Source organism: Perna viridis, chromosome 7 (assembly GCF_037379345.1).
Source record: "Perna viridis isolate PV_CMFRI_1.1 ecotype Kerala chromosome 7, ASM3737934v1, whole genome shotgun sequence".
In the NCBI taxonomy this organism is placed as follows: Eukaryota; Metazoa; Mollusca; class Bivalvia; order Mytilida; family Mytilidae; genus Perna; species Perna viridis.
This window is the reverse complement of record NC_142451.1, coordinates 10235781-10307869: the sequence shown is the minus strand read 5'-3', so window position 1 is coordinate 10307869 and position 72089 is coordinate 10235781. Positions and strand designations below refer to the sequence as shown.

At 33.2% G+C, this 72089-nt stretch overlaps 2 protein-coding genes and 1 long non-coding RNA gene across 8 annotated transcripts in view; 1 reads left to right on the top strand and 2 right to left on the bottom strand.

Annotated features, from left to right (window-relative positions):
• LOC148611272 (uncharacterized) overlaps nt 1-14302 on the bottom strand; it is a 40853-nt gene extending 26551 nt beyond the window's left edge. The window contains exons 1-2 of one of the 3 annotated variants that reach the window (XM_088591671.1): nt 14183-14302; nt 6911-7054 (exon numbers count right to left, since the gene is read on the bottom strand). In XM_088591671.1, the coding sequence (XP_088447797.1) occupies nt 6911-7045 (135 nt within the window). In that variant the 5' untranslated portion in view covers nt 7046-7054; nt 14183-14302. Of the gene's footprint in view, nt 1-6910; nt 7055-7891; nt 8037-14182 lie in introns of those variants that run through there. The other 2 variants (XM_088591672.1, XM_088591673.1) reach the window with 2 other exon arrangements.
• LOC148611273 (uncharacterized) lies at nt 8035-14198 on the top strand. The gene is made up of 3 exons (XR_015924098.1): nt 8035-8101; nt 9043-9246; nt 14059-14198. It is a non-coding gene; the product is annotated as an uncharacterized LOC148611273 (long non-coding RNA).
• Nucleotides 14303-21716: 7414 nt separating the features above from the next.
• On the bottom strand, nt 21717-70207 carry LOC148611271 (uncharacterized). Of its 4 annotated transcripts, XM_088591667.1 has the most exons (3): nt 70129-70160; nt 50895-50952; nt 21717-34426 (listed from the first exon to the last, which is right to left on the bottom strand). In XM_088591667.1, exon 3 carries the CDS (start codon nt 34394-34396, stop codon nt 29588-29590), a length of 4809 nt encoding a protein of 1602 aa, XP_088447793.1. In that variant the 5' UTR covers nt 34397-34426; nt 50895-50952; nt 70129-70160; the 3' UTR covers nt 21717-29587. The 4 variants fall into 4 exon arrangements, with proteins under 4 accessions (XP_088447793.1, XP_088447792.1, XP_088447795.1 ...); XM_088591666.1 differs by lacking the exon at nt 50895-50952 and having other exon boundaries at nt 70129-70207; XM_088591669.1 differs by lacking the exons at nt 50895-50952; nt 70129-70160 and adding an exon at nt 69938-70103.
• Between the last annotated feature and the right edge of the window lie 1882 nt (nt 70208-72089).

Below are 72089 nucleotides of genomic sequence, written 5' to 3'. Positions count from 1 at the left end.
TATTATAAAGATCTGCCACAGTTAAATTAGTCATGATTTTCATCTTCTATGTTATCCTCACTCATCACAATAAATAAATAAATAAATAAATAAATAAATACAAATTTGAAATTAATCACAACATAATGTTGAAATTTTGGAAAGCTAATCCAGTCACATATTATCTCGGTTAAACTTTCAATAATGATAATGATGCTGGCCAAAAGATTGAGTTAAATATCCAGTTCTCTTGAGAATATACAAATCTAATTCACCAGTCCATCCTTCATTATAAAGCTTAGTGAGCTAAATGTTAAGTTTTTCACACTGTCCACTAAAATTCCATTTTAATCAAGATGAGTACATATACAAATAATATAAACAGGCTGTACTATATGAACAAAGTACAACAATTGATGTTTGAACTATGCAACATAAAATTTGATTGGTCAGTATTACTTTCAATCAACCAATCAAATATGATATTCTGAATGACAACAAGGGAACACCTGTCCCCTGCCAGCTGACAGAATTCCTGTAGGAAAGCTTACACAGGTAGTTGTATAAATATTCACACATACTTCATAAGAAGAAAAGATCAAAGGAAATTATAATAACATAATTTTTGGAGAGAAAATTGATATTGTTTGAGGACTTTTTGAGGATATTTTTTTCCTTTATGTAGTAAATAATTACGAAAAGCTTATCTGTACAGAAAATCAGTTGCTACATGAAAATTTGTGAAAGTGAATAGAAAGCAAGGAAAAACTGATATAAAGGGAATAAATTACGTCCCTAATCCAGATCCCCTTCAGAGTACAATCATATTTCATGATGAATTATTGCCAAATATGAAAAGTAAACATAAATCTGATAAAATAAATATGAGGATGTGTGTTCATAAATTATAAAGTAACACATGAAATCATATAAATGTCCTTATTTCATTACGATATTACTTTCTTTGTTTTTTTTTTTACTGAAAGCCATGTCAAACATTTATCTATACAATATAACCATATTAAATAAATATTTTTTTTATCTTGTACTCCCTATATTTAAGAGTATTTCTATTTCATTTGCAGTAAAACTGGGGTTCCAAATGGAACAGCGACCTCTAAGAGGTCTATATCAGGATCGCATCCTGTTTTTAGCCAGACAGAACTTGTTATATATGATCTATCACCTCTTTAGCACATTTTTTGTCATTAAAGCAACTTCATTTTAAAAAGCTACAAACTTCCAATAAAATATTGGTTCTAGGAAAGTAAACAAAAGATTTAATTGTTTGAACACCAAACAATGAATCATATTACCAAAGACTAAAATAAAATATGATCAATTTCATTTGAAATATTCATACTTTTCCATTGTTGTAGAAAACATTGTCTGTTCAGCGTGGCTATTGATTAAAAGAACTATCTGATGAAGTTCAACTATAGAGTGAATAAATTTAAGTGAAATTTGAAACCTGGACGATCAGAATGATAACATTTGAAATGAAGCCAGTTATTTAATTGCTGTTGCATGCAGTAATTCTGTCTATAGAGATACAGAACTGCTGACAACATGTTGCATACAAATCAGACTATCAACTTATCATCAAAATCACAGCAGTCAACTTACATAATATTGTCCTAACAAACCTTCATTGACCAACGCTGCTCATGTGTTTAATAATTACAGCGACACTTTGATTTTTGTCAATTACTTTTTTTTTTCTCAAATTATTATTATAAGCAAATTATTTAACTCTTGCAACATGCAATATTTAGTTGATTTTTTAATACTTACATCGATGTAATTCATGCAACTGTTTTAAAGATCAGTTTACATGCTTTTATTAGTTAAGTTAGAGTAAAGAAAACTGGTGTTATGGTCTATATAAATTTGTGCTATTGAAATATTGTTAATTACGAAATTTTTGCAGTATATTTTTAATGGTGATTTTTAGAAAAACAATCCAGCAACTGGAAATATGGTTGAAATATTTAAACCAAAAAAATTATACAAAATGAAAGTTTGTTAATCTCCTGCATTCAAAGTTAGAAGTGAAAAGAACCAGGACTCTTGAATAATACATGTACATGTATATGCACACAAACTTGCCCTGAAGCATCATTTTAAAGTTTTATAAGCCTTTGATAGATGGATTCTTTAACTCTTATCCAGAAACTAAAAGTGTAACAGACAGTCAATATCATTATATACCTCTGTCTTGTATCAAACAATGGATCATGATTTTTCCAAAGATATTACTGTGAGCATAAAACTTTTCAACTTTAAGTTAGTATGAAACTAGAAAAAACAAGAGCAGTACTCCGGGCTCCCCCCTTGCAACATAAGTATAATTTCATGGAATATTGCTAAATGCAAAATTATATTCTGCTCAAAAGTAACAATCCGGAAACCAATTTTCGCCAAAAAAATTATATTTTGTTAAGTCTGTGTGACCTTGGCCTTTAACCTACTGACCTCATATTCTATAGGCGTCTTCTGTACCCCATTAGGCTTCAACTTACCGAGTTTGGTGAACTTCTATGATGGCGTTCAAAAGTTACACTCCGAAAACCAATTTTCGCCCACAAAATTATATTTTAAGTCTGTGTGACCTTGACCTTTAACCTACTGACATCAAATTGAAAAGATATCTTCCTTACCTCATAAGCCTTCAACTTACCAAGTTTAGTGAAATTCTATGAAGGCATTCAAAACTGATGCTCCGGAAACCAAATTTCATCTAAAAAATTCTATTTCATGAAGTCCATGTGGCCTTGACCTTTGACCTTCTGACCTCAAAATCAACAGCAGTCTTCCTTCCCTTATAAGCCTTCAACTGTTCAAAAGTTACACTCCAGAAACCAATTTTGGACAGACATGAAAGGCAGGGACCAAAAACCGTAAGCTTTTCACTGAGAGAAAGCTCATTAAAGGATACCCACCTTCCCACCACAGTAATCATAGGACCCAATGATAAACAAAGTATTCAAACATAAAGATTATCTCACTTCATTCTGAAATCAAACCCAACTTAATGGCATACTTATATCAGGGGTCAAGATTAACTTTTTGAGGCCAGTAGCCACCTGGGCTATTAAACTATAATATCAATTAGCCTAGAAAAAAAGTTGGTAGTCCAGACTTTTTCGGACAAAATTTCGGTATGTAAAAATACTTGTTTGAGGGTATGAATTCCACATTTTACGGAATACCAGATGCGGAAATTAATAAGCAAATCTAAATGTAAGAAACCGACATCGGTTATAAACGATTTCCATATTACTAGAACTGGATAGATAAAATTTAACTAGAGACGCTTTGTTTCCGATCGAATGGTAACCAGTTAAAACTCCAACCACAACTTTGGTTACAATAATTTTTTTTGCAATTCGCCAGCTGGGCTACTAAAATAGAAACAAGAGGTTCCCCAGAACCTGAATCGCTCACCTGGTTAAAGTTGGTCTTTCAAGGGCAATAAATTTAACAAGGAGTTGACTAACAATTTTGACTCAAGAAGACTTTGGTAGGACTATCATAAGGATCATTTCAGCGACTGAAAGTTTCCCGTCCATCTATTATTGTATTCAAGATATTGGCTGAAAACTGTAAAAAAAAAAAGAAAAAAAAAAGAAGTCATTTTTCATCTTACAAGGGCAATAACTCTTACAAGGTGTCGCCTGATAACTTTGATCCCTGAAGACTTTTGATGGCCTTATAATAAGGATCATTTCTGCAATTGAAATAATTTTGCTAAACCTAATGGTTTTGGAGATACATGCGAAAAACTACTGTCTGACCCCTTTGTTCTATTTTTAGTAATGGTGGCCATATTTTTTTTAACAGATCAAAAATCCCTACATCAGTGCTATGCAAGATACACCAAGGAACATTCAAACCAAGTTTGGTTCCAATTGGTCAAATAGTGTCAAAGGAGAAGATTTTTGAAAAATTGTTAACATGATGACAGACGATGAACGTCAAGTGATGGCAATAGCTAACATGGTCATTGGCCAGGTGAGCTAAAAAGTTGTAGATGGACAGACTGATACCATGATCACTATATACACCTCCAGAAAAGCTGGGGTAAGGAAAGTTTCAATCAAGAAACATACTACCTTAAAACCCCAAAACATAAAGAACAACTTCAGTATCATGTTCTAAGCCACAATATTATATCTTATTGAAGCACACTGCATAAACTGACCTTATCTAAAGACTGTCTACTCCAGCAACTAACGTACAAAATTTACTCCAGTAAAAAACAAAGCTTACATTATCTAATTCAAATATACAAGATAAAAAAAAACATTGGTAGTCATTGAAAACTTGTCTCAGACAACTTGCATCTCTTTATTCCTACATTATAAATCTTACTTGAAACTTTCTACAATGAAATGTAATATAAAAAAGTTTATTGCTATTAATAGGAAGTTGTTTCTGACATTCATAATGACAATAACTTTTAAATCAAACTGTATGCTGAATTTCATCACTAATTGAACTTCCCTTCAAAAGATTTCAAACAGAATCCATGGAGCATACTAAGGACACAGATTTATAACACAACTGCATTTCCACTCACCTAAGGACCCAAATTCTTTTTTTTAGTAAACTCTTGTGTAAACATTTGAGATTATTAAGGTGCAGTTAGGCTAATGCTTTTTGAATGATGACAAAAATACCAGAGGCCTTCACACACAGTGGATTTATATAAAAGGCAATTTTATTTATCAAAGAATCAGAATTTAAGAAGCTAATCACCTGTTTTACCTTGAAAGGAGGTTAAAGTTGGCAGTATATTACAACAATCAAATATCAGAACAAAATCTGTACCAGTTGAGTGGTTTTGTACTTGGTCAATCCCACTCGTTTACCGTCTATAAACTATCACAATAATATTAAACATGCCATAAAAAATCAACCTATAAAAATATGTCTATATAAGACCAAAAAATTCTTTGTTCTTTAGAATAAGTGCAGTTAGAAATAAAACCAAAAAAAAAAAAAAAAAAAATTATTGATGATTTGAAAAGAATGGAACAGAAAGTGAAACTTGGACAAAGAAATCAGTAAGCTTCTCTCAAGGCATATCAGACAGACTGAAAATCAACAAGCTCCTCATAGGCTGAGCTTACTAAAAAAGAAAATGTAAAATATCTTGCAACAAAAAAATTTGATCAAGCTACCTGATGATAGTTCTGCACTAATATTAAATCCTACTTGTGCAAACACATAAATCCGTATGTAAATAGATATGATGGGAAGATAATGAGAATTGGATGACAAAAATGAAGTTTCACACAATCAATTTATTGCAATGGATCAACAACTGTATCACATATAAAATTATTCAATTTCAATTTTTTCTTGCTAATTGTATTAAAAGAGAGCATCAGTTCACAGCTGATGAAAGTTGGGACCTTATAAACACTTATAGATATCCTAAAATAACAATTCAATCCACTTGTAAGATTTTGAATCAGAGAGCAAATAAAAAAAGGGTTGACAGATCTAGAGTAAGATTTCAACTAAAGAGAATAAACTTGATCCTAGAGTTAATTCGCTTTTATAATAAATTGTGTTCATATTTTTGGAATTATGTAATTGATTCCAAATAATTTGTTAAAGTTTACCAAATTGGATATAACAAAATATTCATTCATAAGAAAGACAGCCCTAGTAAATGCAAATCACTAGGAACTTCCAAAAACTTAGTTAAGATACAAACCTCTACAAAGAAAAGGCAAAGGTGACTTAAAATGGGCCTGAGCTTAATGAAAATATTCAGATAAATATCCATTTGATTTTCTGGAATTCTCTGCAAAATACTGAAATGACTTTCCTTGGAATTTCTCATTGACAAATTCCCCAAAGGCAACGGTTATTTTTGACCAGATATAACATGAATAAAGTATATTCTTTAAATTTAGGGAGAAGAAAATTAAAAAATCATGGTCAAATCCAAGTTTTCTTTTAGTTTCACTCAATTTCAGTTCATAATAATGATAATAACATACCTGTCAGTTTTATTTTTCCAACAAAATTAAACAACTGTTTACAGCATTGGTAACTTGACTATTACTAATGAAGGGAGATGATATACATGTACCACTGGGAGTGTGTAAGCTTTCCCTTTTCATTTCATTGCATTGTAAGATGAAGAAATTCATGAATGACCACACTGAATGCCACCAAGAAAGTAATACAAATGTAAATGTCATTGACAGGAGGTAAGACAATATTAACACTTTGATATAAGCTTACACACCAGAATGTTAATCATATATGTATTAAAGTTCATGAAGTTTGTAAACAATTATCACCAAGCGTGAGTTCAGTATATGTTCCTGTGAGTCAAATGCATTGGGCCAACCTGAAATATCTAAAGTGGATTATAACTTGTTTTATTCCATTCATCCCACCTCTTTTTTTCCCCCAAAACCATCTCCTCATCAACTTGTTTACCACGTAATTCAATCTATATGTACCCAGCCTATTTCAAAATTATTTTCTTAGTTTATTCCCATCATGAGTACTTGCATTAAGACACAAATGTAGACATACATTTATTTTTTTAATGAAGTCTGTAAATCTATGCATGTTATTCTGATGGTCATTGGTCTGCTGAACATCAAACAAAGACATGGTTATAATGCTGGTGAGCTTGTGAAAGTCTCTATAAGCTAGTAATTTCTATAAAAAAATTCTCCAAAATAAAGTTTGGGCCTGTTAAAAAAATAACCATGAAGAATACAAGTACACAGACAGAAACTGTTTCACCAGTTATCCATAAAAATCCTGCTAATTAAAGCACAAGAGTTTGAATACATTTCATGTGAAGAAATATCAAACAAATTAAATTTCTTTCATAAGCCACTCATGCACTTAAGCAAAAGAAATGGTTTAACAAAAGTTGGAATGAAATACTCACATGGAATCCATCCTGTTTGCTTCTTCTATCTCTCTTCAGTTTCTGAACTTTGTCATCGTCCATAGCATTGACATTAATGGTTAAGGGGGAGTATCTGTCCATCGGTAAAGGCTCAATCTTAATATTCACCGCCATCAGTTAGCCCTGAAAAGAAAGTACACATACCAGTTTTTTCAAATCTTTCAATCAAAACCTCACAAGAAAGTGTCTAGTGGTGACCCTTTCAACCAAAACCCCAAAAGAAAGTGTCCAGTGGTGACCCTTTCAATCAAAACCTCACAAGTGTCCAGTGGTGACCCTTTCAATCAAAACCTCACAAGTGTCCAGTGGTGACCCTTTCAACCAAAACCTCACAAGAAAGTGTCTAGTGGTGACCCTTTCAATCCAAACCTCACAAGAAAGTGTCTAGTGGTGACCCTTTCAATCAAAACCTCACAAGAAAGTGTCCAGTGGTGACCCTTTCAACCAAAATCTCACAAGAAAGTGTCCAGTGGTTACCCTTTCAACCAAAACCTCACAAGAAAGTGTCTAGTGGTGACCCTTTCAATCAAAACCTCACAAGAAAGTATCCAGTGGTGACTCTTCAAATCAAAACCTCACAAGAAAGTGTCCAGTGGTGACTCTTCAAATCAAAACCTTACCAGAAAGTGTCCAGTGGTAAATAAGACTTGATAACCTTCCTCAGTTCAGAAAACATATATACATTTAGTAAATAATTTTTTTAAAAATGATTGATTGAAAATGTTACAACAGAATAAAAAAAACCTACAACTCAAACTTTTAACTCCGCCTTATGTTGTAAGTCTTATTTTTATTATCTGCCAAAACAACAACTGCATGAACCAAATACTCTACTTAAAACACTTATTTTTAAACACTTATTATATTACAGTTTGTAGTAGTGAAATTTTGTCCATTCTCCTTTTGTGTTGCTGTTAGTTTAAATATTAGCAGTAGTTTAATATTAGGCTGAGCACTTACTACCTTTGTGTGAATCCATTATCAAATCCTGACACACACAAAAAGTCTACACAAAATAATTTGAAGTATTTCAGTTTTTTTTCTCCAGCAAGGGTAATACACAGCTTTATCATGTGACCTAGATTCTCACTGAACATAAGGTTATACAAATAGATTTATGATTTAAACGAGTAGCCATACACCTACAGATTTATTAAACAGAAGTTACAGGTAAATGCAACAAAAATTTTGTGTAACAATACACAATAAAGCAATTTCTACTATTTTATAGCTTTTAATGCATTTTAGAGAGTCATATTTATTCAAGATATCCACCTTTTATAGCCATCAATAACAGTCTGCAAAGGGAGTATAAATCTTAATTGAAGAAAATTCAGATGAAACAAAGACAATAACAAATACATCAATTGCAAGTTGGATAAAAAGTCTGTCAACCCTGTCTTAGTGACCACATGTATTCAACAATAACTTGTCTTAAAAAACTTCTGTAGTGCATTCTACATGTACATGTATGTAAAATTAATCTGTACATTAAGGTCACCTGTCTAATGTGACCATGATTCTACTCTCCCTAGGAAGTCATTTAGGTCAAGTTTGACAATAGCTTCTCTTCAAACATTAACAAGCAGGATTCTATAAATACCTTTTCCCATTATCCTTATATTGATGTTTGGCAGGAGGTATGAGTCTGTTGTGGTTAAGTTAGTTTTCAATGCTCGGCCTCTATTGGAAAGCCGAATGTATTTGATTGCATTTCAAGATCATACTCTCAGACAGGCAACATTCATACCCCAGTAATACATGTACAATGTATATTGGTATGTCTGGTGAACTAGTAATATGGTATTCTAGGATTCCTGACAATTTTAGACTTTGAAGGAAAGCTCAAATTGTACATGCTCAGGGATTGGCACTAGATTTACACCAAATATAGGGGGAATCTGACAAGTAATTTCACAGGATATGCAACCATCAGGCATAAAGAACAGTTAGATACAATGATTATATTTGTTCAGTCTTTTCAATGATTAAACAGGGTAAAAAAGAAAGCATACAATACCCTACTTGTTTAAAATTTTCTTCAAATGCCAATAAATGCAAACATATGGCAAAATATAATTTTAAAGTTGCACATCACATTTAACTTGCAGGTTATTCTCCTTAGAGCAAATAAACTGTCAGTGACTGAGGCAAGCAACCCTGACATTTCAAATGGTTTACTACAGCTTGGGGGTTATTCCACCATATGAACACACTCCTACTATGGTACAATGCTTCACAAGATACAGAATTTGAACCCTTCAAAAGTAGAGCAAGTACTGTATGCAATGGATACACCATTCAAGCTTGATACAGTTAAGTTTGTCTGCAAAAACATGTCTCCCCTCGTCCCACAAACTGTCCTGAACATATTTGTTTCAGTAGATTCAGAGGAGTTGCACTGACAAGGTAATTGAGGATTTTTGGTAAGTTCCATAAAATTCTGTAAAGTAGTTTGAGAGGAGGTGCGCTGACTAACTTTGTGTTGGACACATGGACAAGACAAAAACAATTTGTCTCTCTACCAAACTGTAGTTCAACATAAAAAAGTATTTAACGAGAATGGAAGTGACCCTTTTTTGGCCCCTTATTCCATAGTGGTTCCATTAAAAAATCAATCCAAACTTTCCTTTTAGAGAATTGGGCTTTGTGGTACTTCACACAGATCCATTTCCTTTCACTTAAATCAATATCCAGACATCAGGAAAATGCTTTTTTCTGGCCCCTTTGAAATTATTAGAGGGAAAGATCACCTTTGCATTAAATTAAGCTCTTATGAACTAGAGGCTCTAGAGAGCCTGAATTGCTCACCTGGTCAAAAATAGTCTTTTTAGCTTTCTAAAGCAGAACTTTTGTCACAACAACCCTTCAATCAATAGAGAGAATCTTAGTTATCTACTGGGTTTTCATATCATAAAACAAATCTCTCGGTCGTTTTTTTTACTTTTAAAGGGCAATAACACTGGTCAAAAGATCTTTACGAGAATTTCGGCATATGCTGATCAGTTATACCCTGTCAGAATTTAGCTCAACCCATTTGTTTAGAGTTATTTCCAAAAATCTTCAACGGTTTTTGCCAAATAAAAAATCCCCACACAAAGATTGTCAAGAATATTGTAATGTACATTCATGCCAAGTTAGGTTACAATCCACCCAGTAGTTCAGGAGGAGGTTTTCAAAATTGGAAATACAAAAATTCTGGAAAAAAATCCATTTCAGTACCTACAACTCATTCATCTGTTAAGGGATCTTCTTTACTCTGACAGATTTTAGATAAAGCCAACTCTTTGCAAAATCCTGCAATTTCACCTCCATGTCCATGTTTAATATAGCAGCCATGTTTTTCACAAGATCAAAAATCCCCATGCACAAATTGTGAAAGATGTTCTAAATAACATTTATGCTAAATTTTCTTTCAATCCATTTACAAATGAAGTAGTTTCAGAGGAGATATTTTTAAAATTGGAAATTTAAAATTCAGGAAAAAAACATTTCAGCAGTCTCTGCCTTTCGAAATGAGTTGCATTTGTTTAATTAGATAAACTGTAAGAATAAACATGTCCATATTCCTATCCCAGCTTTTACTGAATTTCTGATCGGGATGATTTTCCTCATATCTCTTCTTCCTTTGGCTTTGTTCAGCCTCTGTTATTGGACATTTTAAAGACTTTCCAGGGATTGCCCCTTCCACAATTTTGAGTTAAAAAAAAATATTGGTCTAAAACCGGAAATGGCAATGGTATTTAATTGTAATCTTGCACGTGGAAAAAAAAATCCCCGAACCGACCACAGGACATGTCAGACATTTGGTCTGGAAAAAGATTATAATTTGTCAGTCTGACAACAATTTTACCTGTCAGGACCGTTGGACCGGCGACATTTGGGAAAAACTGCATTTCAGGACCAATAACTCATTCATTTGGCAACGAATCTTTCTGAAAATTCTGCATAGGTCCATCAAATCATGCTTAACAATTTTACATCCTGTCAGATTTCAGCTAAACCCAACTGTTTTTGAGTTATGTGCATAAAACTGAAATTTGCCCCATATGGTCTATTTTTAGTAAGGTGGGGCCATGTTTTTCACCAGATCGCCCACGCACAGTTAGTTTAAGATGGTGTACATAACATTCATGCTAAGTTTTGTTTCAATCTATCCAGTAGTTTCAGAGGAAAAGATTTTTAAAATTGGAAATGTAAAATTTATTGGACATTTTAAAGACTTTCCAGGGATTGCCCCTTCCACAATTTTGAGTTAAAAAAAAAATATTGGTCTAAAACCGGAAATGGCAATGGTATTTAATTGTAATCTTGCACGTGGAAAAAAAAAATCCCTGAACCGACCACAGGACATGTCGGACATTTGGTCTGGAAAAAGATTATAATTTGTCAGTCCGACAACAATTTTACCTGTCAGGACCGTTGGACCGGCGACATTTGGGAAAAACTGCATTTCAGGACCAATAACTCATTCATTTGGCAACGAATCTTTCTGAAAATTCTGCATAGGTCCATCAAATCATGCTTAACAATTTTACATCCTGTCAGATTTCAGCTAAACCCAACTGTTTTTGAGTTATGTGCATAAAACTGAAATTTGCCCCATATGGTCTATTTTTAGTAAGGTGGGGCCATGTTTTTCACTAGATCGCCCACGCACAGTTAGTTTAAGATGGTGTACATAACATTCATGCTAAGTTTTGTTTCAATCTATCCAGTAGTTTCAGAGGAAAAGATTTTTAAAATTGGAAATGTAAAATTCGAGAAAAAAAATTCATTACAGGACCCATAACTCATTCATCAATAGATCTTTCTGAAAAATTGACATGGGTCCATCATGCTGAGCAATTTTCAACCGTTTTTGAGTTATTCGCAAAATTCCGCAATTTGACCCCTATTGTCTTTTTAGTAACAGTGGTCATGTTTTTTTTGCCAGATCAAAAATCCCCACACACGGATTGTTAAAAATACCAGTGATTTTGTTCCTTGTTTTAAAAGAAGCTCAACCCTTTATTTTTGGGAAATTTTTGCCATATTTTTAACACATTTGGAAAATATGGTAAAGGGGACAGAAACGTCATATGCCGATCCGGAACTGAAAACCAAAGACAAATACATACTCCTGATATTCACTAGGTTATGACTAATTTGCCAAAAAACATTCCACAGAAGTGGATAAAGTACCAGGCCGGGAAACCACACCTTGAGGAACATTTCGCTGGCTTCTTACCTAGTTTTCATAAAATTATACCTGACAAATGGGAATTTTCCTTCATTTGGGAAAAACATTTTTCAACATTTTGGGAAAAGTCTCTAGGGAAACAGCCGATGTTCAGCTGCAATAAAAGGGTAACAAAATGGTGAGTTTTTTTCAGAGGAGAAGATGTTTGAAAAAGACAAAGACAGATGATGGCCAGGTGAGCAACATGTAAAAACCATAAACATGTAAATTCATCTTGCTTTACATTTAAAAAGCAAATCTCAATTTCACTGCAATGACTTTTTTTCATTGTGAAATATAATTAACAAAAAAAACATGCGAATGATGCATGTTCAAGAAGGACTCTATTCTTCATTTCTCCCTGATGTCTCTCTAAAAGAGGAGTCACTTCTCCTTGTTTTTCTCTAACAGTTTGACCCCTGAGGTATGCCACCCCAATCATTCACAATATCCTCTATCTGCACCAAAAAAAAAAGTTTGTGTACATGTATCTTCTAAATAATGCATGCTTAGCGGAGAAGCTGTTTCTATGATATGTGACTTGGCCAGGGATCAAACCAAGAACTCCCACCTTCCCCCACTTCTTAGTATGACAAAGCATACGGTTTTCAAGAAAGTACTCCAAAATAAAGTTCGGAGTATGGAGAAAGGGAATATTCCAACCTCTTATGTAGATGGAATAGAATGAATCTTTCTGGTAGTGGTAGTCCATAGAATGTTGAACTTAAAGAAATAAATAACGCAAGAAAAGTATTTCATATTTAGGTAAGAAGTCTTATTGACCAAAGACAACAAATACAACCATTGTTGACTTGAAGATTACAAAATAACAGTGAGTGTCGGGTATGCTGAGGCTGAGCACCTCTGGCAAGGGGTGAAACCCTTGGAAAAAAAGAATAACAACTGAAGACAAACAAAAATATTATTCCAATTATGAATCTTCAAAGAGGGCAAGAAGTTTTTTGACAGAATGGGAAAACAGGCACCTGTGGCTTAACACAACCGACGATGGCATGGTTAAAATTAAAAGTTCATTCCAACAACAACTGTTACCACATATCCAATAAAATAGAACTTTAAAAGTCTGTCAGGGTTGAAATTGTTTCTTTATTTTAATTACAGATTTCAAAATAGTACATAATTCAATGTACTTTTCTTCAATGATAATACAAAAATTGTCTGTACATGGGTCAAAATATTTTTTATTTTTTAATTTTTCTATGGTTTAATGGCAAATGATATCAAAAGATGGGAGGATTTCTTTCAGTTTGAATTTGAAACTACATACAAAAAAAGGAAATTGAAAGAGTAAAAAAAATGCTGTATTTTTAGCTTCTGAAAAGGTCTCCATGTACTCTCAGAATGCAGAATTTGCTTTCAAAAGTTGAACATTATCTTGGGAGGGAGGCATGCCCCAAACCCCTAGCGGGTTTGCCCACATCACAGGCCTCACAAGAAATACCTGAGCCCTTAACTATTGGTCTGGGCTTCCATTTTTTTTAAATGCAGAAGCCCAGGTGGCTACTACTAGTAAATTTAAATTCTGTCCCTGCTAGGACTTATTTCCAATTGGTGATACTGGATTGTGGTAAGGGAGTAGATCTTGCCATATTCGAGACAGAAGCACTTCTCGCAAATCTACTCACCAAAATTTTATTCCTCATTGAAAATTGTAGTATGATAGCTCATTTTTGGGAGCGAAATATCAGCAATCTCCTTAAATTTTGGCAATGAACTTGTTTCACAGGAGAGGACGAAAAATCGGTTGGCGAGACCTACTCCTTTGACCAGTGTGTAGTATATATAAACAACTAAAGCAAATAAAACTGTATAAAAGTTGCTTATTTTTTATGCAGGTGAATATTCACTATAAGACGACACATATTTATTTTTATTTTATTTTTAGAAACCGTCAATCCTATGGAAGTTGAAACCGGTGACCTCTCAACTTTACACCTCTTAAAGAAATCTCGATGAACTTTTGTTGACATTGCACAGAGTAAGGGGTTTGAAAGATTTATAGCACTTACCTTCATCACATACAGCCGTTTAACGTTTATTTCATGTAGTATAATGGCTTAGCTCATCTTTTTACTTCAACTACTTCAGTGACAAGTTCAAAGATGGCGGTGAAATGCACCTGGTGACGTAATTTTAGTAACAAATTCGGATTCCGGAAGTGTCCCATACTGAAGTTTTTGCCCGCGAAATGTTGAACAGTAAAAACTCAAAAGACTGTATCCATCCAAGGTTTTTTTTCTTGGACCTAAGACCTTGAAACTGAACTTTCTGAGTTAAAAGTCGCTCCTTTTTTCTGTCAAACCAAGGACTATCTACCGGTAGTAATGCGAGAAATATTTAATGAAAACCAATATTTCATGCTATCATTTTAAAAGATAGCATATATCTTTGAAAAGATGTACTTTCTTACTTTAGTTTTTTAAAGTTTTGAAACGTAAGTGTGTGTGTGTGTGTGTTTCATCAAACTGTATATCATTTTCAAGGGCGGATCAAGAAAAGGGTGTTTTAACCAGATTTTTAATGGGATGTTTCAGGCTGTCTTTTGGTAAGTTATGCCAAAATTTTGTATAAAATAAAAAATACAAAGTTTTCTATTTTAATTCAAAACCTAACTTTGTGAAACTTCACAAAAAAATATTAAAGGTGGTAAACAAGAGAAGGTTGAAGGATATCGGCTTGTAAAACAAGTTTGAAAACTGAGACATTAACACCGAAAAGCACGGAATAACCGGCGAACACAACAACAACTAAAAGTAACCATTCTGAACGTTATCCACTAACAACCAGGAGCATAGGCATTCAGGGGCGGGTCGATGAAACAGACCGAGCAAAGCAAGGTAAGAAAAAAAATTGTTAGAATTTGTGAAAAAAATCAAGAAATCCAGATTTCATGCATTTATTTTTCTCAGTTTAAGGGGCGTACGCGCGGTACGCTTTTCCTTAGATCCGCGCCTGCTTAGTCAGCGGCGACAACGACCTTTGCTTATATCTTTAAGAATGACCAAAAGCAGTCCGAGATTACCCAAACAAGCTGGGCCGTGGAACGTCAGAGCTTATCCATTTCAAAAACCCTGGATTTTGCAGAGCAAATCTGGTGTGCGGTATGATATCAAAATTTATTACTTTAATGGCTCTTGGAATGTTTAAACCAGATATGAAATGAAAGTTTATACTCTCAACAATAATTCATATATGCTTTTCTGTAGTAATTTGTGTTTGAGGAAGCCAAAAAAAAAAAAAAAATAACAATATACTGTGATATGGAATTTATATTGAAATTTTGTAAAACATTTCATAAAAGTGAAAAACATGCCAATAGTGTTGTGAATTTCAACCCTTTAGTCAAATTCCGTGTTTTTGATACGGGAAAAGCTCCGACGCTTGTCTGACAAATCAGCCGTCGGCCGTCATAGCAATCTAGGACTAGGCCAAAGGGCGATAAGTCGATGTAAATGGAGAAAATACCGAAGTGTAAGCAGTGGGATGATTCAAATACGTCAAAATAAAAAAAAATACCTAAACGTGAATGCATGAAACAAAGACGATCTACATACATAATGTAGCTAACTGAATAAAAAGAATTATAAATAAAAACTGAAGATAAAAGAATCAAAACTGAAGTAGTAGTTATATAAGCTCCCACAAAATCAGGTGCTTAAAAAGGGTAAGCATGTCCTGCTCCACAGCAACACCCGCCATATTGCAACTGAGTATAATCCAGTAATATTCTAGCAACAATAATGTAAATTAAAAAAAAAACGAGATTTATGCTGGTTAAGTGTGAAAATTCAATATTTACACATGGAAAAGGTTTAGCCATCCTTTTGTTGTCAACTTCCATGACGGTAAATTTCATTTAACATAAAGATTTTTATTGTACGGCCGTTACCGCAACAAAAGTGTGGAGATTTTATATTATACATACAATGTTCTTCTGGCCTCAGCAAAACTTCATAAAAAATCTTAACTATTCTAAATATGCTGCATTAAGAACCGTTCGGTTCCCAAATATGATTGAAGTTGCAGAATGAGTTGACCTTAATAGTAATAATTGTGGTTTCCATAGCTGTCATACAAACAAACAATATTAAAGGAAACAAAGATTCGAGCGGCAATCAAAGAATATATTCAAAGGATAAAGACGTGTGTAAAGAAACAAAAATAAATGATCAACCCGGACTCCACTAAAAACGGAGAGCATGGGCCAGGTGCGCCGGTAGGGTAAGCTCCTCTGCTTTTCTAGAAACCCCCACCGAGATGTCATTGTTTGGGGTAGAAGAAAGAGGAAAGGAAAATTTATCACGTGAACAAATAAGTTCTTATGGTGCAGATGGATACACCATAACTAACAACGAGTTCCTGATGACGACCATAAAACTTTTGCAGTGATGACCTTTATCTTGTAGCAACAAAACCCTGTTCCAGAAGCCTAAGACTTCTAGTGCGGCACAAAAAGCCGCGTAGTTTCGGCAAGCTCAAGCATAACGTTTGAGTTGTGATAATCCACTACTCCTCTGAAACAGCTAAATGGAATTTGATAAAACTTTCACAGAATCTTTACTATTAAATGCTATTGTGCGCGTCCTATTATTGTTTTTGTTTTTGTTTTTGTTTGTTTTTTTTCATCTGGAAGACTTTTTGGGTTTCCTGATGCAACACATGGACTTGGTCATTTGCCCTCCAAGGATGTACATCATTTAAACCGCGACTCCTGTGAAACTTTGAAAAAACCTTCACAGATTCTTTATATCATGATACTACTGTGCACCTCGTATTTTGATTATTCCCCATCTGAATGACTTTTTGGGGTTTCCTGATGTAACATTTGTCGTCCGAGGACGGCCGTCATTTAATCTATAACTCAAGTATTTAGGCGATACGGAAGCCGGTTAAGGTCATTTAAAAAAAATAAATATGTCGAAATTACGACATAACATGTCGAAATTACGACATAACATGTCAAAATTACAACAAAGCTATGTTGAAATAACGACATAGCTAAGTCGAAATTACAACATACTATGTCGAAATTACGATATACTATGTCGACATGTTATGTAGTAATTTCGACACATTTATTTTTTTTTTTCAAATGATCCGAACCGGCTTCCGTAAGGCGATACACTAATGACGTTACGTGCGCTATTGCACCTATCGTATCTATATATATATCTATATCTACCTACCTATACGAGGCTGAGTTCACAGTGTCTGTAGTATCCTTTATCTCAAGTATCATACCACCCAAATTAGGATTGTTTAAAAATAATACGTCATCTGTATAGCGGAAACTGAGATTAAAGGATCAACCTAAACGATATTCTTTCTTCCGGATCAGATCAGCTATAAAGTCAGCCTCAAAAGAGTGAAGGAAAAGGTCAGCAAGTAGAGGATCACAATTTGTTCCCATTGAAATGTCGACCGTTTGTTGAAAAACGCGTCCAACACACTGGACAAAAATGTGTTGTCGATTAAAAATTCCAGCATTTTGTAAACATCTTCTTCTGCATATTTGGAAGATGATTTGGAATTATTTCTTACAAAGTATGAGTAATCTCTACCAAGAACTATATATTTGAATCTAGGTGTACCATCTTTTTTGGAACAAAACAACGCTGTATAATGTTTTTAAGTCGGGATTTATCTGAGTACGGGGAGTACAAGTATACAGTGTTGAAAAATAATAGGTTTTAATGCTATTATATTTTGATAATAGTCTTGAACTGATTGTCTCCAAAGGATCTTTCAAATTTTTCAGGATCCACACTGAATTAATACCACTACGGGAGTAACAAATGTTGTGGTAGGACTGTAAACCCTCTTTGACAGCTGTGAGTATAGAAGTTAAAAGTTTTGAAAGAGATTTGGTGGTACATTTGGCAGATCCAGCTATGTAACGTTGTTTGTATGGATTCTTGTGGAGTTTAGGAATCCAGTACATAGACGGTAAATCACAGTCATCGTCCTGGCTAGAGAGACCAAAAGAGGATAGCACAGATTTATGGTTTTCCACAGTCTTATCTTTGGAGAGAGTGGTGGCAGTATAGGTTTTATCACTGCTATTATTTTTTACGTCTACCTCTGATAACAAATATTGGATGTAAAACGTTTTTGCAAAAAAAAAATTGTTTGGGTTTTGTCTGCTGGTACGACAACATAATTGTCATGTATAGTAGACAATGTTTTTGCTACAGTATTGGGGTCTTTGAAAACTAATGTAGCACTTAAAACTTTCATTCGTTTCAAAATTAAAAACCTCACGGCCTTTAACCACTCTGACAGAGAATCGGTGTCTTCTTGTTCTCGTTTTACCCATTTTCTTGCGTAGTCCTCTCCACGGCATCCATAAGAACTTTAAAGTTATAATTCCAATTTATGAAGGGTGGTTCACGGTACTTGGGACATTTAGAAAGGATATTACGCAGAGAATCGTTTTCGATGATGGACAAATCTCCCGTAACGACGTGACAGGAAGGACCATAGTTGAATGGAGAGTTTTTGCAAGAACAGTCAGGAGGTTTAGCCTTGAAGTCCCCAGTCTCGAGGTTCTGCACTAGCCTTTTATAATTGAAAATTTTAGATGCAATAGGTGAAGTATAGGAATATGAAATAATTGGTATGGGTTTGTCTTTGAAATATGGGGGACTTTTGTTGGTAACGTTTTTGTGATGGAGGATGTTAGCCAAATTAATTGCATCTATACCTTTGTTGACAAACGGTAGTGGAAGAAATGATCGTTTTTCTTCATCTTGACTTTTCACACAAACTGGTTTAAAGAGTCTGCGGAAACCAGTATTCCTCTCTTTCCCTACGATAGTTTTTACTCAGAACGGGACTGTTCGTAAGATGGTAATTTTTTTTTCTAAAATACGAACTTTCATAGAGAGAATTGAATGATCTTGTTGATTAAAATGTTGATAAAATGTCGGGAATTTGGCGGTATTTATTCCCGAACGATGACCGCACATTCTATTGTTTAATCGTTCTTGTGTTTCACCGACATATATTAGACCGCATAAGTTGCATTCTAATCCATATATTAAGTTTGTTGATTTGCAACTTAAGTCATCGTGACTTCTTGTATGGAAGGTTTTGTTTGTAAGGGAACTAGAGAAGTAAGAGTCGGTCATAAGAATGTTGCATGTTTTGCAATTTTAATAACACAGTTTGACTATAAACATTATATAAATTCTACATGAAATTGGCACTAAGCAGAGGTCGCTTACCCTACCGGTGCACCTGGTCCATGCTCCCAGTTTTTAGTGGAGTCCGAGTTGCTCATTTGCTTTTGTTACTTTGTATGTATGATTTTAGTTACTTTATGTTCTTTGTTGTGTATGTCTGTTTTCAATGTCTGGTCTTTGTCCCTAGGTTACATTCTTTTAATTGCCGCTATAACATTGGTTTCCTTGATTACTCTTTGAAAATCTTCTCGGAAACTACTGGTTTTATTGAAACAAAATTGTGCATGAATGTTATGTAGAACATACACAACAATCTGTCTATGGGGATGTTTTTATCTTGAGAAAAACATGGACACCGTTACTAAAAATAGACCGTAGGCGTCAAATTGCAGAATTATGCAAGTAACTCAAAAACAGTTTGGTTTAGCTCAAATCTGGCAAGGTGTAAAATTGTACAGCATGATGGGATTGACCTATTCCAAAATGTTCAGAAAGATCCGCTGACGAATAAATGAGTTATTAATGAAAATCTTCTCCTCTGGGACAACTTGTAGGATGGATTGTAATCAAACATGGCATGAATGTTTGTTAGGAAATCCTTAACAATTTTTTATCTGTCGAAAACATGGCCACCAGTGCTAAAAATTGAGGACTTGTCGAAATTACTGGGTTTGGCCGAATTTTCATCTCATAAGAACACGGGATATATGAAAAACTGAATGTTCGTTTCTGTTTACTATGGCAATTCAAACAAAATATAAAAAAATAAAATATGTAGGCTTTTTACCCATGAATAACATTTTGCATGATTCTTAGCTGGAGTGCTACTTAATAGTTCGAAAGAAAAGAAAGTTGTTTTATGGGTCTGTACTATGTCCAGGTTTGTTGTAGGTTACATGCAGGATAGAAACTGCTAATCATTCCGGAGCACTTGATTTCATCCATATTTAGTACGATTCGTACTGTTTTCTTTTCGTGTGTTCTTTCTGCTTCCTCCATGTAGTTTATGTTCATCGTTCTTTTGGAGGCATTACATTAACTGTCGTCTGCACCAGAAGTCCCATTAATTTGTACTTTTTATATGCATAAAGAGATATAACTCCAAAACATACTAAATATCATTCATTAATTTTTCAGTTTAATAATATTTCGCAAGGCGTAAATGGATACGACCGCGGGGGGTCGAAGAAATCAATTTATTTGTAATTCACCTACTGAGTTTAGAAATAATGAAAAATCCATAATTCCTATGCGGTTCAACGATTTAAGTAATAACAAATAAAAAAAATTAAATCCCAAGCCCACCTTTTGGTATAGTTTTATAATTTCATTAGATCCGTACAGCTATAATAACGCTAAATTTCCTACGGATGCCGTTTACTAATATTTGAGCCCAGAGAACTAATTTTACACTTCGTTAAATTACACTCATAACCGTAACATTAACAGTTATGGTTACACAAAGAAAATTACGTTCCCGCGCCCGTCATTACATTCTGGCATTTAGTCTCTTGTGTTACCGTATCGTTGAAGATACGTTGACATTCATGTGTAATCGTAAACTGTGCCATTTTGATAAGGCTCCTTAATATGTGAAATATAACAAAAACTGGGGTTTAAAGTCATGTATTTCCTCTGAATACAGCTTAATACATTTTATGTATTCATATCGGTTGGCACAGTTCAATAATTTTAATGTTACAGTTTAACATATACGATACTTTTGTCATGCTAGTTATAACTTTAGTGTTAACCGATTTATTAATTGAAAATTTACTCTCCGAGTGTATATTAGTAGGACCATTATAGGAGTAATACAACTATTGTATGAATCCATTACTTCCTATGTTAAATTCAGATATTTATAAGGCTAAAATTTTACATTAGTACAGATGGTTTGCTGGATGGTTTCATTCTGATGGACACCCTTTACCTCAACTCTCACAAAAATATCAATATACCTTACGTGCTTTCTAAGAAAAAAGGTAAAGTGAAAAAAATCACTATTTTTGTTTTCAAATTAGCCATATCAGGGGCCTATAGTTTTTGTTCAGAATTTGTTTTACCCTACACTGATTTAAGAAAACGAGGTTTTTAAACTACTGATGATTCATCAAGCTTTCAGATTACACCAAATTTGTATACCTCTACTAAACTATTAAAATGATAAGGTGCAACAACTGCTTCGTGTCATTCCGAATTACCTTTTTTGGTTCCTGATATAGTGGTATTACACCTATGCGACTGCAATTTTTGTGGTCGCTTGTGATAGACACAGGGGTCACTATTCGGTGATAAACATACTAATATTCTGACTAGTCTAACTGGGGTATGAAACAGCAGTAAAGAATCAAACACATTTGAAATATACTACAATTTTATTGCATCCAATATCATTGATCAACAAGTCAACAGTCTGCCTTAGGCAAGCGAAACAACATATAACACAATAATTGGCTTTTAAGCACTGAACAATATGACGTATGCTACAGATGGACGGCTGACCACATCTTAAAATTAAATAAATCTTAACTGAGTGACAGTCAGTACTACGTTTTAACCTGTGAATAACAGTGAACCTAGTCTTACTACATGTTAAGATATACTGATTGGCTTAACAAAACTGGTAAATTACGTGTACTCTGATGACATAGTAACTATTTACAAGGGTATATGAATTTAAACCAGTACCTTGGACAAAACAAACTAAATTTTGCATAACAGTTATTTCTGATCATTATCCATAACTACTAAACAAACTATTGTCTTCTGTTTAACAAACCTTTGTAACAGCTTCAAACTGTATGAAACTAAAGTGAAGAAATATTAATTCTTAATAGACTATATTCCAATTTCAGGGGTGTACTCATTAATATAGACTTCTTTCCAGAGAAATCTTCCAGGAGTAGGAAAAACAGACAATTGGGGAAATTAAAGTAAGGATTTTATTCACATTAATACTTTGTTTCATACATCATCAATATTTCATCCCAAAATGAATCTCAAAAATGATCTGATAGCAAAAAAAGATGTTTGTCAAAAGTTTATTTTTCTTCAAAGTGAAGTAAGAGTTTTATTGTTTTAAGTCTTTAACATTTTTCCTATTAGAAATGCTTTATATATTGATAAATACTACTGATATATTGATAAACTTGTTTAAAAAATTTCTATTTTTCCTAAGACCCTGTCCTCAGAGCTGTAGGTAATGTGAAAACAGGCAATGTCTGGAGTGTGATCAGTTGCTATGAATTGGAATTTGGTCTATTGCTGAATAGACACTACCATATAATAATTTAGAGCTTATCTAGATTTACAGTCTACTAAACTATACTACACTAGTTTCACTCCAGCAGGATTTAAAATTTAACAGTTTTATTAATAATAACCTTATGGTATGTAGGTATTGTAAGAGTACAGTGTTAATGAATAATGGGCAATAGATAGCCCTAAGTATCCCTCACAGCCTAAATACAGATGACAATGGTAGCTGATTATGAACTGATAGAGAAAGTACAATCACAAGAAACATCAACAAATATAAATAAACAAAACCCAGTCATCAGGTTATCAGTAAAATGAAGGATTCCAAAAAAGGTCTCTGAGTAAAATATTTTCTATATAAACAAATACAAGTTAACAATGCCTCTAAAAGTTACTTTAAATCATAAGAGTTTTTTTTTTATATATACCTCCCCAACCAATCTAAATTCATTTTAGGGGGTAAGTTTTAAGTTTAAGGTTACATTACTTTATTCAATAACAGAAAAGTTGTAAATCAAATTTATATAAAGAAACTACCAAAGCACAAAATGTCTTGACTAGGTAGAAAAAAATGTGTTTGCCATTTTTATGAAAGATCAATGCCAATATTTCATCTATCACAAATACCCCAATAGTAAATATGTATAGTATGTTCAGGTAATGCAGTGATCAGTTTGGGTAAAACAAAACTTCAGTCCTTTTTTCAAATTCTAAGGCTTAATTGAGGTCAGTTCTTATAATAGCCTAAAATAGCAAAAGCTACTGTATATAGTCCCTCACACACGGATTTCAATAACAGTAAAAACAAGAGGCTCCCAGGAGTCTTAATCGCTCACCTGGTTGAATTCTGCCTTTCAAAGGCAATAAATTAAACAAGATGTCCAACAATTTTGACTCAAGAAGTCTTTGGTAGGACTTATCACAAGATCTTTTCAACAATTGAAAGTTTCTTTCATTCTATCATAGTTTTCAAGATATTGACTGAAAACTATTAAAAAAAAGTCATTTTTCCCCTTTCAAGGGCAATAACTCTTACAAGGAGTCTGAAGACTTTTGTAGTCCTTATCATATGGATCATTTCAGCTACTGAAAGAATTTGGATAAACCTAACGGTTTTGGAGAAATATGTGAAAAACTACTGTCTGACTCCTTTGTTCTAATTTTAGTAACCAGAGCCATGTTTTTCGATGAATCAAAAATCCCCACATCAGTTCTATGCAGTATACCCCAAGGAACACTCATACAAAGTTTGGTTCTAATTAGTCATGTAGTTTCAGAGAAGATTTTTGAAAGAAATAACATTAAAAATAGCAAAAATCATTGAAAAAGGGCAATAACTCCAACATGGCTAAACGGAATATATCCAAAATTTGACCAGAGATAGATCTCATCATGCTAAACACTTTCCCCCAGTCAAAATTCAGCTAGACCTAACAATTTTGGAGATATATGTGAAAAACTACTGTCTGACCCCTATGTTCTATTATTAGTAATGGCGGCCATGTTTTTCGACGAATCAAAAATCCCTAAGTCAGTTCTATGCAGGATACCCTAAGGAACATTCATACCAAGTTTGGTTCTAATTAGTCATGTAGTTTCAGAGGAGAAGAGTTTTGTATAATTGTTAACGACGACGGATGCCAAGTGATGGCAATAGTTCTCATGGCCTTTAGTCAGGTGAGCTAAAAATGCCATCTAATGTAAAAAATTCTATACCCTGGCACTAATGAGAGTTTGCACTTGTATTTTCACAATTTAACAACAAATCAACATATTCTTTTAGTTTTTTAAACTTGCCAGTCAGCATAATACTAAAACACATTTAATCCTAATTTGTAATCTGCAAATTTTAATTTACAATTTCTCTGTGGTTCAGTCCTACAAGACAACCAAAACAAATTACACAATTCCTGACAACAAAGAAGAAAAAGTAATTTTATAAGCAATAACTTTCTTTCTTATAAAAAAAATTTAAAAATAAATAATAAGCTTCTGCAAACCATTCTGAAGTACATAATATGGGAAATAACTTTACGACTTATTTATCAGAGGCAATAACTTTATGACTTATTTATCAGAGGCAATAACTTTATGTCTTATTTATCAGGTGCAATAAGTTTACGTCTTATTTATCAGGGGCAATAAGTTTGTCTTGTTTATCAGGGGCAGTAACTTTATGTCTTATCTATCAGGGGCAATAACTTTATGTCTTATTAATCAGGGGCAGTAAGTCTTATTTATCAGGGGCAATAACTTTAAAATGAAAATAATTGTGTGCAACAATTTGAAACATGACCTATATCTTCTTTGTAAATTCCAATATTTGAGACAGTTATTTAAAAAGTCCTAAGTTGTTAATAGGACAAGCTCTTTGCTGCCACATATCAACTTTTTTTCTTCATATTTTAATGGCAAAATCTAGTTTAGAACTGATGGTAAAATTTTGAGTAGACCATCTAACAATGACTCAATCATCCAAACACATGATAGGTATTGAACAATAATTTCAACATTCAACATTAACTGTAAGATATGTGACCATAGGAAACAGATGTCCCAACCACTCCAACAAGATATATGGTACACAGTTAATTTGTGATAAAACAAGTCATATAAACATTACAATTCATTTAAATGAGGATGTAAACCAAATTAAATACTGATTAAATGAAAAATTCCCAAGATTTAGCTGGTAAGACATTATGCTGGAATTCAAGGATACATGTCCTGTAAACGAAAAAAATTGATGTGTGACTAAAACTCCTTTGGTTAAAGTATGAATTCAGCAGGACTTGAAAGTAATAAGATATTATAACTTGTAGGACAAGCGAATCTTAGTAGATCTAGCAACATTTATTTTGTAAATGATAATGTTTAAGCTGTAACCACCTTATTGGCATAGAGGTAGCATGTTTGCCATTAGGGCATGGTGTCATTTCAGGTAGTTCCTAATAGCACTCATTAAATATAGTCAATTTTAATCCAACATTAACAAATAAAAATAATCAAACAAATAGTTCTTTTAGTTATATACTAAACCAAGCAGAACCATGGCTTAGCACTCTGTCTAAAAAACAGGCAGGGGGTGATCCATCATATCTCAAAACAATCAATGAAACTGTTGAAACACATTTGTTATGTCCTAAAAAAAAACTCTTCCAAATTTTGTTCATTTCCTTATATCTGCTATACAATGTGAAATATTTTTTGACTGTTACAGTTTAAAAAAAAAACTGGCATGAAATTTTACTGAACTTTTATGTAGTAGAACATAACCAATTCTAAATATTAATTTCTCCAGTGGACAACTTTTATTTCCACATTAATTTTTGAATGCAGTTGCTATGAGGCCTACTGAAGGATCTCCAATTAAAACAATTTGGGATTGAGAAATGCATGAATCACTTATAATAAGAATCTGTCTGGTTTTGAGGTTAAGCTGTACTTAAGGCTCTACCTTCACAAATAAACAAGTAATGGAAGTTTTTAGGGAAAATATACAAGAAATTGAATTTATTTGATTTAATAATATCTAGCATTATTTAGAAAAGCTTCCATGAAAAAAAAAATCACAAATTTCTTGAAAGGGAGATAATTCAAAATTAATTTTGTTTTAATATCAACTTGAATTCAGTAGAAAATTATGTGGTTAATACCCATGAATCAAATACACATCCCCATATCAATATAGCACTACTTTCAATAAATATTTATAGTTATAATTTATAGTTTAAGTGGGAATTTTTTCAGACAATGCATAAGATCTTTTTCTAATTTGAATATTGACAACTATAGCTACCAGATGAAACAGTGTATCAGTAATCAAAGAAAAAAAATAGGTTTGCAGGGCAAGAGAAAATTCTGACATTCTTGATATTATCAAATGATTCAAAATGAAAAACAAATTATACACACAACTTACAAAGTCCATGAAATGTTCACCCTAAACAAATCTGCTCAACTAATATAGCACTTTTAGAAAATTAATTTTATAAATGTTATTGCACCGGGATACGTAAAATAACAGAATACATTCATACACTCTGAAAGCATTATAGTACACAATCATTATATATTCTTTTCTTAGGCAAGATAAAATATTGTGCTGAATGTATCAATATCTTATTTAAATGCATGTCAAGAAAATACAAGAATGATTCATGATACAGAAGTTCTTTGCTAAATCTGAATTTGAAAAGATACCAGTATTTTGAATTATCTAAATTAATGATGTGTCATTTGATGGGGAATTTCTTTCTTTTTGACTCCTTTTTAATTGCAGAAAGTTTGCCTATATGTTTAGTTATTTTGTTACTACCATTGTCCCCCGAGATCAGCTTCTGCAACCTAAAGTTAAAGTAAGGTGCTTTGCTGGGTTGTTCAACATAAATTCATTGCTATCAGCTATTTTTGTTTTTAAATTCTTTAACTATAGTTCACTATGAGGAGCATTAGTCTTTTTGTGATTTATTTTTAATGCAAATTAATTGTTAATTTGTTCAGTTGCATTACTATCCTATGACATTATTAAAGTAACATATAGGGCTAATTAATTGATTAAGTCAGTCCGGTAATTTTGTTTTACCTCAAGTTTTATTTGTAGTTAGAATATTTTACTTTATGACTATTAAATCATGCTCCATTCTCAATTTTGCATTATGAACCATCCTGGCTTAATGTTATACATTAACCACATTTTAACACTATGAAATGAACAAATATCAAAAAGTTATTCTTAAAGGTCAAATATCATGACCTACATTTTAACCAAGTCATTATGTTCTGAATGTTGGAGAATAATACTGTGGATCATTGATCCTTAATAAACATTCAATAATTCATATCAAGTTTGATAGTATAGATGGTAAATGAATCAGCCAAGTCATTCAAGAACCTTAAAAATCCCAAATGATTATGTTAATTACATTCATAGAAAAAATGCAATTAAATAACAGTACTGCAGCAAGTATGGTATTGAGAGTACCAAGAACAATTCCATACAAAATTAAGAACTAAAATCTGATGCCATGGGAAAAACCATTTTCTTCATAATGGGGTTTAGGATAGCCATTTCCTATCTCCCTTTTATAAAATCAAATGGTTTCTCACTGAAGTTAAGTTTTCCATACAGACTGTAAGTGCCTTCCATTCTATGGTTTGTGTGTATGCTACAGGTGAACCATGGACAAGCTTTCAGTTACTTGGTCTTACAGTTGTCATTGTTGAAAATTAAATAAACAGTCATAGTGAAGGTGTTTGCACCTGACTTCCCTGGTCCAAAGACATTTTGTTATGCTACATATAATAATTTCATAATGCTAACTGGACTTTTACTGGACCAACCAAATTTTACTCGACTTTTTCTAACATCTGATGGACCTTCAGAATGGCTGAAATTACATACAATGTGAATAAGATTTTGAATTATTTACAGGTACAGTGCAGTTCTATTAAATTTTACTATTTCCACTTTTCACTTTTTAAGTTAGAAGAGGACATATGATATATTTCTCTATTGTTTTATGGTGGAGTCCCATCTTAGAAAGGAAGTCTAAATTTAAAAAAAAAAATTTAAAAATCAAATACTAGTAATACTATACAAGTTACAACCAATAACTGGATCATTTAGTTAAACTACTGACAGTTTTCTTAATTTTTAGGGCTGGAGATGGCTGGTGCTCGAACTCTACCCCTATAAATCCACACCTAATGAGTGGATATTGCAAAATTTACAGATCTGTAGTGTAAATCTGTATGTATGGTTCTTCATAATGAAAGTGTCGAATTATTATCAGAGGTGCGAGGCTAACTGCAGTTGATACTACTTGGCCATTTCTCAACACAAAAAAATAACCCCAAAAGCAGACTGAAGAATTTTTTGTTGGAAATAAAAATTCACAAAACTAGGTCTTTATATAAAGGTGCAATGAGAATTGCCATGTAGTTCTAATTTGGGGCTACCTACTACTAAAGTATAAAAAAAACACAAACATTAGCAGCTTAGACATACAGCTAATTCTAAACTACATTTTTTTTTAAATTACACAAACTTCGTTGTTGACACATTATCACATAAAAAACAATACCAACTATACATCAAATTAAACCAGAAAATATTAAAATTGGCCACTTGTAATTAATTGCTAGGTACTCCATCATCCACAAGCACTATTTTCTACTTGGGCTTATCTCCCTTTGCAAAGTTATCTTCCCTTTTTAACCAGGTATCTTGTGAAGGCTTGTGTATAAAATAATCATCTTAAAAAGACAATAATATTAAGAAGAATCAAACAATCAATTTGATATGGCCTTACAATATATATATTTCACGGCAGTTTTGTAGTACTTAGTGGGTAACAGTTCTCACACATTATAAAGTTCATTAAAAAACATAACAAAATCTTAAGGCAGAAAAATGAAAATCATCTACAGTTAAAAATATGAATTGATCAAAACAATAACAAACAAATTTTGAAGTAAAATCATTTTGAAAAAAAAGATTGTAACAAACTTAAGCAAAAGATGTAGTATCAGTAATATTATCATGTAACTTAAGCAAGAGATGTAGTACCAGTAATATTATCTTGTTACAAGAACTTATAAGACTTCCATAAAAAGGTTTTTACTGTTATAAAAATACCAGACTAGTAGTTTCTTTCAAATTATTAATTAGGAAATGCCCAAATAATTAAAGATTCTTGGTATGAAAATGCATTTCCTCAGCATATATATGCTTTAGAAAATGGAAGTGGTTTTGGTGTCATTTAATTTAGAACATAAGTGAGCTTTGGAACTATTTTCAGAATTTCCAAACTGAATTGACATGATCAAACAGATGGTTTATTTTGAATGAAGTATAATGGTAAAAATAGAGGAGCAAAAAATAAGCAAAAGCAACAGCCTCTCCCTTAGATACATACTATCTTGATTATTGAAAATTAAAATAATGTACAATACACAAAAAAAAAATCAAGGATTATCGGCAACTCTTGACTGCTTTCTTCCCACTTGACTCCTGGTAACCCTGTCCCACACGAAAGGCAACTGATGGCGTGCCTCAGGTTTATGTGTTGAGCATTTTTCATCTGCCTCTTTAGACTCATTAGCACTGTCTAAGTTTGAGCTAGACTCCTGTTCAGATTCTGGGTCAATTTTTCCTTCAACAGCACCAGGCTGTTCCGAATCACAACTGTTATTTGACACAATACTTGGGCTTCTTGTGCCAAGATCCTTTGGATCTTTCTTCACTATTTTTGTTTCGATGTCAGAGCTAGTCATACCAGAATGTTTACGTTTAGCAAATTTTTTATGCAGATAATGAGTATCAGTTTCCATAGGTTCACTGCCCTTTACGGAGTCACAACCACCTGTATCAGAATTATCCTTACTATCAGTATCAAACTGTTTATCTGAAGGAGTATTCACAATAGGAGTTTTAGGGTCAGATTGGCTATCAACAATTGCTGAGGATATTTTCAAAGTATCTGAGCTACTATCTGGACTAGCAGTGGTTACCATGGAGTCTGCAGCACTTTTCATGACAACTACTTTTTTCGATGTATCTACTTGAGTATTTTCAAACTGACCTTTCTGAAAACCCTCCATAATACGCTTTTTAACAGATAAAGAAGACAAGTCATCATCTTTCAATGCTGAGTCTCCTTCATTAGCCTGCAAAGCAGGATTCTGTTTTTGTCCTGTATCAGAATGAGAAGTAGCAACATGATCTTTCAGAAAATCAGCAGAGGAGAACTGAGCAGTACATACAGTACATGTATGTAGAGAATCTTCAGTGAGGGACTTGTATCTATCATCTGAACTTCTATTTTTCTGCTCCAGGTCATAATTTGTGTCAAATGGATTCATGATGCGTGGTTGTCCATGTTGGCGACAATGACGTTTATAAGCACCAAAATCATTCAGCTGGAATGTTTGTCCACATTCATGGCATTCTAAGTATTTACGATCACCTGTAGCTAAATCGGTAAGCTCATCCATTTTCATTCTATCCTCTATATTTTCACATGGCAAGTTAGGAACTACTTTTTCTTGAGCATTTACAGATGATGCAGCAGATTCATGCAAGAGTGAAATATTTTGTGACTTCATTTGAGAAATGTCCTCAGTAATGATTTTATTCTGATTTGCAGCAACTTCCATAGTTGTTTGAGATGTATTCATAGCCATTGTTGTTTGTACTGGTGGAGAACGAAGAGCAGTTTTTGTTTCTGATATAGTTTGAACAATTGTATGCTCTGCTCGTGGTTCAAAACCATGCTGATTACGGAAGTGTTTCCTAAATCCATACGGACTTCCGTAAGTCTGTCCACACAAGCGACAAATCAGATACAATATATCAGATGGAGAGTGACTACCAAGAATATTTTGTATTGGTTCATGTCTTGAAATATTTGGACCTTTTTTAGGATCTTGCTGTAAAGGAACTTGCTGATGAGCAGGAGCTCTTTCCTCATTTACTTTCATCATTGCAGAACCAGTGCCCTGTGTAATTGAAGGACCAGGTGGTGGTTTATATCCAAACTTCTGACAATGTGGTGATTGTTGAGCAGGTTCAAAGCCAGATGAATCAATAGCACCTTCTGATGAACGCCTGCCATAATTAACACTCCTAGGTGATTCCTCAGGGCTTGGATACATTGAACGAGATCTTACAACATCCTGACTATTTTGCTGAAATTCAGCCCTGCCCATTGCCCTATTTAATCTACCTTTATCATGTGGTCCCTCAGCTAGATATTCAAAACCTGAATAACCTTTACCTACAGAAGATCTCCTGTTAGTGTCAATTGATTTAAGTTTATCTTTGCAGGTCAAATCTAATGGCTGCATTTCAGGATCATTGCTTGGTCTTGAACTTGAGCTTCTCTTGACAGAAAAATCAAGTGCTTGCTCATGTGCTGTAACTGGTGTTACAGGACTTTTCATAATATCATGGCTAGTTATATTTCTAGCATTGCCACCAACATCAGCAGTACGTACATACTTTTCATCAGAGTGACTACTTATTTGACTCATGCTTGGTGGTACATTACGGTTGTATTCCCGCACAGATGGAATCGGTGGTGATGATGGATATAATTGGGGCATTTTGTGAGGCTGTTGTTGTCTGTAATAGTTTGCAGGCGGCCTTGGAGCAGGTGCCATTGCAGAAGAAATAGGTGGATTTCTGACATTTGTGTTTCTATCTACTCTATAATGTGGAGATTTCTGATATTGAGCAGTGGAAATCTGTTGACTTCCATGTTGAGCAACTCTATTCGATTTATCAGGATAAACATTGGTATGAACCCTATTATTTATTGGGTATGGAGGTTGGTCCGTAGGCATCTGTGTAGGTCTAGCATGATGCAGTGAAGAATGATCAGGCTGTCTCATGTGTTGCAGACTAGCTGCTGGATGATCTGTAGGAACATGTCTTGCATGATGGCTAGATGCAGCATGTTCCCCATGTGATGGGTGAACTCGCTGCATGCTGTTAGGCGAATGTTCCACAGAATGTGGTATCAGCATACCTTGAGACATGTGTTGAGGAGGAGCTTGTGAAGGGTACAACATACGAGATCTGTTTGACATCATTGGTGACATTTCTGCCGGATATGGCTGTCGAGGTGATGCCTGTGGATAGTGAGGTCCAGAAGATGGTTCATGTCTTGGACTTACAAGTTCATTTGATTGGTAACTGTTCATCATAGGACCTGCTGTATGTTGTTTAGAATACATTTGGTTATGATGTTGTGGTATAGGTGAAGCCTTCATATTACCTGCAGGATAAAGTTGCCTAGCATCTGAACCTGATGTTGAAAATGGTTGGTGTGGAGAGTTCTGTGGATACACTGGATGAAAGCCACGATTATTTGGTGAAGTTTGAGAAGGGTGAGATGCAGAGGGATACCTCCCCACATGATGCCCCATGCTCGGTGAGTGTGGGTAACGTGAACTCTGATAGTTCGGTGATGATACTCCATGATTAGGAGACATATTAACGGTAGAATGTTCTCTAGGAGAATGTCCATGCCATGAGTTAGGACTATGATTATAATACGGAGACACAGGAGACTGACTGTGTGGAGATCTTGTGTAGCTACCACCAGGTGACATTGAGCTTTTAAAACAACCTCTCATATTTCCATCATATGTATCTATTCGAGGAGGCTGGAGATACCTTCCCTGCTCTCTACCCATATCTGGATACATATCTGTTACTTTTATTAATTTTGGTGGACCTAAAACTTCTGTCTCACCAGAACTTATAGAAGCCTGACGTCTATATTCAGGGTGTTTTGTTAAACTATTACTCCTCTCTCTATGGAATCCCTGCTCAAAATGTTGCCTTGTGTTGAGATTATCACTTCTATCCCTGCGATAAGGCATTGTTTCATTAACTAAACTATGAGTACGCTCACGATGTTCTGTCTCTCTATTTATACTAACATCCCGTCTTGCCACTTCAGGCAGCGAATTTTCAGTCATTTTGGCTTCATCTGAATCACGTCGTGAAGAATTTTGAAAACTTTTTTCTAGCACCTTTTCAATATGATCCTTCAGATAAACCACTTTACTTTTGTTGATTGACATATCCTCTGTTTTTGTATCATTTTTGGGTTTGTCTGCAGCATCTTTGACCAAAAGCTCATTTCTTATTTCATTTTTAATTGTATGAATGTTCCTATTTAACATCCTATGATCAGTAACAGGTATTTGTCTCATAGTATCCATTGTATTATTTTGTTTGAACCCATTAGAGTTTCCTTGACTAGAATCAATGGATTTGTTCCTCTGAAGAGAATTGTCTAAAACTTTTTCTATCAATGTCTGAAATGTAGTAGTTTCTCGGTTTCCTACACTATTTTCTTTAGACTGAGATACAGACGAAATACCTCCAATCATTTGAGAATTATTTCGTCCTTCCTCATCAGGCAAAGCTGGTTTTGCCTGAAGAGATCCTACGGCACTAAAATTTGAGCTATTGTTTTTATAAGTAGATAAATTGGTACTTTCTTGACTATTGTTATTTCTACTTATATGTTGGTTTCTAACAATAAATGGACTACTTTGATTTGTGATAAAAGGCGGGTGGTTACTTTTGACAGGAATGTCTAAGTCAGAAGATTTAGATGAGAGACATGAAGTAATTAAATTATCAATACGATCCTTCAGAAATACTGTTTCTAAACTTCTTTGTTTTTCCTTATCAGCTTTACTTTGTTGGTCAGCTGATTCTGATTTATCTTTACTTTCACTTTCACTTAGACCTGAAGGTTCACTAGTTGTTTTATTATTTTCACTTGTCCCTGAGGCATGAGTAGAATTAGTTTCCCTGTCACTGCCTTTTGAACCATCATCTTTTGGAGGGTTCACTTGATCAATTTCCTCCTGACCTACTTCTACTTTTATATTTTTAACTTGTTCTTGAACAGTGTCTTTAGATGGTCCATCAGTTTTAGCTGCACCTTGGTCTGAATCAGAATTTACTTCAACATTGTTAGGTTCCAAATGGGCTTTTTTATAGATATCATCTGTTGGGCCCACACTATTTTTATTCTGTTCAAATAATGATTTGTTAGAATCAGTCCCTTTTTCATCATGTAACTTATCTCCCACAAGTTTGACTTTATGTTTGCTTTCAGCTTCTGCCTTGTCTAAAAATTTTTCATCTTTCCCAGAATCCTCACTTTCCTCATCAGCTTCCTGTAACATACGACTGATGACATTTTTGAATCCTTCATCCTGGTCATCAGCTGACATCTGCTGTCCCATCAGGCCTCAGAGTGGTGTGTATAAACACATCTAAAAGTAGAAAAAATATTTTATGTAGAAAAAGATATCTCCTACAAGTTTTCAGTCAAAATGTGCATGTTTAATTTTGGTGCATTCAGTGCAGAAGGTGTTTTAATTTTTGTGTTTTATTCACAGTGGGATGAAATAATCCTTAATTATCTAACACTACTTAAGGGTCAATTTAATTGATATGTAAACATTGGATATATGTTGTCTGCTACACACCTAACTGATTTGTTCCAGGTTTCATGGTTAATGAACATTCAGGTGGATAACTGACACCTGTACTTGGCTAAACTGGCCATTATTATTGTTTTTTTTACAATGAAATAAACTTTAAGATAATTAGTAGCAATTATGTTATTGCTAAAAAAAAGTTGTCTAAGCCATTAAAGATACATGTAACTGGGATTAAATATTACTAGTTAATGTTGTTCTACTTGACTCAGATTATTAGCCCAAATACAATACTAGATTGTGAACCATTATCACTTGTTTTCAGTTTAAATTTGTCCTTGAACAAAAGTATTTGAACTGACATTTTCAAATTATGAGTGGAATTAAGGATGAATCGTTAAGTACTTCTCCATCAAGAATCAGGCAAAATGTATATAAAACGTGGCACATAAGGAAGAAAAATACAGATATTTTATTGCATTAACCAATTAATTATACCAGATAACCACCAGAAATTACCATCAAAGTGTTTGTAAAATTTACCTTTTTAAGATATTGATAGGTTAAATTTAGTTAAAATGCACTACGGAAAAATGGCAGGAAAATTTTTCCACACTTTCCCTACAAAATGACTAAATTGGGGAAAATGATATGCCACCCATTGCCTGATTCTTACACAGAATGGTTCTTAATTACATAAATCTCTCTTAGATTTATTTATCTTAACATTTGTATACAAATGTAATACACATATAACAACATTAATCTTGCTCTCATCCACATCTACCATTTTACATGTATATGTTATATTTTGGTGTGCTTAATTTTGGTACATTTAAGAGAGGCACCAAATTAACCAAAAACAAAACTACAACCAAAATATCCCAATTCATGGTATTTTACATTTATTAATATCCATCAGTAAGTTGATTTTATTGATAGACCAAAAGCATTAGTGTTATTACTGTCACAAAATCACAAGCCATGCACATATAACTTATTTTTTACATTAAATTCTCTAATTCATATGACATAAATTCTAAGACCCCTCTTGAAAACATAAAGCTTGCATGATCTCATTTTCTGTTTATTTTGTCTTATTTCAATTCCTGAACTTAGTCAGTTTTTAAGTCGCTAATAATGTTAGCGACTTCTAGCACTCATAATTTCAGTAAATTAGCGACTTTGAAGAATTCAGTCATTGATTTTTCTATTTTTATCTATAGAAATATATTCAAACTTAGGTCTCTTTTATTTTGGCACCTAGGTAACTTACAAGAATATCACATCCTCAGTTCAAACTAGCCCAAAGAATGTTGGTGCTAAGTGATTCAAAACAGTTTTCTAGGTAAACATTTGGTATAGCCTGATTGAAAAAAAAAATATATATATATCAAAAGCTTTACTTTTCAAAAATGTAATGGGCCATTTAGCAGATAAAGTTTTTTTTTTACATAATTGTTCAATTTTCTTTTACAACATTTCAAATAAGTTTTCAAATCTCTGCATAGAAATTCTTGATGCGTCACACACCATAATCATCATGAAGTTTCATTACTATATCAAGTTACTAAAATTAATATAAAACTGGCGGGAAATGTACTGCTATTGAACTTCCATATACTGATATCAGCATGCATGAAAAGTTTTATACAAATCACTTTTCATACATTACTACCACAAGAGAATAACTAACCAATGAATTGTAAAATGACCGTCACAACACATTGCATCATATTAAGAAAACTATTTCCTAATTCATGATTTTATTAATGCACGAGAAACTTTCTTCACTTCATGATCTAAACCCATTACACTTAAAGAGGAAAGACGACAGTTAAATTGTGAGATGGTCAATGAATCAGCTACATGTCAAAAAGGAGAGCAATGACCATATTACAACCAGTAACACTTAAATTCTATATAGAAAAGAAAACTCCTTGAAATCTATAAACTTGAACTGATTTATCAGTATAATACCTTTTTGTTTTTTGATATTACATTTAGTGAACCTGTCTTAACCAATCCCTGAAAAAACCTGTCTAAACAAGACACTTAGAAGACCATTTATATCAGTTTATATAATTTGAACCTGTGTAAACCTAACAACTGTCTAAACTGAACAAAGTCTAAAGTCCTAATAGGGTCAATATAGACAGGTTTCATTGACACATGTTATCCACAGCAGAAAGTTCAATGACCTGTTACTTACCAACTTGTATCATTCAGTTAAGTACAGCCATATCCAATCATTAGGCAGATGTTGTAGAAATAGGAATAAATGTGGATTTCTAGTCTTGATCCAAGGAGACAGAATGCAACAATACACCAGATCAAATTAATATTTAGCCACAATATAAATATAGTGATAATAGTTCATAAGTGAGAATTAATTTTAGCAGGTTATTGATATTTCATTAAGGTTAGAAACCACTAAAGCTTCAATGCTAATTTCACAACATTCAGTAGCTTCTCTAGACTTTACCTTAACTTTAACCTACAGAGGATATATATATCAGCATAATTCTACATATGTCAGCTCACAATCCACAGAATGATATGTGGGGTTAGCAAACTTGCAGTGCAGTACTGGTCACCAGAAGTGAAAGGTCTATAAATAGCATGGGAAATCCCAGTGTTTACTCAGATCGGAGTATATTTAGAAATCATTATGGAAATAAGGCTATACAGCACAAGAAAAAAAATGCACTTTTAAAATGTACAGAAATGTTTTTCCTTTTCAGAGGTAATTTCTGCGTAGAACTATTTTCGTGTACATTCCAGATGCTCTTTTGTTGAATTGGTAGTCTGTAACCTTAATTCCTACAGTTTTGGACCTCACTTGCCTTGGAATAATAAATTGTGTGGAGATTTCTGGGTGTTGTATGACTATAAAACCCAAGAAAACTGGAACACTACTAACAATGGCTCTTAACAGCTAATTTTCTTGGTAATATAACGCTTACGTTTGACATACATCACAACAATTATTATAGTCTCATAACTACCTTCAATACATGTACAACTTCTCATTTCTTTTTTTGTTGTTGACCAAATATGGTCATAACCCTAAAAAATAAATCAAAGTCTGACCCTTGTGGTATCCTTGTACTATGCAGGTCTTTCATTAAGAGGTGGTGCCAGGTACTTCTACCCTTCTAAACTACTGAAAGGTACCTCCAGAATTTTAAAATTTCATACATTTTTACTAAACAAAATGATGAAAAGTACCACCTACAAAACCAAAGGTACCTGCATTGCAAAAAAAAATATAATGAAACTCCAATGCCTATTCTTTACAGACATCAGTATGAAAGCAGCACTAGAAAAACTACCAAACTATCATGTTACAATAATACACCAAGTTCAAGTGCACTTAAAATTAAATCATGTTAAATCCTGGATACCTGTATCTGACAGACAGACATGTTGGATAGTTACACATACAGACAAGCTGATTCCTAAATATACCTAAGGAACTCTATTTGTGGAAGGTACAATAAAGTTCAACCAGGCATAAATTTGTAACCTATTTGATATTAATAATCCTTTTAATATTTTAAATGCAATACAAGTACTTCTAAACTGGGTACATAAGTCCTGGAAATTCCATCAAAAGTAAACCTGAATCACATTTTTTTTTACAGACTACTAGGCTATATAAACTATTGATGTTTACACACTTATTCACTGGCAAAATCTTGTGTCATTATCCAACAGTTTTAATGAACAAAAATTTAGAGCCGAAAACGCACGACAAGATACTGATTGTAAGAGAGTTGATGAGATCTTACACTATTTACCGTTTCTCATTCTGAATCAGCATTCCAGATTTCAAATAGTCAAGAAGGGTTCGAAAATTTTAGCAGATGAAAAGCTCATAATGTTCCAAGCAGATTTTTAAAAGGATAGGGTAATCCAGGATAAAATTGGAATCTAGCATGTTAGAGGCAAAATTGTAAAATCCATAACTCAAAAATGCAAACTATATAAAATTCAAAAAGGAGCTTACACTAATAGAAATAGACTATTCAACAAAGTTTCAAGAAAAAGCATTTTCAGGTTATTGCACTGATATGGGAAATCTCCTCTTTTTTTATGAATAAAGTCCCAAAACTCACAAATGAAAAATCTAATAAAAATCAAAATTGAGCTCTCATCATGCAAAAGAAACAATTCACTAAAATTTCAAACACTACTGAACTATAGTCTGAAAACTGCAAAATTTCCCCTTTTTTATGAATGAAGTCCTATAACTCTAAATCGTAGAATCATACATTTCAACAACTAAAAGGAAGCTTTTATTAATATGAGGAAACAATTCACCCCCTTTTTGCACCAATGAAGTCCTATGAATTAATAAAGAGCTGTGCAATTAGTGCATGATACGCAAGAAAATGGAAAGACTTCTTCCCTTCTTTAAGGGAAAAGTGCCAATTTTTTTTAAAACTAATGGGAGCCTGTGACGATGGTTACAAAGAGTATCTCAAAGTTTTGTGGCCTTGGCTAAATAATTTTTTCAATTCAAGTGCAAAAAAGGAAAAACCACCCTGCTTTTTTATAAAGCATGTGCCAAAAATCTAAAATGTGAAATTAAAATTTTATAGAACTGAAATGGATCCTAATACAAAGAATACCTCAAAGTTTTGTGGCATCTGTTTGAAGTGTTTTTCAGTTACAGTGTGAAAATAGAAAAAAAACTCAAAATTGAAAAAGTGAAATAAAAATTTTACAAAAAATGAATAGGAGCCTCTGACCATAGATAAAATAAATATCTAAAAGTTTTGTGGCCTTTGGATGAAAGCAGTTTTTTTTAAGTTAGAGCATGAAAACCTAAAAAAAAAAGATATCACAAAATAGAAATGCGTTTTGGAGTTATTGTACAAAGTGTTGCTAACAGATGAAAAGACAGACTGACAGTGGTATACCATAATACTTCCTGTCAAAATTGACGGTTGACTTTTACAAAAATTGAAAGGAAGCTCACATCAATCAAATCAAACAATTCACAAAACTTCCAAAAAAAATAGAGGCAGCATTTCTTAGTTATTGTGCAAAGAGTAAACGACTGATGGAAAGACAACGGAAACCATAATACGACTGATGGTAAGACAACGGAAACCATAATACGACTGATGGAAAGACAACGGAAATCATAATACGACTGATGGAAAGACAACGGAAACCATAATACGTCCATCTTAAATGATCACACTTGTTTTCTTGAAGCAACAACCACAAAAAATTATGAAAATCTGTAAAGACATAAATAACAAGGGCCATAACTTCTAAAGAAAAAACAAATCAGATTCTCATAATAATTTGAAAAATGTAACATGGTATAGAATGACCTAGTACAAAATTATTTTGCTTTATATAATATGGCAGGTTGCAATAGCAATGACTTATCCATTTCTGGTTGGCTTTTGATACAAATTTACAATCTAGAAGATCATTTCCAACAGCTGTCTATTACAGTAAATGAAACTATAGCTTGAGGTCAATGACTCTTTTTACAACTGGGTCTTTGAAACTTTATTAAGAATTTGCTTTCAGATGACCATAAAAATTGTTCTAAACTGCTAAAAAATAGCAATTCGGGGAATACATTTTAAGAATACAATGCGAAAACAAGCACTATTCTGTACTAACTGTAAATAAAACTGATATAAGGTTCACATATACTTGGGACACTGCCATAAAACTGATATAAGGAGCATGGGTACTTAGGACAGTGACATAAAACTGATATAAGGAGCATGGGTACTTGAGGTAATGACATGAAACTATGGAGCAGAAGTACTTAGGACAATGACATAAAAATGATATAAGGAACTGAGATATTTGGGGCAATGACATAAAACTGAAAGGCACAGGTATTTGGGGCAATGACATAAAACTGAAGGGCACAGGTACTTGGGACAATGACATAAAACTGCAGTGCACAGGTACTTGGGATAATGATATAAAACTGAACAGCACAGGTACTTGGGGGAATGACATAAAACTGATATAAGGTGCATGGGTACTTGGGACAATGACAAAAAACTGAAGGGCACAGGTACTTGGGGCAATGTCATAAAACTGAGGAGCACAGGTACTTGGGGGAATGACATAAAACTGATATAAGGTGCATGGGTACTTGGGACAATGACAAAAAACTGAAGGGCACAGGTACTTGGGGCAATGTCATAAAACTGAGGAGCACAGGTACTTGGGGCAATGATATAAAACTGATACCAGGAGCATGTGTACTTGGGGCAATGTCATAAAAACTGAGGAGCACAGGTACTTGGGGCAATGATATGAAACAGATACCAGGAGCATGTGTACTTGGGCAAAGTCATAAAAACTGAGGAGCACAGGTATTTGGACATGACATTAAACTGATATATGGTGCATAGACACTTAGAGCAATAACATAAAAATGATATAAGGGGCACAGGTACTTGAGACAATGATATAAAACTGATACCAGGAGCATGTGTACTTCGGGCAATGTCATAAAAACTGAGGAGCACAGGTATTTGGACATGACATTAAACTGATATATGGTGCATAGACACTTAGAGATATAACATAAAAATGATATAAGGGGCACTGGTACTTGGGACAATGTCATAAAACTGAGGAGCACAGGTACTTGGGGCAAGGACGTAAAATAATGTAAGGAGCACAGATACTTGGGACATGACATAAAAATGATATATAGAGCACAGATACTTTGGACAATGACATAGAACTGATATACGGCAAAAAAAAATATACAAAAACTACCAGTTTTATACATTGTAAATTTCGATATGCTGTACATGTGTTAAAGGAGTAACCGCTCATCAGCAGCATTAAAATCAAATACGTAGGAAGATCATAATCAAAATATTGATTGAATACAAGTAGTACTCAATATTTTTAAATTTGGAAAACTTCAAGACTTCATAAATAGGGTAGATGAAATAGGATATAATTCGTGATGCTGGTGATACATAGTGTAAACCAGCAGTTTTCTTCTATAACCATGATTTCTTTTCTCTTATCCATGTCATTACATTTAAGGAATAGACTTGTAACTTGAAGATTTGATGCGGCCTGCAACATGTATGCCACCATGTTGGGCAATATTATAGGGGTGCTCTGGCTTCCAAAATTCTATCGCCAGAAAATTTGCCACCTGCCAATTTTCAAAACTTGGGTGCCAAAATAATTTATTGTATTTTTTAAGATATGACACTTAGTTAGTCCACTGATGAGTTATCTTTGTCAATTCAACAAAATAACTCCTTCATTCATGACATACATGTACCCCAGATTCACTCTTGATGCATGTATAAAGCTGGTATTTAGCTCTAGTCTTAGTCAGGATCTAAATCCATTCGTCACTTTTTATATGCAAAATAATAAAGTACTACTCCAGAAACAGGTGGTTTATTTCTATCAAGGACTTTATATTACTGTGCACATATGTTGACCCTTATCCTTTGTGGTCTAATTAAATTTATTTAAAAATATGATTTGATTTTTTATCTATAAATTTTCAACTAACTGGATTCTTTTTTCATGTGATAAAATTTCTAGCAAACTACCATGGACCATTAATAATGTCCGTTTTAAATTATTCCTTGTACTCCTACTCGATTTTAGAATCACTATTACTTAATGCAGTTAGTATTACATTAATTACATTTTGGGAATCCCTATTCTATTTGTTTACCGATTTTCCTGCCAAAAAAGTGTAAGCAAATGTCATCCATATTCTTTTATCAATTATTGCATTTCGAAGTGTTTTTAAACACTTCCTGATGGGATAATCATTGTTAATTGGATTAAATTAATTCTGTTATCTGGTAAATCTGATTCTGATTGTATCATATGGTTTAAAAGGTCTGTGATGCCTGTATGTAGCCATGTGCACATGGCCATGATAGTGTTTACCTTTGACCAGATTCTATTTTGGCATCTGAATGACTTCTCCCATGATGATATTGTGAGTCCCGATCACTTGGTCTAATTACATTTGATTGGTTTCAGTTGTAAATTGATTATGCTCATTCAACTCTGACCAGGTGTCAACACAATTGTTTAATTAGAGAGAATATCGGTTGCTGTCAAACTTTTTGTCAGTTTTAATATACAAAACCAAGGTGCAGAGAAATCGCCAAAAGGTTATTTTTGTCGTCAGATCTAATAAAAATTGCAAATTGCAACATTGGCGTAACCCTTCTCCGTATTCGTTTCAATGCCAATGGAGTGATCGTAGGGAACGTAATATAACGACTAGATTATCTGGGTAAATATTGGAAAAGCCCAACGTGATCCATGTATGAAAATGCCAGAACGAGATCTGAGTAACTCCGGAATTTCCGATTTTTGCCGAAAAAATGCTAGGGTTGGCAATTCGCCTTTAAAAAAATAGGGTCGGTCAGGAAACCAAAAAACACACTTATTTTTTTATTTGGCCTAAGGAGCACAGGCACTTCAGACAATGACAAACAACTATGGGACACAAATACCTGGTACTTGTGGCAATGCCATAAAACTTGTACTTAGATAAATATAATTTAAGTTAGACCTTGCATTTTTTAAAATTATTTTTGTTAGCACATAACATCTTGTCACAGTGACCTGTATCAATGACCTTAGTACATGTACATGTATAACATACTGGTATATTCAAAAGGTAAAATGTACCAAGATTCTGAATGACGTGACCATTACTCATCTTTTTCAATCTATCTTTAGATGTTGTTTTCTTAAGGATACTTTCCAAAATCTTGATTTCGCCACTGTGTTCACAATTTCAACTGGTCAACTTGTTATAATTTAATTCACATGTGAATATCTTACATGATTAAGAACATAACAATTATTCCATCATCAAAATATCCCATCACTGAATTCACACACATTGAAATATGATTACAAGGTGAGTACTTTGGAATGGTTTTCTTCTTCGCACTTGTGTGCCCAAAATAAAAACACCACGAAAATGAACTGATAGGGGGTTTAATCAAATGCAATACAAGGTTTAAATGACTTTGTTTTCTTATTCATTACACAATCATCCTTGAATAAGTTTTACCGAATTCAAAATCTCATACAATATGCCTATTCAATGTTAATCTCAGTCCTATTCAATAGAATAAAACGGTAGATGGCTTTTTGTAATAAGATATTGTATACACCAAGTCAAAATACAGACTTGGGTGTAATTCTACCTAACTATAACCGACATTCCCAGTTATAAGCCAACCAGTTGTTTTTAAATAGATATCTAATTAAGCCATTTAAATGCACATAAGAGATTCGGGTTACGAAGTAAAAAAAAATGTTTTTGTCCTAATACCAGGAAACTATATGGTCACGGCCAAGTCATTGTTTAAAATTTTATTGCATTCTTTGATGTCAGCTTAAATTATTTCATGACAGTTGCCACTTTGTTATGCTATTTTTGACAGGTCAATGTCACACAAGGAGTTTCGTTCTCTTCTCTACAGGCAAGAAATCCTTGTCTTGATATAAATGTGTAACAGCAGTTGAAATATTTTAAAAAAATTATGATGACCTCATATAATAAAATAATCATATTTCATTCAATACAGTAAAGGTCTTACCATTAAGTACAAGAAGGTCAACTAGTATTAATACTTTTGTTTGTTTGTTGGTTGGGGTTTAACGTCCGAGCAGCAATATTTCAGCTATATTCAGACAAAGAACATGAAATGGATGATAAAATGAACATGAAATGAAAAAAAAGGATGGGTCACAAGGATAATAGGGTCGACAAATTTTGATTGCCACTGGAAAAAGGGGGGATGGGTAAGGTCGGGCAATTTAGCCTCCTGTGGCGGAGCGCAAATGTTCCTACTCCTATCGAATACCACAGCAGGGTTCTTTAACGTGCGAGGAACGTGGCATCTTTCCCAACACGGTGCACCACTATGGTTTGCGGTCAGGTTTTCCGTATTATAGCCTGACAACCCCAGCATGTAACACGCCAGGGGTACCCCATTCCACCACCTGGGGCACACATCCCAGTTGCTCTGTGGGCAGAGCGCCTAGCCCCTGGCTAGGTTTCTGAGCACTATTTAGTTGCCTTTTACGACAAGCTTAGCGCTGCTGCAGGCCTATTCTTTTAACACCCGGACCTGCACGGGGCAGTATTAATACTATATCAATTTTCTTTTAAAAATATTAAATTTCTCCATTATTTTCTAGGATTGTGGTAATTTGGGGTTAGAGCAAATTTCCAAATTAAACAGCCCATAAAATAATAAAATGCTTCGCTGGACACAACTTTATATGATCACAGAGGTTGAACACTTAACAGTTGTGGTAAGTATGACCACACCATTCTAACTTGAAACATCTCAGAATTTTGATTCCGATTAAATATTTGATGAAAATAAGAATGATGTTTGTCATGATACTGAACATTTGAACATTAATCGTGATTTTACTGATGTAAACTGAATAACATACTAAAAGTGCAAAAACTCATTAAAAAATGCAATCAACAGACATTTCCTAAATTTGCACCAATCACAGATCTTTCGATATATGTACATATATGACTTTCTGGGGCCATAATTTCATGATATGTCAACAGACTTTACTGAAATTAGTACCACCAATAGATATTGAAATACTGACAATTTCATCAATTTCCATTAATCATCAATCTGGTTTCCTTTTCTAGATAATAGGCACAAACTAACAAAAACATCAAAAATAACACTTTCAATGACCATAACTTCAAGAAGTCTCAACAGATTTCCCTGAAATTCGTACCAATAATAGATATTTGAATATTGAACATTTTAACAATAACAATTATCACCAATCTGCTTTAGTTTTCTAAATCATAGGCAAATACTTTTAAAAACTTCATTTTTAAGGACCATAACTCCAAGAAGTGTCAACAGATTTTTTCTAAAACTTGTACCAATAATTAAAATACTGAACATTTTATCAATTTACGTTAATCATCAATCTGCTTTCGTTTATAAATATTAGGCAACAACTGATAAAAACATCAAAAATGATACTTTCAAGGGTTTTAACTCCAAGAAGGGTCAACAGTTTGTTCTTAAATTAGCACTAATAATAAATATTGAAATACTGGACATTTTATCTATTTACATTAATCATTAATCTGCATTTAATTTCCAAAGACTAGGCAAAAACTGAAAAAAAGATAAAATTAGCAAAAAAGGGCAACTACTCCAAAATTAAGAAGATCGATTTTCTTGAAATTTTCAGGGAAGATGGATCTCCTTGAGCCAAAGAGTCTCAGATGTATCAGATTTCTTATATACAGTAATAACCTTATGTACTATTTTTAGTAACAGTGGCCATGTTTATTGGTGAGGGACCATGACGGACAAAATTCTGGGAGTAGACATGTCAAGGATGATTGTCATTAACTTTTATCAAATTCTGACCATCGCCATGTGATGAGAAAAGCTGACATGGCTGACACCCCACATCAATTTTATGCAGGATACCCCAAGGAATATTCATACCAAGTTTGGGTCCAATTGGTCAAGTAGTGTCGGAAAAAGATTTTTGAAAGAAATAACATTAAAAATAGCAAAAAAAAAAAAAAAACAAGTCAAAAAGGGCAATAACTCTAACATGGCTTAACAGATCGAAATGAAAATTTAACCACAGATAGATCTCATCATGCTAAACACTTTTATCCATGTCAAAATTCAGCTTAACCTTACAGTTTTTGAGATACATGCGAAAACTACTGTCTGACCCCTCCATTCAATTTTTAGTAACAGTGGCCAAGTATTTCGACGGATCAAAAATCCCCACATCAGTTCAATGCAGGATACCCCTAGGAACATTCTTACAAGTTCGGTTTCAATTGGTCAAGTATTGTCAGAGAAGAAGAGTTAGAAAAATTGTTAACGACAACAGATGCAAGTATTGGCAATAGCTCATTTGGTCTTCGGCCAGGTGAGCTACAAAAGTGTGGAAAACTTGAATTTTTGAAAGTTCACAGGCCATAACTCAGATAAATTATTTACTACCTATCTTAAATACTGTAGAAGGAGACATCCGTAGTAGACATGTAACCTACTTGCTCAAAATGGTGACAAAATGACTACATAGTCTAACCATCCATGAAAATGTCAAATATTGATAGAAATCAAAAGCTTGATAAGATGCAATCTTCAATCAATATAATATCATTCTGTAAAGTATCAACTTCTTAACCTAAATAAAGGAGGAGTTATCTGGAAAAGATGTGTACACTTTTCCCTGAAAATGGTGACAAAATGACTCAGTCCATCCTGAACAGGATTGACAGACAGAATTATTGACAGGAGTAAAACAATATACCTCCCCCAACTTAACACTGTGGGTGCATAATCTGCAAGCATTAAAAAAAAGAATGGAAAACTTAAATTTCAGTAAATTTTTCAAAGTTAAAGGGCCATAACTCAGACAAAAATCAGTGAAGCGGAATAAAACGTAAACCTGATCTGTAACTCATCAAGGTTGTCTTTCATACCAAAAATCATCTTTATATCTTCAAGCGTTCAGAAAAAAAGTGTGAAAAACTTCCAATTTTTTTTCCGAACTGACAGACAGATGGACAGAGTGCCAATCTAAAGTCCCCTTCAGCTAAAGCTGGTAAGGGACTAAAAATTAATCCCACTTTTTCTTTGGATGTTTGGCACTTTGTGGTACAATATCACAGAGATCTCTAACTTTCAAGATATAATGAAAATGCTTGCTTTTGGCTTACTGGTATTTTAAGTCCTAATCCCTAAAGATTTACTGTCACAAACTCAAACATTGGTCCCTGCCTTACATATTTATGGTAGGCACCTTGTACAATTTCAAAAAGATTCATATTTTTAAAGTTGAGCTTTTATCTGCACATTATGAAATGCTTGTTTCTTGCTACTCTTTTGCCCTCAATTCCTATATAATTCAATTGACAATCCCTAAAATCAATTCCAGCCTTACTTTTGTGGTATGACATCTTGTGGTACAATTTGAAAGCAATTTACTCACATTTACTCAAGTTATTGTCTGAAAATCATGAAATGCTTGTTTCTTGTCCCCTTTCAGCCCCATTTTCCTAATTAGTTACAGTCACAACCCCTAAAATCAATCCCAAGCTTCCTTTCACAAAATGGCACCTTATGGAATAATTTCATAGTGTCATAAAAATCCATAAAATCATAGTCAAGCCAAAAAGCCCCCGAAATGGTCATAATCTCTTTTTCAAGTATCAACTTTTAATAGGGAACAATTAGTTTTCATTCACTACAAACTGTTAGTATACTAATATATGTTAAATATCTGTTTGCAGTTCAGTTGTGTGTGTATTATATTATTTCCATGCATCTTGTTAGAATTTATCTGCCAGTAGACTTCTAAAACTAAGCAGAACATGCTGCATACTTTGTTAAAGAAAAATTTCTTGCCATATGTTATTTAATTAATTTCATATTTGGTACTCCAATAATCATTATGTTTCACAAAAGTCCCATAATAGGAGCAATTACATAACATTACATAACTAAACATATTATTGGGTTTTCTATTTATATCAGTAACTATTATAACCAGTTTATTGCACATGGTTGCATGGCCATCCAATAAATAAAAAGAGTATTTTGTATTAAACATAACACACTTTTAATAAGCCTATAAATCAAGTTTGGCAATGGAGTCATTTAATTGGATAACTTGTCTAGTTGGGATTAGATATTATTTCACATATCCAGGGATCCAAATTAGAGGTATTTCCAAGATCCAGAACCTTCCATTTCTTACCTAGGTCCTTTTCATTTACCTAGATCCTAGACCTTAAACCCTTTTCATTGAGACTTTATAAACTTTTCATTGATTTTAAACTTGGAAACCCAGGATCTTCTACTTGACAATTAATGAAAGTGAATGTGAACCCCAAATGTCCAAATAAAAAAAATGATTTTCAACAAGACACATACATGTCTGGACCTGCATCACCATCATATAACAGTCAACACATAAATATCTTCAATATGTATACAAGCATAGAGCAAGTGAAAAATTCCTGAAATAATTTACACTGAGCAAGTGAAAAACCTCCTCAAGTAATTTACACCGAGCAAGCGAAAAACTCTTGAAGTAACTTACATTGAGCAAGTGAAAAACTCGTTAAGTAATTCACACTGAGCAATCGAAAAACTCTTGAAGTAACTTACATTGAGCAAGTGAAAAACTAGTGTGTGGGGTACAATTTCCTATAGTAATTTAGTAATGATAGAATACAGCTTTGAAAAATTTTCCAAGTTCAACAAGATGAAAATATAAGGAGCACATTTTCAATATGTGTATAAACACTGTGCAAAGTTTGAATAATAATGGGTTGATATTGTTTAAGTGTAAGTTTTTAAATAACCAGGCAAATTGGGAAAAATCAGAAACATGCATGTCAAAACCCTAACAATCTGACAATACAATTTCACTTAAAGATGCTTTCTAAATTTGAAAAGACAATTAGTTGATCTCAGCATCACTGGGTTTGCTCATAAACTTTTCAATAGAATGTTAGAAAAATGATTTCAATGAAATTATAACTCAATTTACCAAAGCAATATGGAAAATCTTGTCTTTTTTCCTTGATTTTGATGGCACAGATATTGTTTAATTCTAACAGAGAGAGACACTTAAGGAGGTAGACCTAGGGTAAGGGACATAGCTCATGAAGTCAGTGATATGTTTGTATCATATTCAATTTCACCAAAGGCTATCAAGCTTTCATTTGACATAGAATGAAATTAATCTAAGTAACTTTGATGCTTACATGACACTGATGTAAAATGCTGAATACAAACGTTCTGATGATTGGTATGAGTTGTGTCCCTTACCCTAGGTCTACCTCCTTAAGTAGCACTTAATCAAAGTACCCATAGGTACCATCCAAAACGTAATGTGACCAAAAATGATTACGTGCAACATGGTAAAAATTTAACAAATTTCTCCATAATAAATGTATATCTACAAAATGTACTTATACAAGGTGCAAAGTTTAAATGTTTAATACTGGTAATATGTTTTGAGTTACAGATTAGATAGTATGTCATCCCTACGACTAATGGATTAATGGACAAACCTATGTAGTTGAGCGACTACTAAACCTACATTCACTGTAATATGTTTTGAGTTACAGATTAGATAGTATGTCATCCCTACGACTATTGGATTAATGGACAAACCTATGTAGTTGAATGACTACTAGACCTACTTTCACTGCAATATGTTTTGAGTTACAGATTAGATAGTATGTCATCCCTACAACTAATGGATTAATGGACAAACCTATGTAGTTGAGCGACTACTAGACCTACTTTCACTGTAAGTGATGCCTTTAAAAATAAGGAAATATTGCTTTTACTTCTAACATGAAAGTTGTAATTTCAACTGGGCTAAATGTAAATTTTATTTGTCCCTGAGCATTGGGGTAATTTTTAATGTCATACAGAAGAAGATCCCATGAATGAGAGCAATTGCAAAAGTAATTTTTCAACGAGTCCATAATGAATAATGTGAGCCAAGTTAGGGTTACAATCCACAAATCTAGCAATATAACTCATATTGATATGAAAGAAATTTTCCATACATATAAACTGATTTAATTGTCAGTCTTTGTAAGAATCAGACAGTGGGTGAAACATGGTATGAAAGAGTAATCAAGGGAACCAAGGTAAGAGCGGTAATCAAAAGAATGTAATCCAGCGACAAAGACCAGACATGGAAAACAGACAAACACAACAAAGAACATAAAGTAACAAAGTAACAAAGCAAATGAGCAACCCATCATTCTAATAGTTTAAATTTGACTATTTGCACCATCAGAATCAAGGAAAAAACAAGATTTTTTATATCATGTTGGTGTATTGAGATATAATTTTATTGAAATGCACTGTAAATGAACATTTCAAGGGTAAATAACTCAGTCAAAACCTCATTTTTCTAACATTCTATTGAAAAATTATGTGCAAATCCAATGATGCAGATATCAAATAATGGTTTTTTTTCAAATAAAGAAGGCATTCTTAAGTGAAATTATATTGTCAGATCAGTGGGGTTTTGACATGCATGTTTCTGATTTTTCCCATTTTGCCTGATTCTTACAAATACTTACACTTAATTGTAAAAGGTGATTCTTAAAAGAAAATTTACAACTGCTTTTGAAGGTTTTGTTAAGTTGTAAAAATTGTGAAATTATGGACTGTAATAATACAACTGATTGTGTTCATTGAAATGTGTTACTTATTATATAGATTACAATGCCTGTTTGAACTTTTCAGACTTTTAGTTTTCAGCACTTTGTTCCACATGAAATCCTGATGATAAAAAATGAAAGAATATTGTTAATTAAAAAATGTATACACATGAATGATTAAAATATGGAAGGAGCATAAATACTATTGACTTAAATTATCAGAGTGTATACTGCATAAAATGTTTGAGCTGATGATTAATTCAAAACCAATTGCCCAAAAGAGCACAAATCATACCTTATTATAAAAAAATTTACAAGTCACTGACCTTCGCATGATGATAAGTAATTGTAAAATGCAAATGGGAAAATAAAAATAAGACAACACAACAACTTGGTAAAAGTGGGCAAAAAAATAAAGAAGAATAAAAACAGAAAGACAATTGAGACATCCGAATCTAAAGACATGGTAATTATGTGAAAATAAAACACAAAGCTCATCTGCTTTAATTTTTTGCCTTTCAAGGGTAATAACTCTAATATATTGTCTGACAAATTTGGCTCGAAGATTTATTATGACTTATAAAGATCATATCATCAATTGAAAGTTTCCTTTTATCTATTATAGTCTTCGGGATAGGGGGTGAAAACTGCTAAAAATATCATTTTTTGTCTTTCAAGGGCAATAACTCTAACAAAGAGTCTTCCATCAATTTTCATCTCTGCACACTTTTGTAGGCCTTATCATAAGGATCATTTCAGCAATTGAAAGTTTCTTTCTAACTATCAAAGTTATAAAGTTGGCTTAAAAATATAAAAACAGACACAATTTTTCTTTCAAGCTCTTTAACTCTAACAAAGAGTCGTCTGAAAACTTTGACCCAATGCGGACTTCTGTAAATCTTATAATAGGATCATTTTGACAACTGATAGAATTTGGCTTAATCTAACAGTTTTTGAGATATATGTGAAAAACTTCTGTCTGACCCTATGTTAGTAACAGCAACCATGTTTTTCAACAGAATAATAATCCCCATGTAAATTATATGCAGAATACCCTGGGGAACATTCATACCAAGTTTGTTTCTGTTTGGTCCAGTAGTTTCAGAGGAGAAAATTTTCGGAAGAAATAACATTAAAAAACGGGAACAAAATGTCGAAGAAGGGCAATAACTCCAACATGGCTTAATTGATAAAAATGACAATTTGACTACAGATAGATCTCATCGTGCTGAACACTTTGATCTATTTCAGAATTTGGCTCAACCTTACAGTTTGAGAGATATATGCAAAAAACTTTTGTCTGAGCCCTGCATTATTAGTAATGGTGACCATGCTTTTCATCAGATAAAAAATCCCCACATACCCTTTGCAGAATACCCTAGAGTATTCATACCAAGTTTGGTTCTGATTATTCTTGTAGTTTCACAAAAGATTTTTGAAAGAAATAACATTAAAAATAGCCAAAAAAACGTTGAAAAGGGGCAACAACTCCAAAATATCTCAACAAATTTAAAAGACAATTTAAACAGAGATAGAACTTATATGCTGGACACTTTTATCATTTGTCAGAATTTTGTTAACTTAAAGGTTTTGGAGATATATGACTCATACAAGAATTACAATAATATTTTTCTTTTGCTGCTGAAGTGGGCACCACATGATTGTGGTTATTTATTCATAGACCGAAAACAAAATTAGTCATTCTTTATAATCTAAGAATTATTAACTGGCTTACATATAAAAAATTTGCACATTATGTACTTTTTTAGTATTAAGAGCGCAATATGCCTCACTTGGTGCAGCTTGATACGACAGCAAAGGTCAGACCATGAAAATGGGGCAAGAATTGACACACCATTCAATTTATATATAGTTCTGATTTTGTTTGGGATTAAATATTTGACAAAGGAAAATAATTTGATAAGAATGGCAGTGATCACTTTTAGGCCTCTTGTTCTTCAATGAGCACAACCCCAAAAATCAATCCAAGCCTTCCTTTGGTACAATTCAAAGAGATCCAATCACTTTCACTTAAGATAATATCTGTACATCAGAAAAATGCTTGTTTCTGGCCCCTAATGGACTCCTTACTCCTTATCAGTTTATGTCACAAAACCAAAATTGATCTCAGTGATCCTCTTGTAGTAAGGCACCTTGTACTACAAAATGCTTGTTTGTGGCTACTTTATGAGCCTAATTTATGGACAATTTAAGTCAAAACTCCACAAAATCATACACAGGCTTCCTTTTGCTGTGTGACACCTTGTGGTACAATTTTAAAGAGATCCATCAACAATTAATCAATTTATTGTCTGGACATCATGAAAATGCTTGTTTCTGGCTCCTAATTCCTACACAGTTCAAGTCACAACCCCCAAAAACCAATCTAATACTTCCTTTTGTGGTATGGCACCATGTGGTAATATTTCATAATGATCAATTCACTCGTACTCAAATTATTGCCCAGACATGAAATGCCTAATGATAACAAGGAGGACAACAGTAAAATACCATCATATGACCATTAATTTAAAATCTCTTCAATAAAAATAAAATCAAGTGTTTAGAATTAAAGGTTTAGACAAATATTTTCCTGAAACATTGTTATAGGGTGTATATTGTGGTATAACTATTGTTGGAGAAATCTGTTTTCTTATGTAGGGATGCCAGTATTATTTTAAATAGCAGGAAGACTAATGAAAATTTTGCAAGTGTTTATCTATTTTGGAAAATAGAGTAGCCATCAAAATTTGAGCGAGTAAGCATCCAATTTTGCCAATTGATGGCTTCTACTGACATCCCTGATTTAATGATAAAAGGTATAATGAGGATGGATATGGTGAATATGTCAAAAATACAACTACCCCACAAGGATAAAAAATGCCAGCTCAAGGCCATCGATGGATCTTCAATTAATGATGGGGAAATCCACACACCACAGGGCAGACTGAAGCTGTCCCCAAAACAACATCAGTTATATAGTGGCCCCATATACTCCAGCAGCATTAAAATAATAAAACAATACATACAGAGGCCAGAAATGAGTTTGATTAAAATGTTGACTTCTGCCCGGTTTATCCAAATTTATAATGAAGAGACAATATTTTCATCCTGATATCACAGATGATTTTAGGGAAGTACAAATATTGCTAAACTAATCGAAGGCACTCCACTTATTAATGCATACCTTTACAGTTCTTTAGTATAAAAAGGTGAATATATATGTCTGTGTGTAAATAGTGATCTGTCAAGATCAAGTTCACATCCCATAAAAATTCTATGTATGTCAGTTTTTGAATTTGTTGGTGTATGGATTTTTGACCTGTAGAAATCAAGTCAGTCAGTTAGAAAAATAACAAGAGGCTCCCAAAAGCCTGAATCAATCACCTGCTTAAATTTTTGCTTTCAAAGGCAGTAACTCTAAGAAGCTGTCCAACAATTTAGACTCAAAAAAAGACTTTGGTAGGACTTATCATAAGGATCATTTCATCAACTGAAAGTTTCTTTTTATCTATTATAGTTATAAAGATATCGGCTAAAAACTGCTAAAAACATCATTTTTTGCCTTTCAAGGGCAATAACACTAACAGGAGTTGTCCCAAAACTTTGATTCCCTGCAAACTTTTGTAGGCCTTATCATAAAGATCATGTCAGCAACTGAAGTTTTCATTCTATCTATCAAAGTTTTCAAGATATTGGCTGAAATTTTACTTTTCGAGGGCAGTAACTCTTTTTGTAAGAAAAATTGTAAGAACCAATCAAGAAAAATTGTAAGAACCAATCAAAATAAATTTCAAAATAATCATTTTCAGCTGCAAAAGCATTTGATAAGGAGGATTCGACAAAGGAGGACTTTGTTACTTTTTGGTTTTTAGTTGTTTCATTTAAATCTGTAACCATGTTTTATAAGAAGGAAATATTGTACGTTTGTTTGAAACAAGTTATTAAGTCATTTGAACATGATTTGAAGAAAATATCACTAAAAATTCAACATTTAAAGATGCATTTGATGATTAGATAAACTTTCTTTCAGTAACATTTCACCTTTGTTTTGTTTGTTTACATTATGTAAAGTTTTTTCTTGAACCAAAATCTTTTATTTTGTGGCCAATTTTTATTTATTGATGCCCATAATACACACCCCCAGGCTCTGGAAATGATTTCTATGTAAAAATGTGTGCATAATACACATCAAAATACAGTAGGTACGTTTTCTGATGGTGAACAATAACACACTACTGTATATCAGAATTTTGTTGTTTTTTTAGTTACTAGCAAAAAACTGCATTAACCTCTTTTTATTTTTAGTAATGACAGCCATGATTTTTTACTTTTCAAAAATTTTAAATGCTCAGTTTGTGAAAGATACCCTAAGGAACTATCATGCCAACTTTAATAAATTTGGTTATAAGGTTTCAGAGAAGAAGATTTTCAAAGTTGTACATGTGAAATCTGTTTCAGTTGCCATAACTCCTACATCAGGTGACGAAATATTTTGAAAATTTCAGCATATGTCCATCTTCTGTTGGTGAACAATAATACCCCATCAAAATTTTGCTCAATTAAAATGTTTTCGAGTTATTTGCAAAAAACTGTATTTTGATCCCAATGTTCTATTTTTAGTAATGGAGTCCATGTTTTTTAACATTTCAAAAATTTTAAACGATCAGGTTGTGTAGGATACCCTTAGGAACAATCTGCCAAGTTTCATTCCATTGGTCCAGCAGTTTCAAAGAAGATGTTTGAAAAAAGCTAACAATGACAGATGATGACGGACGCAAAGTGATGACAATAGCTCACCAGGCCATAAGGTCAGGTAAACTAAGAAGTCAAATAATGAACTTCCTAAAAATTAAAATGGAACTTATATCAATAGATTAATATAAAAATGGTCAAAACATTTTTGAGTTATTATGCACCCCTTTCTTTGATTAAAGTCCCATGAAATTGGAAATTTATAAAAATATAAGAATTTTCATAAAAATAGGCAAGACAAAGGTATACCATAATACACCCCATCTAAAGGACAGACTTACCACAATCAATAAAATTCTCCTGAAGATTTTAAAGTTATTGTAAGAGATGTTGGCAATGATTGGCAAAAGTATACTTGAATATATTCATCAAAACAGACCATGGAGGCATTTAAAAAATTATCAGTCTTACAGATAACGGACATGCCAACAAACAGGAAGATGAAATGAAATCAGTCTGAAAATATTGTGGGATACCAATACAAGCTGGTAACATATTTATATTGAATAATTTCTCAAGTGAATCTTCTGTTCTTTGCATATTAAATGCATATTAGGAATATTTCCTTTTTTAAAAAAAAAAAGATTATATAGCAAAATTATTTACAAATCTAAACAAATCTAACAGATTAATCCATGAATATGATACATGATTATGTAAATGGTGGCACAGTGACCAAGTGGACTTCAAACCCTCAGATATGATGCCACTGTGGGGTCAAGCCCAGGAGTTTCATCAATGAAACTTGAAACTTATGGCTTCCTTTCCCCACATTACAATGCCACCTTGCCAGAACTGGAGTAGCACCCAAGTTTAATCACTTCCCAGGCAAGAGAAAAGTTTAAACCCATACAAAACTTAAATTTGGTTACATACATGTACCACTTATCCTGCACTGTATTTAAAAACTACAAAATCTACAAAAAAATCTAAATGAAGAGTTTTTTTTTTATATGAACCCACAAAAGTGTCAAGTCTATAAAGTCTTACATTACAATAAAGGCAAACCAGAGCTTGAAATTTCCCCTGAGATAAAAGAGTATTTATTTGCCATTTAGATGTCAGGGTTTATATAATACAGTACTGAGAAGATCAATTACCACCACTCTTCACTGATCAAGGGTTAACTTCACCTACTAAACAGCCAAAGATCAAAGCATCTTAACCTGTCATATTAACATGGGATTTTATGTACAGCTCAATGTAAGAATCAGTCAGACTCAATGACAGAACTTATCCCACACACACATTGGAGGTGAAGTTGGTTTAAGGTTTGAGATAAAACTTTGAATGGAGTTTCATCTAAAAAGTTGCTTTAGTAGTACATTTCACCAAACTACATTTAAAGGGACATAACTCATAAGTAATAGAGATTTCTTAATAATGCACATTAACATATTGTGTCCTTACTACATCCCAAATTTTAGAAGTTTGAGAGAAGTTGCCACAACAGGTTGCTCAAGAAGTGTTGTTAAGGAATAGTGCTATGACAACAAGAGTATTGACAGACACACAGGCTGATGAATAGACAAAAACATTGTACCCTCCACAACTTTACAGTGTTCTAGGATTCCACTTCCCCATAACCCGGAGTTAGTGCAATTTAGGTATTGGAAAGCTGTTCATAATGTTCCACTCTCCCTTTGGAAAGTACAAAATTTGAATTTTTGAAAGGATTTGTTAAATTCAAAATGCGAACTTTAAGTGCAAGAAAGTAAATCTTTATACAGAGATTCCCTGTGGAAACCTAAAATTAAGAAAAAAAATCCTAGAACACTGCTTTATTGCATGAGGGATAATTTGTATGTTTGCATCTTATACACTTATACTCTTTCTGTGTTGTTCTCAGAACAATATTATATCAGCATGCCCACTGGTTTTGCAAATGGGTGTACATGTACCCCTCGACCTTTGAATTTGGGGGTACAGAGGTTTTATTGAGGGTACAAATGATCATGAAATCAATGTCATGCAAAAAGGGCAATGTAGAATAGAAGACTATAATAACTGAATATGTATTGTCATTTTGTATTTCTTTTTAGCATAGGTTCACTGTTGAATAGAATAACATATACATTTCAATACTTTTTTTGTTCAACTTCAAATTCAAGTTCAGCATCATAATAATACATGTAGATACATGGATATTATTGTTTATCAGCATTAAATCTGACTGCAGCTGGCCTTACAACCTCATCCCTATCACAGCCAGAATGTATTATTTTAAATGACTTCTGTGATTGGTCGAAGATACCTAAAGCAGCCAATTAAACTACCTGATATACTGAGGCAATTATTTAAAACGACTTCTACGATTGGACTTGGATATCGAAAGTAGCCAATTAAATCGCCCAATAAATTCAGACATATTTTAGTTTCACTTTAGATGTAAATAAAAATATTTTCAGATAGCAATGTATTTTGACTATAAAAAAACGCACAGAAGACCTGAAATTCAAACACTGGAAACCCATTAAAATAAAAATAAGACATTATTATTCTATGTGCATGAACGTTTTGACTTCTGAAATTGTACATACATGATTTTTATTATACATGAAATATGTACTGCAGCAAGTGAATGGGCATGCTGTTATATTTCATCCATTCACTATTGTTTTGCCATGAAATTTAGAATTTACATTTCCATTAGTCCATATCATAGATCTTATTCCCTTCCAGCTTCTCCTTAAAGGTTTATTTCTGTGTTTTATCCAATTGTCTTGCCCCATCCAAACATCCAGATATTTTGTTGTTAAAGACACTATCTCAGGATATTTAAAACTACTATTATCCTCTTCTAAGAAGTAATAATAGGTAATACACAAATCAACTAATTACCAAAGAAACCGCAGGCACAAAGTAAGATTGCAATCCAATCAGCGATGAAAGCCACTGGACAAGTTGGTAGAAAAAATCTACTGGTCTGACTGGAATTTTACTGGCCTCTGACCAGTGGACCACATTAATTTCGACCCCTGTTAACTATCACAGAACACCTGTGTGATCTTTTGACTTTTAATTTAGAATACCTGTTAATTATGATGACCTTAACCTTTAAATTTCCCACCATCATAATTGACAGCTATTCAAACTAAAAGACAGTGTCCAAAAGATCACACAGGTGCTCTGTCATAGTTAAATAGGGCACATTGGAATAATGTAGGGCAGATTTTTATCTAGAGAGCTATTTATAATACTAACTAGCCTACCTAAATTTGTATTGAAATTGAAACTTGTCTATTTCTACTAGCTGTAAAAACAGTCAGTTCAACCTACCATGAATATAGTTTTTATCTATACTCATGGGTAACAATTTTCAAGAAATTTAAAATGTGCCTTCCTTCATATAAAATTTTAAATTACTGTTAGTACTATTTTCTAATTACACGTACCCTGAAGGTTTTTTTAAAGGAAATTCTACTTTGAATTGGGAATTTAAATTTGTGGTTTTACTGAACCATGAAAACCGCAGAAAATAATTCCTTCACAGTACACATAATCAAAATGAATCTTGAAGGTAACAACAACAATTTCATATTTTAAGATATTGATTAACTCTTTAATAAGACCCTAATGCCTATTGAAGATTTGGATTTCTTCTATGGGAGTTGAAAAATTCTTTCTTTAGCATTAGTGAAGCACAGCAAAACAATTGAAAAGATGATGAATTTCTCTCACAAGTGGAAGAAATCTAACAGTTTCATTAGCAATGAGTGGAAGTACTTAATTCTTCCATAAAATGTTGCATTCTATAGACAATTTACCAATAGTCAGGCAGAATACCTCAATCATTCCCAACCAGTAACAACAGCATGATCTTTTGACCTCGTATTCCATTGATTACTTAACTTAAAAATGTCCATTTACAGCAGAATTGTTTTACATCATCCACAAACCTAAGTGTAACATATGAACAAATTGACATAACAAGCGGCTCCCAGGAGCCCGAATCGCACAATGGTTCATTTTTTGCCTTTCAAGGGCAATAACTCTAACAAGGAAATGTCTGACAATTTTGACTCCATGAAGACTTTGGTAGGACTTATCATAAGGATCATTTCTATCTATTATAGTTTTCAAGATATCGGCTGAAAACTGCTAATCAAAGTGCTGATAACACTGGATGTTTTTGATTCTTAAGAAAATTGCAGCATATACAAAATTCCAAAGATTACATGATGTTAAATCAAATTGTGATCATACACATTTGCATTTCAAAATTATCAAGAACTGTTTTTTCATCCTAATACGTATAAAGTGAATGTCAATCCATACTACTCATCCAACTTCACACACGTTTACAAATTTGTTCCATTCCACCTTTTTCCTAAATTTCTAAACCTGTCCAAAAGTTAATGTGCATTTACATTCAAAAATTATATTAAAAGAGTATTCTCCTGCACTGTGATTTTACTCAAATAAAATCAATTTCAGCTTAAGAAAATAATTTACTTGATGAACACAAGATTTTCAAAACTAGACACTATCAATTTGAATTTTCCCACCAATTTTACTTCGTTAAATTCACAGCTCTTCACTTCCTGTTTATTTATGGTAAAATATTACTGATAGGATGAGAATTTGACTGGTAAGTGTGTCTTCTTGACACATTACTGCCAGAAATAAATTCCCTAAATGCAAATTTATCAATAAATGTCTTACAAGGCCAAAAAGTAGTCCATCAAATCTTCATATAATAATTTCATTTGCAGAAATAATAGAATATCATTGGGCTGAATAACTGCAAGAAAAACATTTACTGGTTATAAAAGAGGTATTGAATGATGTAAAAAGAATTACATTTGGACTATATTTTTGTGTGGTGTTCAGAATTAGTAGGGAAGTTCCAGTGAAGGACCGGTGACATAAGGTAGTCTGACCCCTTCAATATGACTATCTTAAGGATCATATCAGTGACAGAAAGTTTCTTACTATCTATTATAGTTTTCAAGACATTGGCTGAAAACTGTAAAAAAAAATCATTTTTACACCTCTTACGGGTAATAACTCTTACATGGAGTTGTCTGACAATTTCATCCCTTGGAGACTTGTGTAGGCCTTATAATAAGGATCATTTCAGCAACTGAAAGATATTGGCTATACCAAACGTTATTGGAGATATATGCAACCAAGAGGCTCCCAGGAGCCTGAATCGCCCACCTGGTTGAATTTTGCCTTTCAAAGGCAATAAATTTAACAAGAAGTTGTCCAACAATTTTGACTCAAGAAGTATTTGGTAGGGCTTATCATAAGGATCATTTCAACAAACTGAAAGTTCCTTTTAATCTATCATTTATTCAAGATATTGACTGAAAACTGTTAAAAAACAAAAAGTCATTTTTCCCATCCCCTTCCCCTATGTAGTACCAAAAAACCACTGAACCTAGAAATATGCATTGTAAGTGCATTATTTGTGTGTATTCTGATCAAAAGTAGTTAAAATAAAGCTGAGAATGTTTACTTTAAAATCATATTTATAATTTACTACAAAAGTGTACGAATATTGTTTACATGTGTGAGCAATTTGCCTCTTTTGCCAAGATATGCTGTGAGGTAGCAGAAAAGGTAAAAATGTTGATTTTCAGTATTTTTTATTCAATTAAATTTTGTGAAGAATTTCTATGGTCATTATACCATTAGAATAATAACTTTGAAAACCTTATTTTCCAAGCTTTGCATTGGTAAGCAACTTTCAGGTGTCATTTGTCCTGGGAATTCACAGTGAAACATTGAAAATCACTTATTTAACATGTAAAGTAATGGAAACTTTAGAAGTGGTTAGTGAGACCTTTATCCCTGAAGACTTTTGTAGTCCTAATAATAAGGATCATTTCAGCTAATGAAAGAATTATGCTAACCTAACGGTTTTGGAGTTGTATGCGAAAAACTACCGTCTGACTCCTACACTGTATGTTCTATTTTTAGTAACAGCTGCCATGTTTTTTGAGGGATCAAAAATCCCCACATCAGTTCCATGCAGGATACACCAAGGAACCTCCATACCAAGTTTGGTTTCATTTGATCAAATAATATCAGAGGAGAAGATTTTTGAAAGAAATAATATTAAAAATAGCAAAAATAGTTGAAAAAGGGCAATATCTCCAACATGACTCGACAGTTTATGACTAAAATTTGACCATAGTTAGATCTCATCATGCTGAACACTTTTACCTTATGTCAGAATTTAGCTAAACCTAACAGTTTTGAAGATATATGCAAAAATCTACTGTCTGACTCCTATGTTCTATTTTTAGGAACAGCGGCCATGAGTCAAAAATCCCCACATCAGTTCTATACAGGATACCCCAAGAAACATTCATACCAAGTTTGGTTTCAATTCGTCACGTAGTGTCAGAGGAAAAGATTTTTGAAAGAAATAATATTAAAAATAGCAAAAATCATCGAAAAAAGGCAATAACTCCAACATGGCTTAACGGATTAAAACCACAATTTGACCAGAGATAGATCTTATCATGCTGAACACTTTCACCCATGTCAGAATTTAGTTAAAGCTAACGGTTTTGGAGGTATATGCAATAAACTACTGTCTGTAAAGATACTGGCTGAAAACTGTGAAAAAAAAAAAAAAATCATTTGTCCTCTTTCAAGGGCAATAACTCTTACAAGGAGTCATCTGACAACTTTCATTCCTAGGACTTTTGTATTCAGTTATTGAAAGAGTTTGGTTTAACCTAATGGTTTTAGATATATATGTGAAATATGTGTCTGACCCCTATGATTTATTTTCAGCAACGGTGGCTGACCACTTTTGAATGCCTTATAATTAGGGTCATTTCAGCAATAGAAATAATTTTGCTAAACCTAACAGTTTTAGAGATACTTGTGAAAAACTATTGTCTGACCCCTATGTTCTATTTTTAGTAACAGCAGCCATGTTTTTTGACGAATCAAAAATCCCCATATCAGTTCTATGCAGGATACCCAAAGGAACATTCATACCAAGTTTGGTTCCAATTGGTCAAGTGGTGTCAGAGAAGAAGAGTTTTGAAAAATTGTTAACGACGACGACTGACGCCAAGTGATGGCAATAACTTACATAGCTTTCAGCCAGTTATAACTGAAAAGCTTTACATCAATAAACCTAGTGAAATTAATTTTTTTCTTTTTTAAATATTAATGAACTATGTACAAATTAGTTATATTATGCCAAACTCATCTATAAAAAAACATTCGAACTTTTTTCATCTATCTGATATTATAATTTAATTTTCAGAATTTCTAAACTTATAAAATCAATTAAAAAATATGAGTTTTTTACTTGCTTAAGGGAATGTGGAACAAAAAATAACAACTTTCTCACACCATAATTGCACTAGTCACAGGTGACAGGAAAGTGGAATCCTAGAACACTGAAATTCGAATGGTATGAAAGAAAAGAAAAATTGCTTACCCCACATTTATACACATGGTCTTTAATTATAAAACCACAAAATAAAACAAAGGCTCAGCAGAAGTCTCAGCTAACAAAAAGCAGTAACAGCTGTCACAGAAACATAAATAATAATGAAATGTGCCAGGTATTTCAAATCAGAAAAAAAATCTGTTAATTATACGTACATGTACCAATGATTTTTCACAAAATTCAACAAAACATGCAAAGTTATGATCTCAAATGATCATAAACTCTGCAATATAAAATTAGTTATGAAAGGAACTAAAATTTTAATTTGTTGACTATTTCTCTGGATAGCACAGCCTACCTCAAAATGACACTGCGTCAAGAAAGAACTAGTGCTATTTATAAATATCAAGTGTTTTCCTTTAAGCACAGGTATGCTGTGAATAAAAAAAAAGAAAAAGAAAAAAATTTCGATGCAACATGCTGGACAGCTAACCAAATACATTGAATGACCTTGACTTATTCATCTGGTGGTTTCCAGATGTTACTGATATATGCACTGTTATTGAGGCAACATTTTGTGTGACTGTCCTAGATCTTCATAAGTGAATGGTTTTAAAAACATAAATATTACAAATTCAATTTTACTTTTTATAAGGAAGATACATATACAAATCTATTAAGAAGTGTATGTCTAATGTCACAAACATTATTTACGTGGCTGGTAAAAAATGATTCAGACTGGTGGAAATTCAGTGAAATTGGGTTAAAGTACTAAGAGGAAATTATTAAAATGACTGTTCAGACTAGGAGAGGAGCTGTAAAAAGGTTGAAAACAATTTTCAGTCCTGAAATCCTATTTGGCCAAGGTCCTAATCCCTAACAAGAGGCTCACAGGAGCCCGAATCACTCACCTGGTTGAACTTTGCATTTCAAAGGCAATAAATTTAACATGTTGTCCAACAACTTTGACTCAAGAAGTCTTTAGTAGGACTTAACATAAGGATCATTTCAACAACTGAAAATTTCTTTTAATATATTATAGTTTTAAGATACTGACTGAAAACTGTAAAAAAAAAAGAAGTCATTTTTCCCCTTTCAAAGGCAATAACAATTACAGGGAGTCATCTGACAACTTTTATTCCTGAAGTCTTTTGTAGTTCTAATAACAAGGATAATTTCAGCTATTCAAAGAATTTGGCTTAACCTAACGGTTTTGGAGATATATGCAAGTAACTGCTGTCTGACCCCTATGTTCTATTTTTAGTAATGGCAGCCATGTTTTAGAGAGATCAAAAATCCCCACTCCAGTTCTATGCAGGATACCCCAAGAAACATTCATACCAACTTTGGTTCCAATTGGTCAAGTAGTGTCAGAGAAGAATTTCGAAAGAAATGAGATTAAAAACAGCAAAACGAAAATTTTTACCAAATAGATCTCATCATGCTGAACACTTTTACCCCATATATGCAAAATACTGTCTGAATCCTATGTTCAATTTTTAGTAACAGCAGCCATGTTTTCTGACCGATCAAAAATCCCCACCCCAGTTCTACGCAGGATACCCCAAGAAACATTCATACCCACTTTGGTTCCAATTGGTCAAGTAGTGTCAGAGAAGAATTTTGAAAGAAATAACATGAAAAATAGCAAAAAATGTTGAAAAAGGGCAGTAACTCCAACATGGCTTAACAGATTAGAACGGAAATTTGACCAAATAGATCTCATCATGCTGAACACTTTTGCCCCATGTCAGAATTTAGCTAAACATCTAACAGTTTTGGAGACATATGCGAAAAACTACTGTCTGACTCCTATGTTCAATTTTTAGTAATGGCAGCCATGCTTTTTGACAGTTCAAAAATCCACATATCAGTCACATGCAGGATACCTCAAAGAATATTCATATCAAATTTGGTTTCAGTTTGTCAAGTGGTGTCAGAGGAGAAGATTTTTGAAATAAATAACATTAAAAATAGCAAAAAATGTTGAAAAAGGGCAATAACTCCAACATGGCTTCACAAATTAGAACAAATTTGACCACAGATAGATCTCATCATCTCAATTTTACCCATTGTCAGAATTTAGCTAAACCTAACGGTTTTGGATATATGTGCGAAAAACTACTGTCTGACACCTATGTTCTATTTTTAGTAATGGTGGCCATGTTTTTCGACAAATCGAAAATCCCCACATAACTTCTCTGCAGGATACCCCAAGGAACACTCATACCAAGTTCGGTTCCAATTGGTCAAGTAGTGTCAGAGGAGAAGAGTTGTGAAAGATTGTTAACAACAACAATGACGACGGACGCCAAGTGATGGCAATAGCTCACATGGCTTTTGGCAAGGTGAGCTAAAAAGTAGGGGCAAAAGGTGATTTTTGAGAATATTGCATTATTTTCAGACAATTTTGCTTTGGGAAACAGCCTTTATTCAGCGGTAAATTCAAGGAAACAAAATCACATTTCAAATTTTGTTAGGTTTTGATTTGATAATGATGGGCCATTTTCATTTTGAAAATGCCCAGTGCAGGTCTGGGTGTCAAAAGAATAGGCCAGCAGCAGTGCTTCAGTTTGTCACAGAAGGCGACTTAATAGTGCTCATCCTAACGTTCCATCCCATTTTTCATTTCATCATCATTTCATGTTCACTTTATGTGCTTTATGTAAGGCTCCTACAATTCCATAACTTAAAAAATTAATGGTTTATTTCCAAAATTAAACTGGCAATTTTTATTCAAGGTTTTAATAATACCTATACATTCATAAATAACATTACATCACGCATGCTATCCAATATTTCATACTGTTGTATTGAATATTACCTAATTTTAATTTATTCAAGGTGATTGTGACATCTGCATGTACGATTTTGCAAGGGCAGGCGTTCAAATTTTTCTTAAAGACCAGACAGTCCTGGATCTTAAGTCCCAATAAAGTGTCAAAGGTCTTGGACCTAAGTAAAAAAAAATTCAAAGGTCCTAAGTCAGAAATTGAAGTTACTGGACCTTGGACCACTGATGGGGCTGCAGGAGTTGAAACAATAACAGTTTGGTAAATTACACAACATTCAACCCTGATATATGTACATGCCTTCAATTTGGACTGCAAATAAATCTACAAGACACGATAAGAATAAAACTGGTCAAAGAAACCATGAAATGTCCAATGACAGATACTGGCAAAAAATAAGCAATTAGTACACACATTACAAAAATGTTTTTCCCCTTTAATCCTCTATTTCGTAAATGGAAAGGGCCATAAAACTTAAAATTAATCAAACCTTTTCTTGAGAGGTATGGAATTTTGCAGTGTCAATTAACTCTTATTCAAGTTATTGCAGTGAAACAAGGAATAAGTTTATTTTTTTATCCTTTTGACCCTGAATTCCTTAAAGGTTAAGGTCACAATCCCAAAAAAAATCAATGCCAGCATGAAGTGTCTGGTATGGAACCATGTGGTACAATTTATCAGGAGCAATATACTTATTCTTGAATTATATAGTCAAATTTTATTTTGCATGATTTAGGAATTTGTTTTGCTCGCAATCCTTAAATTATTAGGGCTATTTTCCCCAAAATCAATATAAACCTTCATCTTTCAGTATGTGAAACTTACTGCATGAAAATCTCGAGTCCACGGAAGACAGACTACATGTAACATTAAATGACTGCACAATATTAGAGGATGTGTAAAAATCATAAATTATTATCTGTATCTTAAACATTTCAAGTCAATGTTGTGGCACACATGGTTTGGATGTTCATAACACTTGTAGCTTTTTCTGGGAACCAACAATCAGAAAGATAACTATGGGCTACTCTTAACTTTTCTAGTGCATGTAGTAATATGCCATCCCTGCAAATTCAACATACATAAAAATGTATATTTTAGTCAAAATATACATTTTTATGATATAAAATATAACTATCAAGCATGATGTACAAGTCTTTTTTCTCACTTTTTGAGACAAGGATATTACCTTGTTTAGCCATGTGAGATTCCCTTATTTCACCCATAGGTGAGATAAAACATGCCATGTTAGTGACTTCAAAAACTTTATGATGTCTTATGATTACAGAAGAAAAGTTACCAGCAAGGCATTCCAAATTGGCATACGTATCACAAAATTAATTTCAAAATTGAGAAAAGGAATCAAACACTGCAATAAGATGCATTTAAAACCAAGAGGCTCAAAGGAGCCTGAATCGCTCACTTGATATAAGTTTTTCAAGGGCAATAAATTTGACAAGGAGTTGTACAACAATTTTGACTCAAGAAGACTTTGGCAGGACTATCATTAGGATCATTTCAGTGATAGAAAGTATCTTTCATTTAGTTTTAGAGATATTGGCTGAAAACTGTAAAAAAAAAAAAAACACCTGTCATTTTTCATCTTTCAAGTCAAGAACTCTTACAGGAGTCACCTGACACTTGAGCCACTTTGGTCCCTGATAATTTTTTAAGGCCTTATAATAAGGGTCATTTCAGCTATAGAAATAATTTTGCTAAACCTTAAGGTTTTGGAGATACCTGTGAAAAACTATGTCTGACCCCTTAGTTTTATTTTTAGTAACAGCAGCTATTTTTCTGACTGATAAAAAATCCCCACAACAGTTCTATGCACGATGCCCCCGAGGAACATTCATACCAAGTTTGGTTCCAATTGGTCAAGTGGTGTCAGAGGAGAAGATTTTTGAAGGAAATAACATTCAAAATAGCACAAAAAACGTCGAAAATGGCAATAACTCCAACATGGCTTAACATATCAAAATGAAAATTTGACCACAAATAGATCTCATCATGCTGAACACTTTTATTCCTGTCAGGATTTGGATAAACCTAACGGTTTTGGAGATATATGCAAAAAAACTACTGTATGACCACTTCGTTCTATTTTTAGTAACAGCGGCCATCTTTTTAGACAGATAAAAAATTCCCACATCATTTCTATGCAGGATACCCAAAGGAACATACATACCAAGTTTGGTTCCAATTGGTCCAGTTGTGTCAGAGGAGAAGATTTTTGGAAGAAATAACATTCAAAATAGCAAAAACACGTCAAAAAAGGGCAATAACTCCAACATGGCTTAACATATCAAGATGAAAATATGACCACAAATATATCTCATCATGCTGATCACATTAACCCTGAGACAGAATTTGGCTAAACCTAACAGTTTTGGAGATATATGCGAAAAACTACTGTCTGACCTTTATGTTCTATTTTTAGTAACGGTGGCAATGTTTTTCGACAAATCAAAAATCTCCATATCCGTTCTATGCATGATACCCCAAGGAACATTCATACCATGTTTGGTTCCAATTGGACCAGTGGTGTCAAGAGGAGAAGATTTTTGAAGGAAATAACATTCAAAATAGCACAAAAAACGTCGAAAATGGCAATAACTCCAACATGGCTTAACATATCAAAATGAAAATTTGACCACAAATAGATCTCATCATGCTGAACACTTTTATTCCTGTCAGGATTTGGATAAACCTAACGGTTTTGGAGATATATGCAAAAAAACTACTGTATGACCACTTCGTTCTATTTTTAGTAACAGCGGCCATCTTTTTAGACAGATAAAAAATTCCCACATCATTTCTATGCAGGATACCCAAAGGAACATACATACCAAGTTTGGTTCCAATTGGTCCAGTTGTGTCAGAGGAGAAGATTTTTGGAAGAAATAACATTCAAAATAGCAAAAACACGTCAAAAAAGGGCAATAACTCCAACATGGCTTAACATATCAAGATGAAAATATGACCACAAATAGATCTCATCATGCTGAACACTTTTATTCCTGTCACGATTTGGCTAAACCTAACAGTTTTGGAGATATATGCAAAAAACTACTGTCTGACCTTTATGTTCTATTTTTAGTAACGGTGGCAATGTTTTTTGACAAATCAAAAATCTCCATATCAGTTCTATGCATGATACCCCAAGGAACATTCATACCAAGTTTGGTTCCAATTGGACCAGTGGTGTCAGAGGAGAAGAGTTTCAAAAAATTATTAACGACAACAACGACGGACGCCAAGTGATGGCCAGGTGAGCTAAAAAGTGTACAACACCTATAGGGGGATACCAACAAACACAGTGTATTACTGTTTTCATCCATAAATATACCAATCTTGATTATAGCAAAATCTGAATTTTTAAGTCATTATAACAAGGAAAAATTAAACTTTATATACTATTTTTAATTATATTTGTTTACATATAATATCTTACTGAGCATGTTTTGTCTTACAATATACCATTAACCATTTGAAATGGTTTACATATGTACATGTTGCTAGAATTCACTGAACAATTATATGGGTTTTCCACGTCAGAAATTTTTAATGGGTATATTTTCTTCTTGTCTACAGCTAATTATGTTTAAGATGTTTTAGTTGAAATAAGGGTATTCCTGACATAGATGTTCAATTCTTTTTCATATTAGGGTATATTCTACAAATAAAGAAAAATATTGGAAGTTTAAATCACAATCGTATTGTTTTCCCTAATTCGGTTACTATAAATCCATAGTTACATTCAAATCAATTTTTTATAAGTACAATAATGAAGAGTATATATTAAACATTACAGGACTACTCCTGAATGTTAAACAATTCATCCTAAAGTTCAAAGGTTAAGTGACCCATACCCATTCAATTCAGCTAAGTTCCTTCAAAATACCTTATGAGCTAAAGTCATATTTACTTATCATCTTCCTGTGTTTTTTTGCCTCAATCAATCATCGATATGGAATTGTGACCAGTCTACTACATGTACTAATTCTATCATGACCTAAACACATATTTCATGCATATGTTTTGGTTTTAAAGTACCAATTAAGTAGACACGAGCTTATCAAAAGAATAATGGTTAAATTCGTGCTACAATACAAAAGTTAAGTACAGATGTTAAGTCTTGTTTAATCAATTTATTAAACACTGATGCCTATTTATGCAAAATGACACTTTACCATTGTAATTAATTAATTTTCGTGATCTCCTTATTATTGCCCCTTTCTATGCAAATAACTTCTTTCATACAGCTGGACACTACCTCGTTTGTACTTTGCTCGATTGGATATTATAAATAGTACCCAAAAATACAATAAAAGCAGAAGAAAATATGTTGAAAAGCTGTCTTTAAGTGTGCTTTTCTGTTTACCTGTTACTTTTCGGGCAATTTTGACGCCATATTGTTACAGCGTGATCACACATAATCCGGAACTTCTTAGGTATTTTGTTGACAAACATGGGAAAAACCCTGAGAAGATGTAATTATGATTGCGATAAAATAAAAGTACTGAAGAACTCAAAGTTAAGAAGTCCTGTGCGGACCTAAAAGAAAGCTCCTGTACCAAACACGGACGTAGAAGAAAGCACCTAGCATAGCGCGGGTACTTACGAAAACACTACTATGACGTCGGGTTCTTAATAACCTTTTTTTTTTTTAATTATTGTCACTTTCCACTCGATTAATCTTTTTACCATTGTATACTAATACCAAATAATACACATTCAGGGACTGTATATACATACTGTTATATTACAGGGACTGGTAACTCTTAACAAAGTCTGTATATGTGTAGAAAAAACTGTGCCTTCACGGTCTATATACTGGTTAAACATAGAGCCTATAAGATGTACATTTGATATATGCATACTTGGGGAAGAGAAATTATGCAGGATTTTAATTATGTAAGTTATAAATTTAAATTGACAAATTGATAATGACAAAGTTATGTATAAGTACCTATAATTACAGGTCTATGGTTATGATGAAAATACTGAGGAAGGTTGTGTTCTCAAAACACTAAAATATAACTAAAATGTAACAATTTACCTGTAAAAATCAATAATTACTTATTATTCAGTAGTTGCCACAGGGAAAATCAATGAAATTGGTCAACTTCTGACTGTTAATTGAGTAGTTCAAACGCATTATTATGTAATAAAAATCATATATATAAAATATATATATAAAGAAGTTTCTTTAAACTCTTAATAGATAGTAAATTCATATGGTTAGACAAACAAAAACACAATAATTAACAGTTTACTGGGGTATAATTTAGATAAATGAAAATTTAGATATTTCTTTCTCAAGACATGGGTACATTATTTATTCATCATTTTATTGTTTTTCAAAACACACTTATTGAAAATAGCCACTGCTATTCAGCAGATTTTGTTCTTTCGTTTTTTATATATTTTATTTTGATGAATATAATATTTTTAATAAACATTCAATGACAAATTTTACTTTATAAACCTTAAAAAAATATTTTGTTTTATTTAATTTTGTTTAAAAAGACCTAATTTTGAAATGGAAAATATATACACCCCTCTTATTTTAAATAAATAAAAAATATATATTCCCATTTTCCATCCAATCTTTTATCTTTAATTTGGGATATCACTCATCAAATCCATCCAGTGATTTTTCCAAACACCCTTAGCAAAGTTACCCTATTTTCAACAGAGAAATTTGAGAAAAATGCTAAATAGCAACCTAATAGCATCGCCAGTTTTCTATACAGATTATTACAAGTGATATATACTCCATGAGGCATTGTACATTTACGTCTATGTTAATTCCATATTGTACATTACCTAATTCATTAAAATTCTTAAAATATTTCATCATTTGTAATTTTATTGATGCGATTTTATTGTTTCGGAATGATAACAGGGACTTTATATTCTAATGCACACTCCCTGGTGATAATAATCAGTGCCGGATCCAATGGGCCCCTCTTAGAAAATTGTAATTTTTAAAAATTGTCCAAGATACCTTCAGAATGTAGGATTTGAGGTTTAATATTTCAAAATTTTCTTGGGGGCAAACCCCAAACCCCCTAACAGTGATCTAGTCAAGAATTTTTTTTATGCGCCCCTTACCTAAAACTTTGGATCCGTCATTGATAACGAAAAAAACAAACAAGCCGAAATAAGGTTATGGTCGCTCCAAATCTGTATACGTATTTTGCATGGGCTAAGATTATATGTACGCGATTTTTTTTACCAGAATTTGACCACCATGGCGTCAATCAGCTGACTATTCGACCACAATTTGGGCACGCAAGATGAATACCTTTTTACTGCACTTTATCAGGCGCATTTAAG

Coding starts and splice junctions, on each gene's coding strand:
- LOC148611271 (XM_088591666.1), bottom strand. CDS start 34,396: ATGGGACAGCAGATGTCAGCTGATGACCAGGATGAAGGATTCAAAAAT.